The sequence below is a fragment of the Carcharodon carcharias genome, chromosome 11, assembly GCF_017639515.1.
Source record: "Carcharodon carcharias isolate sCarCar2 chromosome 11, sCarCar2.pri, whole genome shotgun sequence".
Taxonomy (NCBI): domain Eukaryota; kingdom Metazoa; phylum Chordata; class Chondrichthyes; order Lamniformes; family Lamnidae; genus Carcharodon; species Carcharodon carcharias.
In genome coordinates, this window is record NC_054477.1 from 39,146,456 (window position 1) to 39,218,544 (window position 72,089).

A 72,089-nucleotide genomic window follows, 5' to 3' on the forward strand; every position below is an offset into this window, starting at 1 on the left:
GTAAAAAAGAAAATTCTTTCATTGTATTAACTGGGTTTCACGTTAAGCAAGGAGGCTGTAGTTATACATTAGAATTGTACCAGGGATGAAAGACTTGAAATTTGAGGAGTGATTAGAGAAACTGGGCTTATTTTCCTTACACAAGAGAAAATCACAGGGGATTTGATGAAGGTGTGCAAAATCTTGAAGGGTTTTCATCGAATAAGGAAAGACCGTTTCCAGGGGCAATCATATCAATAACCAGAGGACACAGATTTAAGATCATTGTAGAAGTGACATGAGGAAAAAAAAATTATATGAGTTGTTATAATCCAGAATGCACTGTCCGAATGAGTGGTGGAATCAGAATCTATAATAGCTTTCAAAGGGGATTTTGATAAATATTTGACCAGAATAATCTGCTGGGTTATGGGTAAAGAGCAGGGTAGTGGGACTAATTGTGATAACTCTTCAAGAGTCAGTACGAAGATGATGGGTTAAATGGCCTCCTTCGGTGCTGTAGCATTCTATGATTTTTCCCACAAATAGCTTTTGAAAGAGGCAGATACAAACACAAAAGTTAAAGACCAAGATGACAAAAAGCATGAAAAGTAAGAGAGGGACAACATAAAGGACAATTTTCCAGCTATCAGGTTGGTCCTTTGGAATGTGAAAATGGGCAAGAAATCCATTTAGCATGATTACTGTAAGATTAGCGAGAGCTTCCAGCAGAAACTCTAGACTCTGCTTAAGTGCTCTTGCTTGAAATATGTAAAATCATTCAGCCCACAAAATGTATGCAAATATATGGAAACAGTGAGTTATATCTTATGTACAAGTCTGATATATCACCAGAAGTAGAGACAATCCTTAATGTTGACCAAGCTGGTTTCTGTAAGGCATGCAGCACACATGATCAAGATGTGATCACCCACATTGAAAATGGCTTCCAGACAGGCATAGTGCTACTGGACCTCACAGCTGCCTATGACACAATGTGGAACATTGGCTGCCGCTGAAGCTGTCGAGAATGCTTCCAACCTGGGTCAGGACAGATGTTGAAATGCTTCTTTGCAACAGACAATTCAAGTGCATGAAGAAGACTGGCCACTGGACAACTGCAGGGCTCAGCACTAGTCCTAACCCTGTTCAACATATATACAAATGACCTGCCAACAACCATGTCTTGCAAGTTCATCTATGCTGATGACATCAGTTGTGCCACCCAAGCTCCATACTTCTGCACTCTGGACCAGAACCTTAACAAAGACGTTACAAAATTGACAGACTACGGTGGCACATGGTGTCGCACGCTGAATCACCTCCAAAACCATATCCAGTGTATTCCACCTCCACAATGCCAGTATCAAAAAAGAATTGCATAGTTACATGGATGGCCACTAAAGCATGATCCCAACCCAATATATGTGGGACTGACTCTAGGTAGGAGCTTGTCCTTCTGGGAATATATGAAGAAAACAGCAAAGGTCAAAACCAAAAACAATTTACTAACCAAACTTGCTGGATCTACGTGGGGCACTGCTGCCACAACACTCTGGACTTCAGGACATACCCTATCATACTCTGCGTGGAGTACTGTGCACCTGTCCAGCAAAGGTCACCAAACACACATCTTACTGAAACTCAATTGAATGCAACAACACGCATCATAACTGGATGCCTCTGCTCAACATCCCTCTCCTGGATTCCTGTCTTTGTAAAGATCACTCTCCCCACATCTGACTAATGAAAATCCAGAAGCTGGGTGAAACCACCCATGCCGCACCTCTCTAAGCACTCCATGACAACCTGTTCAATAGACCTACTGCCTGCCTTTTGTCTCAGGACCATATGAAGCAAAATCTACCAGCAACATCCTTTGTATGAAGGAATGGGAAACATGGGAAATCACTAACAAGTTCCTTGTGACAAACCCCATCTGTCAAATGGCAGGCTTTAAACTATCACACAGCATGTGGTCCTTTCTAGACAGGCCAAGGCCCCTGTGCAGCCAACCTCTACCACTGGGCCCAGTGAACATCCCCACTTCTGACTTCTGGAACGAAGGTCTTTGATGAAGCAGCTGAAGATGGTTGGGCCTAGGATACTACCCTAAGGAACTCCTGCAGTAATATCCTGGGACTGAGATGATTGACCTCCAACAACCACAACTAGCTATTTGCTTGGTGTGACTCCAACCAATGGAGAGATTTCCCCTTGATTCCCATTGACTTCAATTTTGCTAGGGCTCCTTGTTGTCACACTCAATCAAATGCTGCCTTGCTGAAAGCATAGCCATCAATCATGCAGCAATTAAAATTGCAGATGCACAAGAGGCTGGGATTGGTGGAGAGCAGAGATCTTGAAGTAGTGTAATGCTGGAGGTGGTTACAGAGATAGTGAAGGATGAGGCCATAGATGGATTTGAAGACAAGGATAGGAATTTTAGAATTGAGGGATTGTTGGACCAGGAGCCAAGTTAGCGAACACGGGGGTCAATGGGATTTGGTGTGATCTCTGACAACAGTCACAATTCAGTCATGCAGAAGCAATCCACCATTACCTCAACTACCATGAATGCCTATTCTTGAATCTGCTGACAGTTTTGCAATATTATATAAAAGATCACTATGTCCCACTACTTTTTTCCTGGTGTTTCCCCTTGGTGAGAAAAACAAAAGATTTGCATTTATGTAGTGCTTTCTCTGACCTCAAGATGTCCCACCAAAGTGTTTTTTGCTAATGAAGTACTCGAAATGTAGTCACTGTAGTAATGTAGGTTTCTAAAACAGCCTATTGTTCCTTCTAGGTGCATTCCCAGTGGGAGGGATAAATTAGGTGGGTTGGCTGTTGGTCGACAGTGTATCAGTCTTGGGGCAGATATTAGGTACGCTAAAAGGAAAGGATGTATTAAAGGGGCAATTTTATGTTAAAGACTCAATTTTGTATCAAACAGAAAGCTTTTCCAGAATCTGCTGATAACATAATTTTGGAACGTGGCCAAGAAACAGCTTAACAAGGCTCTTCCATTACTGGAACAGCTAGAATCATGAAGCTTGTTCTTTGTGTAGCTTCAACATTCTTGTAAATAAGCTGTGAATGATAGCATACTGTGATTGTTGTATACACTATTACCTATTTGGTTAATATAATTATCAAGGCACTACAATGTACATTTGACATTACAGATGTAATGCACATTGTTTTCTTCACAAAAATCAAATCTATGCATCAATGAGAAATTTTAGGATTTTTGGTTTCCTCAAACACCTTTTTTTAAAAGAAATTGATCACCCAAAAATCTGGGAATAGTTTGGTAAATCAGTGAAAGTAATTTTAAAGTTCAGCAAAGGTAGCTTAATCACAGCTACAAACTGCATGTTTTCCCATTTCCTACATGAACACTTAGAATCACAACCACTTCATAATAGATTATGGCAAAACTGCACTTTGCATTTAATGCATTAGTTAGGTTTAGGTTAGGGTTATATCCTTTTTTGGCTATTCAGAATGTAACAGGACCACAATAAAAGGAATAAAGAGCACAAAGAGAGAGAAATGAAAAGTGCTACAAATAAAAAAAAACACTATTTAAACAGAATCTTGAGTGGATAATCTAAGCAGACACAATTACAGTACTATAATAAATTAGAAGCAAAATACTGCAGATGCTGGAACTCTGGAACAGAAAAAGAAAATGCTGGAAAAATTCAGCAGGTCTAACAGCATCCGTGGAAAGAGAAACAGAGTTGATATTTTGAGTCTGTATGACTCTTCTTCAGAGCTGAATTACAGTACTGATGGAGTGTTTCACTGCTAGAGTTTTTCAAAATCCTGGAACTTCCTCCCTAACAGCACTGTGGGTGTAGACACATCACATGGACTGCAGCGGTTCAAGGCAGCTCACCACCACCTTCTCAAGGGCAACCAGGGATGAGCAATAAAGATGCTGGCCCCTCCAGCGAAGCCCATATCCCATGAATGAATAATAAAAATAGAGATGTTATCCTTCAAAACAGATGTTAAATGTTGTCTGAGATGGTTTCCTGGTGGACTTAAAAGATCCCATCACACTATTCAAAGAAGTGCAGGAGAGTTGTTTTCTTGTCTCAGGCAATATTTATTCCTCATCCGAGATTATTAAAGCAGATTATCTGGTCATTTATCCCATTGCTGTTAGTGGAATCATAAAGCATTTCCAACATTATGAGTGACTACAAAAGGACACTTTAAAGAAAAATGGCATGCATTTATATAGCTCCTTCACAACCACAGGAGTTCCAAAACACTTTACTGAAGTATTTTGGAAGAGTAAAGCAAAAAACTGCAGATGCTGGAAATCCAAAACAAAAATAAAAATACCTGGAAAAACTCAGCAGGTCTGACAGCATCTGCGGAGAGAACACAGTTAATGTTTCGAGTCCGTATGACTCTTCAACAGAACTAAGGAAAAATAGAAAAGAAGTGAAATATAAACTTCACTTCTTTTGGTTTAAGGGAGGGAGGGTGGGACAGGTAGAGCTGGATAGAGGGCCAGTGATAGGTGGAGATAGCCAAAAGATGTCATAGACAAAAGGACAAAGAGGTGTTGAAGGTGGTGATTTTATCTAAGGAATGTGATAATAAAGGTACAGATAGCCCTAGTGGGGGTGGGGTGGGGGAAGGGACTTCTCTAAAGCTAAAAGGTAGAGATAAAATGATGGATGGAAATACATTTAAAAATAATGGAAATAGGTGGGAAAAGAAAAATCTATATAAATTATTGGAGAAAAGGGGGATTGGAAACTCAAGTTCAACAATTTTAGATCATGAACTCTCTCCTCCATCCCCACCCACTTTCTGATCCCCCTTTTTTCCAATAATTTATATAGATTTTTCTTTTTCCACTTATTTCCATTATTTTTAAGTGTATTTTCATCCATCGTTTTATCTCTACCTTTTAGTCTATTTCGATCCCTTCCCTCCCACCCACCCCCACTAGGGCTATCTGTACCTTGCTCGTCCTGCTTTCTACCCTTAATGTCACCGATTAACACATTCCTTAGATAATATCACCACCTTCAACACCTCTTTGTCCTTTAGTCTATGACATCTTTTGGCAACCTGCACCTATCACTGGCCCTCTATCCAGCTCTACCTGTCCCACACCACCCCCCCCCCCTCCTTAAACCAGTTTATATTTCACCTCTTCTATTTTTCCTTAGTTCTGTTGAAGAGTCATACGGACTCGCAACGTTAACCGTGTTCCTCTCCGCAGATGCTGTCAGACCTGCTGAGTTTTTCCAGGTATTTTTCTTTTTACTTGGGAAGAGTAGTTGCTGGTGTAATGTAGGAAACATGACAACCAACTTGTGTACAATAAGTTCCGACAACTGGCAATGAGATATTGACCAGATAATCCCTTTTTGTGATGTTGATTGAGGGATGAATATTAACTCGGACACCAAGTGGAAACAGAGAGACAGTAAGTTTGCGCATTAAGTGGTTGGTAGCTTTGCTGCCACATTGGGGGTCAGGGGTTTTCTTCTCCAACCTTCAGCCAACAAGCATCACTTTCCTTTTGGTTAGGTGGGTGCGCCCTCCCGCTTCCCTTGCACGCGACTTTCCTGAAGCCACTTTGTTGTTGCTTGTGACACTGAATTCGCAGCTGCTTTTATAGACTTGTGAACAGGCTTATCAATACCCAGCAGGTGTCACTGGAACCTCACTCAGTCCTTCTGATTTAAGTGTGGCATCGCATTCAACGCACGACAAAAATAAAAAAAAAATCCCAGCAGCTCTAATATATTCTACCCCGTTTTCGATCATCTTACTGAAAATCACCGCCGGTCTTCGTCACACCGGGGAGGCACGTGATGCGGCTGCGATGCCCGGTTCCCGGATGTAACCGTTGCCCTCCCACCCCCACCACCACCGTGTGAGCGAGGCTCACGGTCATAGGTCACGGTGTCAGTCAGTGATGCGCAGTTGCCTTTGATATCGCCCAGGGTTTGGCCCCCCGAGGGGGCTGGTGTGACCCTATTGAAAAAGGAACTCTCCTCCACCACACTCCTAACCCGGACTGGCGTCAATCATTAAGCTATTGGTATTTTTTTTTCCCTCTTTCGGATCAAGGTTCAGGTTCAGCTGCGGGTGGGCGACAAATCTTTTTAAAAAAAAATCTCAAAATATTTGGACCCGGCGACCTGTTCGAGGGATTGCTGACTTGTGCGGTAAGTGGGGTGTGGAGTTTATTGCGGTAGCTTTTTGGGACAGTTCTAGGTGGGTAGGAATATATCCTGCGTTGGTTAATAAGAACAGGCGTAGGATGTTCAGCACCCCACAACACCACCCCCCCCCCCCCCCCCCAGCTTGTCGGTCTTATCCCATTTACCCATATCTCTTGATACACTTAACTAATAAAAGAAATGCTTGTTTTGGAAAATTTCTATTGATCCAACTTCCCACCCCACTTTGGTTTGGGTGGGCAGGCAGGAAGCGTTTCAGATTTCCACTACTTTCTGTCAGGGGAAAAAGACATTCCCTGCTTGCACTCCCGAGTGGCCGAGCTCCGATTTTAAAATGAAGCCCCTCTGAATCCTTCAAGAATTTAGCATTACTAGTAATTGATGAACATAGTGAATAGTTTGTAGTGTTACATTTATATAACCCTTAACTGTGGAAAGGTGCATCACAAGATCAAAAATGGTTGAAGGAGATAGAACAGAGCGTGACCAAAAACTTGGTTACAGGTGGCTTTTCAGGAGGGGTGGGTGCACAAAAAGTTGTAGTCAAAGGGACAGTATTTTTGAAGAGGGGATGGGAGCAGGGGTGTCATGCTGGAGGGAAGCTAGGGATAGACAGAGAGAGAGAAAACAAACTTGCCTTTCATTGTTGTATGTCTTCTGCATGTCCTAAAGCACAATCATCCAGGAGAGTAGGGGAATAGTCAAATCACTGGCAAATGAATGGATTTCACTGGGAAATGGATCATAGTGATGGGAGATGTTTCTGAGGTGGAGTAGGTGGACTTTATGATGAACATGTAGGGACAAAAGTGCTGATCCAGGTTAATTTTGGATACCAAGGTTATGGTGTGTATTAATTGATCTGAAGGACTTCTCTATTTGGCCTTTTCATGTGTTTGTAATTTAAATTTTCTAGTTGGTACTTTTATATTACTTTGTAATGAGAATATTCATGCGAACAGACATATGAATATACAAATTAGGGATAGGCCACTTGGCCCCTCAAGCATGCTCTGCCATTTAATAAGATCATGATTGATCTGAATGTAACCTCAACCCCACATTCCTGCCGACCCATTATAACCTTTCACCCCCTTGTTAATCAAGGATCTATCTAGCTCTGCCTTAAGAATATTCAGAGACTCTGTTTCCACTGCCTTTTGATGAAGAAAGTTCCAAAGACACTCAGAAAATTTCTCCATCTGTCTTAAATGAGACACCCCTTATTTTTAAACAGTGACCCCTAGTTCTGGATTCTCCCACAAGAGGAAACACCCTGCCCATATCCACCCTGTCAAGATCCCTCAGGATGATAAAGGTTTCAATTAAGTCGCCTCTTACTCTTCTAAATTCCAGTGGATTCAACCTAACCTGTCCAGCCTTTCCTCATAAGGCAGCCTGCCCATTCCTGGTATTATTCTAGTAAACCTTCTCTAAACTGCTAACGCATTTACATCTTTCTTTAAGTAAGGAGATTAGCACTGTACACAATACTCCAGATGTGGTCTCACTAATGCCCTGTACAACTGAAACATAATCTCCCTACTTTTGTAATGAATTCCCCTCACAATAAATGATAACGTTCTATTTGCTTTCCTAATTACCTGCTGTACCTGCATGTTAACCTTTTGTGATTCATGCACTAGGACATCCAATTCCCTCTGAATCTCAGAGCTCCTTGATCTCTTGGCATTTAGACAAAAGGCTGCTTTTTTTATTCTTCTTGTTAAAATGAACAATTTCACACTTACCCATATTATATTCCATTAGTCAGATCTTTGCCCACTCACTTAACCTATCTATGTCACATTGTAACCTCCTTCCATCCTCTTCACAATTTACTTTCCTACCTATCTTTGTTGTCAGCAAATTTAGCAACCATTCCTTCGGTCCCTTCATCCAAATCACTTATATAAATTGTAAGAAGTTGAGGCCTCAGCACTAATCCCTGTGGCACACCATTCATCGCATCCTGCCTACTGGAAGAAAACCCATTTATGCCAACTCTCTGCTTCTTATTAGCTAGCCAGTCTTCTGTCCATGCCAATATGTTACCCCCTACACTATGAGCTTTTATTTCCTGCAATAACCTTTGATGTGGCACTGTATCAAATGCTCTCTGGAAATCTAAGAACAGTACATCCACCAGTCCCCCTTTACCACAGCACATGACTCCTTGCAAGATCACCAATAAATTGGTTAAGCATGATTTCTCTTTTACAAAACCATGTTAACTCTGCCTCATTGCCTTGGAATTTTTCTAAGTGCCCTGCTGTAACATCTTTAGTAATAGCTTCTAATGTTTTTCCTATGACAGATGTTAGGCTAACTGGCTTATAGTTTCTTGCTTTCTGTCTCCTTTTTGAATAAAGGAGTTAAATTTGCTATTTTCCAATCTGATGGAACCTTTCCTGAATCTAAGGAATTTTGGAAAATTAAAACCAGTCCATCAACTATCTCACTAGCCGTGGTCTTCCCATGGTCTTTTAATGACAAAGCTACAAAGCATTTTTAAACATTGTGCTTTTCTTTGCAGTAATGATTGCAGTTGTTTTTATGTACTTTTATTTCATGATTCTCTTGAATATGATTCACCAGGAACATGTCTGATTTCTAAATTGTGAAATAGAAGTGAATTTGTGCTAGCGTAAATTACACATAAAGTGACACATCTGAAGACACCTCTCTTCCTCTTTTGAATTCTTTATGGGTAGATATTTATGTGGCCTTTACTGAAAATACCGCAATGGTTCTTGGTATGCAGGGGCCACCAACATTGACGTGGTCCTGGGACCCATTTTTTAAATCTACGAAACTTCATCAATCACCCATAGCTGTGATTGCACAAAATGTTTTTATTAGTATCCAGCAACAGAACTAACATGTTTAAAGTTGCCAGATACAGAAATCCAAAACCATTACAATCCTGACTTAAAATCTGTGCCTTTTTAATGGATTGAGCTGTGGAACAAGACCGTTTGTCATTTTAAGTTCAGTAAATTGGCATGAAGTTCCCAATAACCCTGTATAGGAATGGGAAATTCATAAGGATTGTTGTGGTCGAAATTGAAAATTTAAATAGGTCCATAGGGTACTTGTCTGAGGTTGTTTGAGAGCAAATGAAGCTTTAATTTGCTATCTAAATTGTGCTTAATTCAAGTGGTGGTTGATATGAAAAGTGTTCAAATCTGCACACTGGATTTCACTTTTTTATAAGTTTTTTTGAAGGATTAGCCAAAATAATTGGCTTATTGAGGATATTGTTGAGATAGTTGGGGCTCAAATTATAAAACATCCTCAAAGGCATTGGTTCAGGTAACTATCCACAGACCATGTGCCAATTGGCATAGGGTCAAGCAGATTAGAGAATTAAACTTGTGGCTCAGAGTGGTATGGGAAGAAGGGGTTTTGATTCATGGGATACTGGCACCAATTTTCAGGAGAGATGGGGCTGTTCTAAAATGGGGTGATAGATGAATGGGGCGGGGGGGGTGCGGAAGGGTTCAGTTGAAATGAACTTTAGAAATCCAAGGAGAAATTGAAGCAACTGAACAGGGTGTACCGGTTTAGGTAAGGACAAGCAGAGTGGGATAGAAAGGGATAGAGTTTAATGGTAATAGTGCATCAGCAAATAAGGCCCATGGAAATGATAGTTAAAAATAAAATTGAAGACCATTTATCTTAGTTCACAAAACATTGTAATTCATCTTTCTGAATTACTGACATGAGAGACAAATGGTTTAGTTTTAATCGCCATTACATTTCCATGGTTACAGGATGACCAAGCTTGGGAAATAAATATTCTAGGGCACACTATGTCGTAGAGAGAGAAAATGGAAAAGGAGAAGTAGCTCGTATAATAAAGGATGACATATGGACTGTAGTGAGAGAGTCTTGACTCGGAAGATCAGAAAGTAGTACCAGTATGGGTGGAGATTAGGAATAACAAGGGCCGTAAAACATTGGGAGTCATTTATAGGTTCCCTAAAAGTATTTATACTGTTGGCACTGAGCATTAAACAAGAAATAATTGGCATTTGTACCAAAGGCAGTAAAATAATTAAGGGGGGGGGTCTTTAACCTTCATATAAACTGGACCAGTCAAATTAGAAAAGCTTGTAGGATGTTTTCATGAATTTCCTGGAACAATACATTGTGGAACAGACAAGGGATAAAGCTATTTTAGATCTAGTATTATGCAATTTGGTAGGGTTAATTATTAACTCATTGTAACAGATCCGCTGGGAAAAAGTGATCGTAGTACAGCTGAATTCCACTCAATGTTTGAAAGTGACAAATCCCAATCACAAGCAAGAATCTTAAACCTAAACAAAGCCAGTTGCATAGTTATGAGAGGAAAGCTGGCTAAGGTTGATTGCGTAAATAGACTATAAAGGTTTGGTGATAAATAAACAGTAGGAAACATTTCTTTTAAAAAAGCAATGTTCAATAAAAATGCATTCCATTGGAAAAACAAAAACTGAGAAAGATCCATCCTTGGCTTACTAAGGAAGTTGAGGATAATATTAGATTTAAAGAAGAGGTTTATGACATTACAAAGGATAGTGGTAAACCTGAGGATTGGGATGCTTTAGAAATCAAAAGTTTGATTAAACAGGAAAAAAATAGAATATGAGAATAAACAGGCCAGGAATATAAGAATAGATTGTAAGAGCTTTTACAAATGTGTATACATAAAGGAAAGTAACTAAAACAATTGTTGGTTCCTTGGAGGCAGAGACAGGAGAAATTATCATGAGAAAATAGCAAAGACATTGGACAAATATTTTGTCTGTCTTAACAGTAGAACACAGTTGTTAATACTAGAAATAGAGGATAATCCAATGGCTAATATTAGTGAGGAACTTAAGGTAAATAATATTAGCAGAGAAAAAGTAATGGAGAAACTCGAGGGACTAAAAGCCAACAAAACCTCAGGACATTTTGGCCTACACCGGAGGATTCTAAAAGAGGTAGTTACAGGAACAGTGGATGTGCTGGTTATGATATTCCAAAATTTCCTACGTTCTGGAACAGTCCGAGTGAACTGGAAGCTAGCAAAAGTATCTGCACTATTCAAGAAAAGAGGGAGAGAAAACTGGAAACTACAGGCCAGTTAGCTTGACATCAGTCATTAGGAAATTGCTGGAATCTCTTAAGGCAGTTTTAATGCACTTAGAAAATCATAATATGATCAGACAAAATCAATATCGTTTTATAAAAGGGAAAATGCTTTGACAAATTTATTTTTTTTGAGGATGTAACTAGTAGGGTAGATATAGGAGAACCGGTAAATATAGTACACTTGGATTTCCAAAAGGCATTGGATAAGGTGCTACACAGAAGTTTAAAAGGCAAGATAAGAGCTCAGGAATTGGGAATAATACATTAGCAATAGATAGAGAACTAGTTAATGAGCAAGAAGCAGAAATTAGGGATAAAAGGAGCATTTTCAGGTTGACAGCTTTTGACTCATGGAATGCAGCAAAATGAGTGCTGGAGCCTCAGCAATTTATATTAATGACTGAGACAGAGACCGAAAGTAATGTATCTACATCTGCTGATGACACATTTCCAACTAACTTTGTAAACTGTGAGAAGGACACCAGAGGCTGCAAAGAGATACAGACAGGTTAATTGAGTAGGCAACAAGGTGCCAGATGGAGTATAACATGGGCATGTATGAGAATATTCATTTGGTAATAAGAATAGAAGAGCAGAATTTTTTTAAAAGGTCTGAAACTTGCAAATGCTGATGTTCACAGAGACTTTGATATACTCTAGCAAGGAACAGAAAGTTAGCATGGAGTTACAGCAAGCATTCAGGAAAGCATGTTGGCCTTTATTGCAAAGGGATTAGAGTACAAGAATAAGGAAGTCTTGCTAGACTTGTGCAGGGCTTTAAGGAAGGATATACTTGCATTGGAAATGTGCAGCAAAGGTTCACTAGGTTGGTTCCTGGGATGAGAGGGTTGTGCAGTATTGAGGCTGAGTAAATTTATGCCTAGAGTCTTGAGTTTAGAAGAACGAGGTGTGATCCAATTGAAACAGATAAGATTTTGAAGGGGCTTGTCAGAGTATGCACTGAGACGTTGTTTCCTTTGGCTGAGGAATCTAGACACATGCACTCAGTCTCGGTGTAAGGACCAATTATTTCGGACTGAAATGAGGAGAAAATTCTTACTCAAAGAACATTCTGTATCGCAGAGGTGTGGATGCTCCATCATTGAATATATTTTAGGCTGATATAGACAGATTTTTGGTGTCTCTAAGACTCAAGGGATACAGGGAGTGGGTGGGAAAGTGGATTTCAGGCCAAAGATGAGCCATGATCATAATTTTCTAAAATTCCATGTTGCCCCTGCTGGCTGGGCCAGCATTTATTACCCATCCCTAATTGACCTTGAGAAGGTGGTGGTGAGCTGCTTCCTTGAACCGCTGCAATCCATGTGGTGTAGGTACACCCACGGTGCTGTTTGGAAGGGAGTTCCAGGATTTTGAGCCAGCGACAGTGAAGGAATGGTGATATATTTCCAAGTCAGGATGGTGAGTGGCATGGAGGGGATCTTCCAGGTGGAGGTGTTCCCATCTAACTGCTGCCCTTGTCTTCTAAATAGCGGAGAAGGCTCGAGGGGCTATATGGCCTACTCTTGCTCCTATTTCTTTCTTCTGTCCTTATGGAAAATAATGCCTATAGGTAATTCAAACATTAAAAAAACTAATTGAATAATATTGGACTTCTGATTGGAACCTTTATCCCATATTTCTAAGGCAGAAATTCAAAACTAATGATCAGTACAATTCACTGGGGAGCTAAGATTATTTCCATAAGTATATTTCCATACCTGCTTCAACTGCTAAGAAGTTGACATGCTAGGTTGGAAACCCAGACATCTTGCTTTTTTTAAGGACTGAACTGAAACTGAAGTGTCTCAGGAGTACGTTCCTTTAAGATAGCTCTGCTCAGCATTAAGCTAAGCTGCTTTGTAGTTTTGGGGGCAGTGTTACATGGAGTACAAATGTAGTCATTGTGGATAGTGGCTTTTCACAGTAATCCTAATCACATGATGTGTTGTTCACAAGACATTACAATCAGCTATTGTGCTTTTTTTTTGCAGTCATTCCTCTCTCTCTTTTTGCAGCCTGGTTATCATATCAGTGAACTACCCCCCCACCCCCAAATATATGTTAAATAATGGGTGCTGCATTAAAGAGGAAATACCACCATCAGAGCTTCTTGTAAAAATGTTTTTTTTTTTGTCTTTTTAAAGGATAGAATTCATGCTCCCTTTTTTATGTCCATTTGTTTTTGTTCTGTTCTGTTATGCTTCATGACCTGATCAGACCTCAGGTTAAATACCAGCACAATATTGGCTATTTTGATGAATTGAACTTGTGAAAGTGCTATTTGTACCTCCAGTGATACAATACTGAAAGTTATCTAATCCTTGTTTTATAAACAGCTTTACTCCAGCTTGGCTATGTCAACAGATGAAACAGTCATAGTCCAAATGTTTTTGCTATACTGCAGATATCTATTTCTGTGTGGGTGTCAAGTAAGTAATATTAAACTTCTGTCAACCCCTTTCAGTGAAATCTTGGAGCTTGTTGCCTCCCAAATTCCTACCCATCTTTCCCAAAATTTCATTTTTGGCCTTCCAAGCAGGTTACTTCCCTTGCTATCATACCAAAATGGCTCTTATCAAAGTCACAAATGACATGCCACCTGACTTTTACAATGGTAAATTGTGCTTCCTCATCCTTCTCAATCTGTCTGTTGTCTTTGTCACAGTTGAACAAACTATCATCTTCAGCCTTCCGGACTGAATATTGAGTTCAACAATTTTAGATCATGAACTCCCTCTCCTCCATCCCCGCCCCCTTTCCAATCCCCCTTTCTTCCAATAATTTATATAGATTTTTCTTTTCTCACCTATTTCTATTATTTTTAAATGTATTTCCATCCATTGTTTTATCTCTACCTTTTAGCCTATTTCGATCCCTTCCCCCCACCCCACCCCCACTAGGGCTTTCTGTACCTTGCTCGTCCTGCTTTCTACCCTTAATATCACCTATTAGCACATTCCTTAGATAATATCACCACCATCAACACCTCTTTGTCCTTTTGTCTATGACACCTTTTGGTTATCTCCACCTATCACTGGCCCTCCATCCAGCTCTACCTGTCCCACCCCCCTTAAACCAGCTTATATTTCACCTCTTTTCTATTTTTACTTAGTTCTGTTGAAGAGTCATATGGACTCGAAACGTTAACTGTTCCTTTCTGCAGATGCTGTCAGACCTGCGTAGTATTATTTTTGTTTTTGTTTTGTTATCCTCTTCTAATGCCTCACGGCTCCCCTCCATTGTTTTAGAGGGCTACCAAAAGGTTGATGAAAGGGGAAAAATAGAATGACAGTAAACTAACCAGGAATATAAGAACAGATTGTAAGAGCTTTTATAACTATATAAAAAGGAAAATAGCTAAAACAAATGTTGGCCCCTTAACAGCAGAGACAGGAGAAATTATCATAGGGAATGAAGAAATAGCAGTGGCATTAAACAAATAATTTTATCTATCTTCACAATAGAAGACACAAGTTTCATACCAGAATTAGCCTATTGGTGAATTGGTGAAATTTGAGGAGCTAAAATCCTGAGACCTGACAGCCCATACCCTAGGGTTCTAAAAGTGACAGCTGCAGAGATAGTGGATGTGCTAGCTATGATTTTCTAAAATTCCTTAGGTTTGAGAATAGTCTCATTAGATTGGAAACTGGTAAATGTTATACCACTTCACAAAAAAGGAGGGAGAGTGAAAACTGTGCACTACAGGCCAGTTAGCCTAACGTTAATTGTTAGGAAAAACTAAAATCCATTATTAAAGCAGTCTTAATGCACTTAGAAAAGCATAGTATAATTAAAACAAGTCAGCGTGGTTTTACTAAGGGGAAATCTGATTTGCCAAATTTTAGGTTTTTTGAGGATATAACTAGTAGGGTAGATGAAGGGGAACCAGTAGATGTAGTTTACCCAGATTTCCAAAAAGTATTTGATAAGGTGCCGCAAAATGTTAATAGGTGAGATAAGGGCTCATGGAGTTGGTGGTAGTATTTTAGCATGGGTTGAGGATTGGTTAACAAAGGGAGTGGGCATAAATGGGGCTTTTTCAAGTTGGCCAGCAGTGAATAGTGCAGTGTCGTAAGGATCATTGCTGGGTCTCAGCTATTTACAATCTATATTAATGACTTAGATGAAGGGACAGAGTAATGTATCAAAGTTTGCAGATGATACCAAGCTAGGTGGGAAGGTAAGCTGTGGAGAGGACACAGGCTGCAAAGAGATATAGACAAGTTAAGTGATTGGGCAACAAGATGGTAGACAGAGTATAATGTAGGGAAATGTGAAGTTATTCACTTTGGTTGTAAGAATAGAAAAGCAGAATATTTTTTAAAAGGTGAGAAACTTGTAAGCAATGTTCAAAGAGACTTGGGTGTGCTTGTACAAGGAGCGCGGAAAGCTTGCTTGCTGCACCTGCATGCTATTAGGAAGGCAAATGGCATGTTGATCCTTATTGCAAGGGGATTGGAGCACAAGAATAAAGAAGTCTTGCTACGGTTGTACAGGGCTTTGGTAAGACCACATCTAGAATACTGTGTGCAGTTTTGGTCTCCACATTTAAGAAAAGATATACTTGCATTGGAGGCAGTACAGGGAATGTTCAATAGATTGATCCCTGGGATAAGGGGCTAATAAATTGGGCTTGTATTCTCTGGGGTTTAGAAGAATGAGAAGCAACCTCATTGAAACCTACAAAATTATGCGGTGGCTTGATAGGGTAGACGCTGAGATTGTTTCCACCATTTGTGGAGTCTAAAGCACAGGAGCACAGTCTCAGGATAAGGGGTCATCATTTAGGACTGAGATGAGGAGAAATTACTTCCCTCAAAGGGCTGTGAATCTTTGGAATTCTCTACCCCAGAGTGGTTGTGGATGCTCCATTGTTTAAGGCTGGGGTAGACAGATTTTTGGTGCCTTAGGGAATTAAGGCTCACGGGGGTGGGAAATGGAGCTGAAGCCCAAGATCAGCCATGATCGTATTTAAGGCGGAGCAGGCTTGACAGGTCATATGGTCTACTCTTATTCCTTGTGTCCAGCTGGATGGAGATGTACTCATCTGGTTCCATTCATATCTCTCCATTCATGGCCAGAGAATCACTGACAATGACTTCTCTTCCTGCGTCCTAACCTCTGGAGTCTCCCAAGGATCTGTCCTTAACCCTCACTCCTCTACATACTGTCCCTTGGCAACATCATCTGAAAGCATAACATCAGGTCCCACACATATGCTGGTGACACTTACATCACCAATACCTCTTTTGACTTCTCCACATTATCTCTACATTGTCAGGCTGCTTGCCTGACATCCTGTCTTGGATGAGCTGAAGTTTTCCCCAGCTAAATATTGAAAAGGCTGAGCTGTTTTCTTCGGTTCCTGCCACAAATTTAATTCTCTGGCAGTTGACTCCATCCCTGTCCCTGGCAGTTGCCTGAGGCTGAACTAGATTGTTCGCAGCCTTGGTGGTACATTAGACCTTGAGTTAAGCTCCTGACCACTCATCTATTCCATTACTAATCTTGCCTATTCCAAGACCTTGACTCAGCCCTTACCTCCAATTATCTGTTGCTGCAACCCTCATCTCTCTCCTCTTCCAGCAACACTCAAGAAGCTGGGCAACATCCAGACAAAGCAGCCCACTTGATCGATATCCTATCCACCACATTAAACATTTGCTCCCTCCACCAATGGCGCAAAGCAGCAGCAATTGTGCCATTGACAAGATGCACTGCAGCAACTCTCGGGCTCTTTCAACAACACCTTCCAAATTTGTGACCTCTACCACCTAGAAGGATGAGCAGAAGACGCATGGGAACACCACCACCACCTGCAAGTTCCCACTAAGTCTGACACCATCCTGACTTGGAACTATATCATCACTCCCATCACTGGTCAAAATCCTGGAACTTGCTCCCTAACAGCACTGTGGGTCCATATGTACACCATATTGACTGCAGTGGTGCAAGAAGTCAGCTCATCACCACCTTCATAAGGGCATTTGGGGATGGGCAATAAATGCTGGCCTTGGCAGCAGGGGTCATTCCCATGAATGAATAATAAAAATGATATTTGACAAACTACCGCATCATACATTTGTCAGCAGAATTGAAGTCCATGGGATTAAAGGTGCAGTGGCTGCATGGGTACAAAATTGGATAAGGGACAGAAATCAGAGTAGCTGTTTTATGATTACAAGGAAGAATGCAATTTTGTCCTCTGGTGATCATCGTTAGGATCACTGTTCTTTAGATATATTAATGACTTAGACTTCGGTATACAGGGCGTAATTTCAATGTTTCCAGATGGCACAAAACTTGGAAATGTAATACAGTGAGGAGGGATAGCCAATAGATTTTAGGAGGGCATGTTGTGAATTAAATTTAATGGAGAAGTGTGAATTAATTCATTATGGTAGGAAGAATAGGAGGCAATGTAAACTAAATGGCGCAATTTTTAAAATGCTGAGGGAAAGGAGATCTCGGGTAAGTCTTTGGAGTTGGCATGACAAGTTGAGAAGGCTGTTAACAATATGAGATCCTTCCACTGTGTCCCACCATTGTTCCTGGGCTTTCAGTCCTCTAGGTCTTAAACTCTGAAATTACCTCCCTAAACCTCTACCTCATCACCATCATAACTTGCCTCTGATCATCATAACTTGCCTCTGATCAAGTTTTTAGTCACCCCCTCCTAATATCGCCATCTTTGGCTTGGTGTCTGTTTTTGGTTATTATACTTCTGTGTAAAGTTGTGGAAGTTGCTAAAATCATTCAATGAACTGCAAAAAGCAAGTTGTTGTAGTGATTTTGCATATTATAAATTATATTTGTTTAATTTATTCATATGGTTTCTGGTTGATCTAATCAGTTTCACATTGGAATTCCTGTTATCTTCACCTACTTTTTATGCTTCAAAAATGCCAGTGAGCAGTACTGCTCAGCTGAATAATTAAGTGTTTATAAAATATTTAAAGAATGCAGAGGAGCATGATTTGGAAGTAAGTCAGAGGTAGGGATGCTACCACTGCGCAACAAGACCTGCCCTTATGAAATGACTAGAAATCAGTCAGCATTTGAAAGACAAAACTTGTTTTTATATTGAACTAAGATCAGTACTTTTCTATAAGCAAGTCACCCCAGCTGTTGGCAAATTTGGCACAGCTAGTACTGGTCTCTATCTTGACCTTCATTTATGTTGTGTTCACATTTCCCTCAAATGCTCAACAGGTCTCCATCCAAAATTTATCTTTCTCTTTCAGATGCTGACTGCTGTGCATTTCTAACATTTTTTGTCTTTTATTGATATTGCTAGAATTGGTTAAACTAGATAAAAAAAATATTAGGGTTTAACTGGTAGTTGATAGTTATAACTTTATTATATGCACTTATCTCCTAAGATGTAATAACTATTGATGTGTGAAAAAAGGGACATTCTGTTGAAGCTTGCTGTGCTCAACAGATGCAAGAATACCAAATCCCAAAAGGAACAACAATTGTACTGCATGAGAAGATGGTACTGTTTGTTTGGCAAGTGGACCAATCAGTTGATCTGCCTGGTTTGAATTTAAATAAAAGCTTGTAAAGATCTGCCCTGCAATTACAGACCAGTCAGTTTAACTTCAGAGGTGGGAAAACTTCTATAAACAATTAGTCGAGATAGAAACAATTATTCAAAATAGAATTAATAGTCACATAGGAAAATGTGGATTGATTCAGAAGGGTCAGCATGGATTTGTTAAAGGAAAATCGTGTCTAATTAACTAAAACAAAAACATAATTACCTGGAAAAACTCAGCAGGTCTGGCAGCATCGGTGGAGAAGAAAAGAGTTGACATTTCAAGTCCTTATGACTCTCTGTGGAAGGGTCATGAGGACTCGAAATGTCAACTCTTTTCTTCTCCGCCGATGCTGCCAGACCTGCTGAGTTTTTCCAGGTAATTCTGTTTTTGTTTTGGATTCCCAGCATTTTATTTTTGTGTCTAATTAACTACCTGGAGTTTTTTGAAGGGGTAACAGAGATGGTTGATTAGGGCAAGGCCATTGATGTGGTGTCTATGGACTTCCAAAAGGCGTTTGATACAGTGCCACACGATAGACTTATGAGAAAAGTTATAGGTCATGGAATAAAAGGGACAGTAGCAACGTGGATACAAAATTGCCTGAGGGATAGGAAATGGAGTAATGGTTAATGGGTATTTTTTGGGCTATAAGAAGGTTTGTAGTGGAGATCCCCAGGGGTTGTTACTGGGGCCCTTGCTTTTCCTGATATATAAATGATCAAGATCTTAGTGTGCAGGGGACAATTTCAAAGTTTGTAGATGACACAAAACTTGGGAGAATCTTAAACTGTGAGGAGGACAGTGTAGAACTTCAAAAGAACATTGCCACGTATTAGTGGAGTGGGCAAATAGGTGCAGTTCAATGCAGAGAATTTTGAGGTGATACACTTTGGTACAAAGAACATGGTCAGACAGTATAAAATAAAGGATACAATTCTAAAGGGTATGCAGGACTCGAGAGACCTGGGTGTATATGTACATAAGTCATTTAAGGTGGCAGGACAGGTAGAGAGAGCTGTTTCTAAAGCATACAGTATTCTAGGTTTCATTAATAGGGGCATAGAGTACAAGAGCAGGGAGGTTATGATCAGCTTGTATAATACACTGGTTAGACCTCAGCTGGGAGTATTGTGTACAGTTCTTGGTACCACACTATAAGAAGGATGTGAACACATTGGAGATAGTGCAGAAGAGGTTTACGGGAATGGTGCCAGTGATGAGACACTTCAGCTATGAGGATAGATTGGAGAAGTTGGGACTGTTTTCCTTGGAGAGGAGAAGGCTAAGAAGAGACTTGATAGAAGTTTTCAAAATCATGAGGGGTCTTGGTAGAGTAGATAGGGAGAAACAGTTCCCACTCATAAACAGACCAAGAACCAGAGGGCACAGTCTTAGTGTTTCGCCAAAGAAGCAAATGTGAGGTGAGAAACTTTTTCACACAGCGTGTAGTTAGGGTTTGGAATGCATTGCCTGGAGGTGTGGTGGAGACAGGTTCATTTGAGACATTCAAGAGGGCATTGTTATTCAAATCATCCAATGTGCAGGGTTATGGGGAAAAGGCTGGAGTTTGGCACTAACTGAAAATGCTCAGAGCCGGGGCAGACACGATGGGCTGAATGGCGGCCTGTTACACTGTAGCGATTCTGTGATTGGTGGTTATGTTCCCTGGTGCATTCTCCATTGCAATGCCTCTACCAAAGTTCACTAGCCAACCAAACAGTGCCACCGTCTCATGTGGTATAAACGGTTGTTCCCTTTGAGATTTGATATTCTTGGGAATCTGTCCTGTTTTAGTGCAAGATGAAAAGCTTTGATAGCATGTCTCTCTTTTTCAGCAATCCTCAAGTTCCGTACTACTAAGTGACTATTTGTATAACTATTGATGAATTGTAGTTGTACATATTGAGAGTATGAAATGTAATACCCTTGCCCCCCCAAAAAATCACATACAAGAGAAGTTGTAGTTTTATATAGTGCTGTTTCATATCCTCAGGACATCTCAAGGTGTTACAGCTAATGATTACTCTAATTTAAGCAAAATTTATGCGTAGCAAGGTTCCAGAAGTGAGCAATGAGGTATATAGCTAGTTAATCTGTTTTGATAGTGATGTTTGAGGGATAACTTTTGGCAAGACACTGCAAGAACTTTCTGCCTCTTGGTGAAAGCGAATGGGATTTACTACATCCATCTGAACAGACATGTGGGTGCTCAATTTAACATTTCATGTGACAGATGGAACTTCTGATAAAGCAGTATTGCCTTGCTACCACACTAGATGTCAGCCTAGATTTTCCCTCACTAATAAACTAGATGTCAGCCTAGATTATAGCGCTTGTGGGGATTGAATTCACAACCATCTGACTGACAGTACTACCACTGAATTATATGACACCAATAATGTGGTTTTAGTGATTTAAGTAGGCTGCAAGATGTTGAACATTGTTAAATTAGGTCGAGATTGCACTCGCTGTCTTCCTAATTCGTGTAATAACTTCAAAGGTTCACTTTAGAGAAGGTAAGTAGTGAACACACAAATTATACCTTCCAAGTAGTATCTACTTGAATAACAATAAATGTAACCCATTTATGCACAAAAAAGATGCCTTTTAAAATAAGTGCATAGGAAACATAAGAAGGAATATAGGAACAGGAGTAAGCCATTCAGCTCCTTGAGCATTTCTGCTATTTAATTGGATCACAGCTAATCAGTAACTTAACTTTCTCTACCCACCTTGCTTTCATATGCTTGCCTAACAAAAAAAATCTACCAATCTCTGTTTTGAAATTTTAAATTGACTTTGCCTCAACGGCTATTTTGGGGTGAAGGAACGGGAAGTAATAGTTCAGATTTCTGCTTCTCTTTTGTGTGAGGAAGTACTTTTCTGATATCACCCTGAATGGCTAATTCAATTTTCAAGGTTAACCCCCTTTTGTACTGTACTCCCCTACCATTGGGTAGATAGAAACAATCAACTCATTTGACCATTAAAAAAATAGGACCAGGAGTAGGCCAAACTGCCTTTTGAGGTTGCTGTATCATTCAATAAGATTGTTGCTCCACTCCTACCCCAACTCCATCTTCCCTCACTATCCCTATACCCCCGATTCCCTTAGAGAACAATAGATTTTTTAGATACTCTCTTGAATATACTAAACGTATAAGCATCCACAGCTCTCTGGGTAGAGAATTCCAAAGATTCACAACCGTTTGAAAAAAAGATCTTTCTCCCCATCTCGGTCCTTAATGGCTGACCCCTTATTCTAGAAGCCAGGGGAAGCATGCTCCCAGCATGTACTGTATCTTCTGCAACTCCTTAGGAATTTTGCTTCTCAATGAGATCACCTCTCATTATTCTGCACTGCTGAGAATATAGGCCATGTACACTCAACCTCTCCTCATAGGACAATCTCCTCATCCAGAAATCAGTCCAGTAAACCTACATTGCTACCCCCTTAAAGCAAGTATATCCTTAAAGATTTCAATTAGACCATCCCTTAATTTTCTATATTCAAAGCAGTACAACAAATCTGTAGCCCCAGCACCATTCTGGTGAATCTGCGTTACACCCTATTAAAGGCCAATATCCCTTGAAATGGTGGCCAGAACTGAATGGAGTACTCAAATGTGTTCCACTGTAATATATCTTCCACCCCTTTTATTTTCCAGCCCTATTTAGAAAAAGGCCAATGTCTTATTAGCCTTTTACATGTTTTTGCCTATCTGTCCATTAGTATTTAATAGTTTCTGTACTGGGACCCCTAAAATCTCTCTGTTAATCTGTTCTATTACAACATTCGGCTCCTGTCTACCCTATTTGCTGTGCTACCTAATTTAGTGTCTGCAGAAAGCTTGTACTATGCTCTCTTCCTCCATTCAAGTCATCTATAATGAAAAGCTGCGGCCTGAGTACAGGGCTCTGGGGCTGCCATTATTATCCCTACTCCCTGTCTCTTATCTCCTATCCAAGCCAATAAGTGTGTATAAAATTATAGGCAAATCATTTTTACGTCCCTGTTGGATGCCCTCTCGAAATCCATATAAGTAACTTCCATAGACACTGCTAATGATATATGGTGAGTCACCGTGTTCTGATAAATCAGTAATTCAGTTGGCTTTTTGTGACTGTTAGGATGTTGGGGCTTGGACAATACAGGACCCTGTATGTGTATAATCTTTACTCTTTCACTGGATGTGGGTGCCGCTGGTTAGGCCAGCATTTATTGCCCATTCCTATTTGCCCTCGAAGGTGGTGGTGTGCTGCTGCCTTGAGCCACTGCAGTCCATGTGGTGTAGGTACACCCACTGCTGTTAGGAAGGGAGTTCCAGAACTTTGACCCAGCAATAGTGAATGAACAATGATAAAGTTCCAAGTCAGGATGGTGTGTGGCTTGCTGGCGATGTTCCCATACATCTGCTGCCCTTGTCCTTCTAGATGGTAGAGATCACAGATTTGGATGGTGCTGTCGAAGGAACCTTGGTGAGCTGGTACAGTGCATCTTGTAAATGGTACACATTGCTGTCATTATGCATCAGTGGTGTGGAGGAGTGAATGTTGAAATTTGTATGTTGAATTACATACAGTACATTTTACATTGACCTGAATATCTTTGATGCATTTACAATGCATTGAACACTTGTGAACTATAGTGAGATAAAATACAGAAAGTAATTCCATTCAGAAGGTGCGAGACTGTTATATTTGCTTCAAATTATACTACTAACCCAGATGAGTACAAACGATGTGCATCTGTCGAAACATTTTTCTTTACATGTGTTACTTTATTTTTAATTAGGTATGGACCACAGCAGCCTTGCAAATATGAATGCAGCTGAAAGCCTTAATCGCATTAAAGTGGAATATAAGGAGGCATTTACCTTTGTTAATAAAGGACTCTCTGCAGATGAATATGGTCAAAAAGAAGCTGCAAAGCACTATTACAGGCAAGGAGAAAGGCATTTAATTAAAGGATTGCATATTCCATCAAATAGTCCAGAATGTACAGGCCCCCAGTGGGACACAGCCCGTCAAATGCAAAATAAAATGAGTGCAACACTAAATAATATTCAAACAAGGTTGTCCATTTTGGAGCATGAAGATGACTCGGCATCTAATCAACCAAACAAACTTTCTGAAACTCTGGGATTTGATAACCCAAAAACTGAGTCAAGGCTATATCCAGTTGTACCGATATGTGAAGAGAAACCTTCAACATTATCAAAGCCTCAGTCTCACATGGATTTGAGCCCAACTACTAATGGAAGCTCCTCCATGGCAGCTGCTAACTTGTCACTGGATGTTCCATCTGTATCGAATGAGCTGCCCCCTGTATACACACCTGAGGCTGTAGAAGGACATAGGACCATTTCCTATGGAACTGAATCTGGCGAGTTTGCTGTTGATGGCGATGGCATTTTTGGACAAAGAACCCACCCTCCTCCAATAGAATCACTTGGTGTAGATGCATATCAGCTCATTTTAATTGAACAAGGAGTGCAAATGTTCTATGTAACACCTGATGGGCAAGTGAGTGCACCCTCATATCCAGGATATCTCCGCATTGTGACGTTTTCTGGTACAGAAGCTGGTGCTGCACAAAACAGACCACCTTCCTTTCTGCAGGTATGTTTTAGTTAATTGCAGAAAACTTTTTTTGAAGTCCTAAATGTCTATAGTATATTGATTTTTTTCATAATTTGTACTCTGATTCAAACTGATTTTTACAAATAATTGAGATTGTCTTTATCATAAAAATTGTATTATACATTTTTAGATGTTATGTATAATGAAAAATAAAACAGAAGTTTAGGACTTTGAACTATTTGTTTGGCTGTTAGGAATTTGCACTGAGGATAAATTTCTTAATCAAATAACAACTCTGAATCACAGAATTGTTAGTGCAGGAGGTGGCCATTTGGCCTATTGTGTCTGCACTGGCTCTCCATTCTCCTGCCTTCTCCCTATAACCTTGCATGTTCTTCCTTTTCAGATAACCACTGGTGGATAATTTGAGAGGAAATAATAGCAAGACCATGGCTTTTTTTAAGTTGACCTATGCAAAGTGCCTATGTGCAAACAAATGAATAAGAAAGTTAAATATAGAATTTGCGATAAGGTTGCACACTCTGACATAGAAAACCTAAGAAGAAATTAAATGAACTGTGTATTTTCAGAGTTTTGGAAATTGACAAACTGCCTCAAAACATCTCTTTATTAAACATTTTTTAAGGCTGGGATTAGAAAAAATCATAGAGGAAGATATTTATAGTGAGGTACGACTCTTATGTTGGATAATGAATGTGTCCTTTCTCTTCAGAGCATGATTACAGGTACCTTTGATCACCAATTTGTCTCCTTTTCATTCTACCACTCTCTGGCTATTTTCAATCTCTCCATGCATGCCCTCTGGGAACTATCACTGCTTGACTACCTCGTTCATCAACAGCCTTACCCCCACTTGCTTTTCTCCATTATGGCTCTCCACTCATAATAATGTTGTACCTCTGCATCTTTCGACAGTTGCCTCGTTTTCACTTAATATTCCCTTGTTCTCACTTGATACTGCTACCTAATAAAACGCCCACCTCCTCCATCTCAAATCCTAATACTCACTCCTTATTAACCAAAGTGTAACCTTAATGTAAAAACTAATCTGGGAGTTTTAAAATTCTTTCGTGGGATGTGAACTTTGCTGGCATCCCTAATTGCCCTTCTCGAGAAGGGGCGGTGTTTCTCCAAGTGAACAAACTAGCCATTCATCACCCATGGTATTACTGGAAGTTCCATTACGCTTTTCATTATCTCGGAAAATGGTTTCCATCAGCCACCATATTAAGTATAACAGACTGAAGGATATGACAACACTTGGGTATTTGAGCTTAGCAGTTACAGCTAGAAATAAAATGTGGGATTGGTCCTAGTGTCAAATAGTGGAGGTGTAGACAACTGCACTAAAAGCTAGAAATACTAAAACATTCATTGACCTAAAAGCAGTCAACTTCAATGTGAATTACAGTGCAAATACAGTATTTACCAAAAGAATCCAAGGAGATTTTGAGCTAACAGTCTACCACTCGTTCATTTAGTAATCATAAGTGTTCCAGTGGGCCAATAGCACTCAACAGGGTTTGTCCTTGCAAAAGGTTAATGTGGAGTGTTGCCTCAATCCAGTACATTGGCTCTTATTGAATTTTGAGTGTGATATATTAAACATCTACTTAGACGGAATAAAGAAAAAATACACCTTGGGCCATACTTTGCTTTTGTTACAATGATCTCAAGTTATAATGCCTGCCCTTAACCTGCAAGATAAGGAATTTAGCTACGGTTAAAGTTAAACCATAAACTGCTCTCTACCTCTTGCTGACAGATACTGTTAACCCCATTCATCCTAGTTTCTGGTCAGTCACCGACTAGACTTTTTAACTGCAGTATGTTACACTCGCATGCATTGTTTCCAGGAGCTCCAAGGATGTGAAACATTCCATTCTTCTCTGGCACCTCTCCTCTGGTTCTTTCCTCTTGTGGTTCCGCTTCTGCCTGTACCAATCTGCTCAATATATTTCTTGCAATGACTTCCCAGATATACATGGGCGTCTGTGATATGCCTCAAGATTCCTTTCTTGTACCCCTCCCATCCTCATCTCTAGTTGCTCAGTGAAATTATTAGTTAGTATGAGGTCAGCTTCCAGATATATGCTTGCTCTCTTCGTGGTCATCCTAGATTCCATAACTATCAATGCCTTGTTTGGCTGCTGGTATGACATTAAGTAATGCTGAGTCGAGCTTTCTTCTGTTTAGCATTACTGACTTGGACCCCTGGCAGAAATTTTTTTTATTCATTCATTGGATGTAGGTGTCACTGGCTAGGCTAGCATTTATTGCCCATATCTAATTGCCCTTGGAAAGTTGTGATGAGCTCCCTTTTGAACCGCTGCAGTCTGTGGTGTAGGCACACCCACAGTGCTATTAGGGAGGGAATTCCAGGATTTTTGACCCAGTGAAGGAATGGCAATTTATTTCCATGTCAAGGTGTTGAGTGGCTTGGAGGGGAACTTCCAGGTTGTGGCGTTCCATGTGTCTGCTGCCCTTGTCCTTCTAGATGGTAGCGGTCGTGGGTTTGGAAGGTGCTGTCTAAGGAGGCTTGGTGAATTCCTGCAGTGCATCTTGTAGATGGTACACACTGCCACTATGCGTTGGTCATGGATGGAGTGAATGTTTGTGGATGGATTGCCAATCAAGCGGCCTGCTTTGTCCTTGATGGTGTCAAGCTTCATGAATGTTGCTGGAGCTGCACTCATCCAGGCAAGTGGAGAGTATTCCATCGCACTCCTGACCTGTGCCTTGTAGATGTTGGACAGGCTTTGGGGAGTTGGGAGGTAAGTTACTTGCTGCAGGATTCCTTGCCTCTGACTTGCTCTTGTAGCTATAGTATTTATATGGCTAGTTCAGTTTCTGGTTAGTAGTAGCCTCAGATGTTGATAGTGGGGATCAGACCTTAGCCTTGGATCATCCTCATGAATGGCTACTTGCTGGGATTAAAATGCGAAGTATTCAGCTTTGAGCTGAACTTTAATTTCCATGTTCCGTCTTTCATGTCTGTGACATTGCTGGTCACAATCCCTGCATCACACCAGCTGCTGTTTAAAACCTCGGCTACATGCTTTCTTCAAGCGCAATGTCTCCAACATTCCCCTTGCCAATATCCCAAGTTCCACTGTATCGAAGCTCTGGTTCATCCACAACAATTCTGAGTTCCCTCTATCCTAGGGGTGTCACAATTCCCCTTTCCTCACTGACCGTCGGGCATTTACTCTCCCCTCTGTATTGATTTCAAAATTCTGGTTCTTGTTTACAAATTCCATCATACCCTTGTGCTACCTTATCTATGCAAACTCATCCAGCCCTATGTCCCAAGTTAGTATTCTCTTGCTTTGTTTTCAGTCCCCGTACGAAGTCCTCTCGCTACTACTAATTTCTCTTGCTCTCATTCAGCATCCACCCAAATCTACCATTAGTAGTAGAGCTTTTTCACTGCATAGTGCAGTTGCTTTCCTAAATGCCTTGCCACGTCTCTTTACCCTCAAAACCTAATTCTTCAGCCATGTCTTCAGTCACTTTCCTTTGCTTTGCACACCCCCTTCTCTTCCCTTGCTCTTTGTGCAGCAGTGAAAGATAATTTGCCACCTCAAAGCTGCATGATAAATTCATTTTGTTCCTACCATCATGCATCTTACTGAACATTTTAATACTCTGAAGGTGTCGGTCTTGGCTCAGTAGCAGTACTCTTGAGTCAGAAGATTGTGGATTCAAGCCCCATTCCGGATTCTTGAGTATATAATCTAGACTGGTGTCAGTGCCGAGGGAGTGCTGTACTGCTAGAGGTACCATCTTTTAGATGAGACGTTAAATTGAGGACCGTTTGTTGCCTTGGTGAATGGATGTATAAGATCCCAAGGTGTGATTTGTCGGAGAGCAGGGGAATTCTTCCAGTGTATTACCCAACATTTGTCCCTCAGCCAATGTTTGAAACAGATGATCTAGTCATTTATTTCATTGCTGTTTGTGGGAGCTTGCCATGCACTAACTGGATGTTGTATTTTCCTACATGACAGTTGTGACTACAAAAGTACTTCATTTGGCTGTAAAGTGCTTTGGGATGTCCTTGAGTCGTGAAAAGCACTCAAATGCAAGTTTTAGTGAAGATTAACATTAGATCTTGAATAGCTGATTTGAATTAATTTGGTCTGAATTGTACTGGTTGTAATATAGGGACACATCGAGGGAATATTGGAATGTTGTTTATTATGTTATCATTCAAGGGTCACAGTTGTAGATAGACATAAAATAAAAATTATAAATTTTCTCCTTTCTGTATTTATTGTCAAGGTTTGTGATTGGCTGTACCCGCTTATACCTAGCCAGTCTCCTGTGCTGCAGTGTAACAATGGAGTCTACATGTTTCCTGATGTAATGTCACAAGATCCTGATGTCTATGTTGGAGTTGTGCTATCCTCTGAGCTACCAACATCGGACAGAGAGCATTTTGAAGACTTGCTGAAACAAATGACTTATTTAAAGGTCCAGGTAACTTCCAAATAATTGACTGCATTTCTTCAGTTTCAATGTAAATTTTCAAGCACTTGATTGAATTAGTGAATTTTCAGTTAATTTTTAAACAATGCCAGAGTTTGAAGAATGCTTAAAATTGTCATTAGCCTGTATCATAAGCAGCTTTAACACCCCCATCAGACTGGGGGAAAGAAGGCAGGAAGATAATGTATTGTTGTTGCTCAGCAAGTAAAACAGGTAAAGAATATCATAAATATGAAATAACTTTTGTAAACTTGCCACTGATCAAATATATAAATAAAGAAAGAAAGGAATCCCCAATGATCGGTTGGTTAGGGTGGGAAGTAGCTTGACCATATAAACTAAGAATTAGAAAAAATTTCCATTCCTGATCGCTATCCAGTAAGCTATGCAAAATGCTTGAGTTGGATATGAGGTGAGAATACGACCGGGTTTGACCATGATGTTTTTCTCTTTCTTGGCAACACTTGGTATCTAGACAGGCAGATGAATCGTCATTTGAGTGGGGTATTAGATTATGCTTGGTCTTCTCTGAAGACTCAAAACCTTTAAAAGGGCAGAGCAGAAATTTGGCCAAAATTGGAGAGGAAAAATTAAGAGACATTTATTGTTGGTTTCACTAATAGACCATTCATTTTGGCTCCAACATTAGAGTTTGAAAGTGAGTACATGAGAGAAAATCCCTTGAGAATTAATTTCACCCACTTTGGTTCCCTCATCAATAAAAATTGCACTTTTGAAATTTTACAAATGAAGTTTAAGTAAGAAATGAAGAAATAAGAGATTATACAAGAATCATGATGTATTTGCAGAGCACAGGCAAATTTGAAGATTTGAGAAGAATTCTTAAAAAGGTATGGGAATATATTGTAAAGCCTGAAAGATTTTGTACATGTAATATTTTTGCAAGCTCAGTTTTCATGAATGAGCTGTACACTTCTCATTTATCGTCATTTTTCTAGCCTACTCCATCTAGCAAATTCATTGATTTATGTGAACAGTGCAAAATTATTAAACAGCTAAATTAGTATGCAGTCAAAATTGGCTTGAAAGCTCAGGTTATTCTGTAGTATGGTACCAATAAACAGAGAATGTAGTTGAACTTTATAGCCATTATTTACATAACAGATCATTTCTAGCAGAAGGATAAAAGTAGAAATGAATCCTTTGCTAAAATAATATTGATGGGGTTATTGCTTTTGATCTATAAGTCAGGTTAGCAACAGACACACACATGTTGAAGTGAAGTAGAAGGGTTTTATTTGAACCAAGAGAATAGAAAGTGGAGGAAAATGCAAATGAAAAGGAATTGCAGACATCAAACAAGGGAGAATGGGGAACAAAACAAAAACAGAATTACCTGGAAAAACTCAGCAGGTCTGGCAGCATCGGCGGAGAAGAAAAGAGTTGACGTTTCGAGTCCTCATGACCCTTCGACAGAACTTCTGTCGAAGGGTCATGAGGACTCGAAACGTCAACTCTTTTCTTCTCCGCCGATGCTGCCAGACCTGCTGAGTTTTTCCAGGTAATTCTGTTTTTGTTTTGGATTTCCAGCATCCGCAGTTTTTTTGTTTTTATAAGCAGTGATAGAAGCAGATCATCAAAAGATGTCAACGACAATAGTACAATAGAACACATAGGTGTTAAAGTTAAAGTTGGTGATATTATCTAAACGAATGTGCTAATTAAGAATGGATGGTAGGGCACTCAAGGTATAGCTCTAGTGGGGTTTTTTTATAATGGAAATAGGTGGGAAAAGGAAAATCTTTATAATTTATTGGAAAAAAAAAAGAAGGGGGAAACAGAAAGGGGGTGGGGATGGGGGAGGGAGCTCACGACCTAAAGTTGTTGAATTCAATATTCAGTCCGGAAGGCTGTAAAGTCCCTAGTCGGAAGATGAGGTGTTGTTCCTCCAGTTTGCGTTGGGCTTCACTGGAACAATGCAGCAAGTCAAGGACAGACATGTGGGCAAGAGAGCAGGGTGGAGTGTTAAAATGGCAAGCGACAGGGAGGTTTGGGTCATTCTTGCGGACAGACCGCAGGTGTTCTGCAAAGCGGTCGCCCAGTTTACGTTTGGTCTCTCCAATGTAGAGGAGACCACATTGGGAGCAACGAATGCAGTAGACTAAGTTGGGGGAAATGCAAGTGAAATGCTGCTTCACTTGAAAGGAGTGTTTGGGTCCTTGGACGGTGAGGAGAGCGGAAGTGAAGGGGCAGGTGTTGCATCTTTTGCGTGGGCATGGGGTTGTGCCATAGGAGGGGGTTGAGGAGCAGGGGGTGATGGAGGAGTGGACCAGGGTGTCCCGGAGGGAGTGATCCCTACGGAATGCCGATAAGGGGGGTGAAGGGAAGATGTGTTTGGTGGTGGCATCATGCTGGAGAAGGCGGAAATGGCGGAGGATGATCCTTTGAATGCGGAGGCTGGTGGGGTGATAAGTGAGGACAAGGGGGACCCTATCATGTTTCTGGGAGGGAGGAGAAGGCGTGAGGGTGGATGCGCGGGAGATGGGCCGGACACGGTTGAGGGCCCTGTCAACGACCGTGGGTGGAAAACCTCGGTTAAGGAAGAAGGAGGACATGTCAGAGGAACTGTTTTTGAATGTAGCATTATCGGAACAGATGCGACGGAGGCGAAGGAACTGAGAGAATGGGATGGAGTCCTTACAGGAAGCGGGGTGTGAGGAGCTGTAGTCGAGGTAGCTGTGGGAGTCGGTAGGTTTGTAATGGATATTGGTGGACAGTCTATCACCAGAGATTGAGACAGAGAGGTCAAGGAAGGGAAGGGAAGTGTCAGAGATGGACCACGTGAAAATGATGGAGGGGTGGAGATTGGAAGCAAAATTAATAAATTTTTCCAAGTCCTGACGAGAGCATGAAGCGGCACCGAAGTAATCATCGACGTACCGGAGAAAGAGTTGTGGAAGGGGGCCGGAGTAGGACTGCAACAAGGAATGTTCCACATACCCCATAAAGAGACAGGCATAGCTGGGGCCCTTGCGGGTACCCATAGCCACACCTTTTATTTGGAGGAAGTGAGAGGAGTTGAAGGAGAAATTGTTCAGCGTGAGAACAAGTTCAGCCAGACGGAGGAGAGTAGTGGTGGATGGGGATTGTTCGGGCCTCTGTTCGAGGAAGAAGCTAAGGGCCCTCAGACCATCCTGGTGGGGGATGGAGGTGTAGAGGGATTGGACGTCCATGGTGAAGAGGAAGCGGTAGGGGCCAGGGAACTGGAAATTGTTGATGTGACGTAAGGTGTCAGAGGAATCACGGATGTAGGTGGGAAGGGACTGGACAAGGGGAGAGAGAAGGGAGTCAAGATAACGAGAAATGAGTTCTGTGGGGCAGGAGCAAGCTGAGACGATCGGTCTACCGGGGCAGCTCTGTTTGTGGATTTTGGGTAGGAGATAGAAGCGGGCCGTCCGAGGTTGGGCGACTATCAGGTTGGAAGCTGTGGGAGGGAGATCCCCAGAGGAGATGAGGTCAGTGACAGTCCTGGAAACAGTGGCTTGATGTTCAGTGGTGGGGTCATGGTCCAGGGAGAGGTAGGAGGAAGTGTCTGCGAGTTGACGCTCAGCCTCCGCGAGGTAGAGGTCAGTGCGCCAGACAACAACAGCACCACCCTTGTCAGCGGGTTTGATGACAATGTCAGGGTTGGACCTGAGAGAATGGAGTGCAGTAAGTTCAGAGAGAGACAGGTTAGAATGGGTGAGAGGAGCAGAGAAATTGAGACGACTAATGTCGCGCCGACAGTTCTCAATGAAAAGATCGAGAGAAGGTAAGAATCCAGAGGGAGGGGTCCAGGTGGAGGGAGAATATTGGAGATGGGTAAAAGGATCCGTTGAACTGGGAGAGGACTCCTGCCCAAAGAAGTGAGCCCGGAGACGTTCCTTTTCCCACCTATTTCCATTATAAAAAAAACCCCACTAGAGCTATACCTTGAGTGCCCTACCATCCATTCTTAATTAGCACATTCATTTAGATAATATCACCAACTTTAGCTTTAACACCTATGTGTTCTATTGTACTATTGTCGTTGACATCTTTTGATGATCTGCTTCTATCACTGCTTGTTTGTCCCTACAACCACACCCCCCCCCTCCACCTCTCTGTCTCTCTATCTCTCCGCCCCCCCACACACACCTTAAACCAGCTTATATTTCAGCTCTTTCCTGGACTCGAACTCTAGTTCTGTCGAAGGGTCATGAGGACTCGAAACGTCAACTCTTTTCTTCTCCGCCGATGCTGCCAGACCTGCTGAGTTTTTCCAGGTAATTCTGTTTTTGTTTTGGATTTCCAGCATCCGCAGTTTTTTTGTTTTTAAGGGAGAATGGGGATTCAGTGTAATATGTGAATCCTGAGAGAAGGCTCCTTTTATCTTTGGGGTATGTATCAAGATCATACTTGGGTAAGTTTGATTGAAATCTTGACTCAACCAGGTCTGTGTTTATTCAGACTTGAATATTTTGTTCATAATTTGGATGTGTAAGTAGTTTACATTGTGGTAGATCAATGTGAGGACATCAATCCTAGATGCATTTCAAAGTCAAGTGAGGTTTCAACTTAGGAGACAGATCTTCAGAGAGGAGAACAACAACAAATGCACATGTATGTATGCACGTGTTTTATTTTCTTTAATTGCAAAAGAGAGTATTATACAATTCAGATCATGAGATGTTATTGTTACATTCCTGCATTATGCTGTCATTAGATATAAGGCATTGTGGGCCAACTCTCATAAATCTAGAACAAAAATAAAAATACCTGGAAAAACTCAGCAGGTCTGACAGCATCTGCGGAGAGGAATACAGTTAACGTTTTGAGTCCGTATGACTCTTCAATAGAACTAAGGAAAAATAGAAGAGAGGTGAAATATAAGCTGGTTTAATGGGGGTGGAATAGGTAGAGCTGGATAGAGGGCCAGTGATAGGTGGAGATAGCCAAAAGATGTCATAGACAAAAGGACAAAGAGGTGTTGATGGGGTGGTGACATTAGCTAAGAAATATGCTAATAGGTAGAAAGCAGGACGAGCAAGTCCAGACTGCTTAAGGAACCATTGAAACTTTACCACAGACCCAAATTTGTATGGCAGACTGCTAGTTCAGTCATAACCATACATACTATACTCTCACCAGGTCTATGACCTCATGGCAAAAGTCTGAAGTAATCAAATAAAATTTTTATACATTTGGGGTGATTGGTTGAAGCAATCACCTTAATGACGACTGAGCACCCAACTACTTGTAAGAAATGTGGATCATTTTACAATAAACACATCAAAACATTTTTACAATCTTAACTCTCCTGTGGACTTTAATAACAACAAAATAGAAAGGCCTATGATAAAGGGGGAAGGTTCCTGAACCTTTGTTGTTTTAATCCCTGGATGATGGGAATCTCTGATATTATGCTTTTGTATAGTGTTACGGACTGAGATGGGAGTGCACAGTTAATTCTAATCCCACTTCTCCTCTGATCATAATGATAGTTTAAATGTTTAATTCGTCCGCCAAACTGGCCAATTGTTACCGTTTGATACTGTTATTCCCAGCATTAATGACTCTAACCAGGCTTCTTTCAGTAAACACAAAATATTGATTTATTATAAAACAAACTACTTTTTTTAAAAAAAAATTGTAGTTTAGAAGTGTAATGATTTTCCCCTTTTTAAAAAAAAAAAGATATTCGAACTCCCATACACACACTCAAACACAACAGGACAAAACAAACAGTCCCCTAAAGAGGCTGAAGTATGGGAAAGTTTCTTTTAAAAGGATAATTCAAAGCGATCTTGATGCTCTTGATCTAACAGAATTCTGATCACAATAGATCTAAAAGTTCTTTCAGACTGATTCTTTGGTAAAACTGTCCTGATGACTCTTGCTTATCACAACTTTGCAGACTTTCAGAATACAAACAGATGATTTATTCTGATGAAATGCTTCTGAGGAAAGTCTAACCCACTTTAGACTGCATGTAACACAAAGGTGGGGCGCAGAGAGGGAGAGAATGTCTTGCAGCTTATATCTAAGGCACCCACAAACACATTCTGCCTGAGATATTTTTTAAAGACTAAGATGTTCAAAGAATATTTCTCTTAGGCCAGGTGTTTCTAAATAATCAGCAAGAGTCTTTAGCCTGGCAACAGCAGTTCTTTGTTAACTTGGATATACAAAGTATCTCTTTCCCCTCCAGTTGTTTTCTGCTGGACATCTATCTTGACCTGTGGTTTCTTGAAGAATGGCATTTTCACAGCCCCAAATTAATATTGCAGACCTTTTTAAAAATAACTCCGGAAGAAGGTCCAAAATTCAATGTTCTTTAAGTTCTCCAAAAACTGGTTCCTCACAATAGAACTGTATAATCCTGAAAGAAAACAAAGGGTTTGAATGGCAGTTTTTTGTGCTATGAAACTATTTGCATTTTACTAATTATTTATTTCTTAGGATCCAGAAGCTTCAGCTGGTGAAATTAATTTGAGCCAAACTGTTCCGATTCACCAAGAATCACAACCTAGTATCCAAGAGAATGTTCTACCAGAGTGGAGTGAAAAAATGGCCCGTGGAATTCTAACAGGTGAGCAGTTAATGTACATAAGTGAGAGAACTCTTAAGTTTAGAAAACATTAATTTCACTATCAGGAATGTACATGTATACAAGTAGATCTCCTGTGGGAATTACTCATGTATGCTTCAGGACCTGAAAAGTGATTTCTGATGTAATATCGGTTCACCCGTCAGAATAAGACAGATGAAAGTATTAGATCTGGCTGTTCATGAAAGAATTGGGCTTTGGTTATAGTTGTAATAATTAATTATTGTTTTGTAAAATTTAAGATACAAATAACGTTAATCCTCAATGGCCAAAACCACAAGTTATTTGTGTTCAAAAACATTGTTTCTGTTTGCCATCCTTATTGAAATTGTTGTATTTGTTAAATTACTGCAGCAAGGACTTATAGTCTACAATGGCCAGCACCATGAGCAATATGCTATTTGTCATGGTCTTGGCCTATTTGAGTTGAATTGATTCTGACCACAGTGTCTGACTTCAGCATCAAAGCAAAGTGCTTTTTAATTGGCTCCTTGGTTACATTAAAAAAACCTGCCTCATACTATGTCCTTAGTACACAATTTTCATTAGACCCATGCAATACCGAAAAAAAAATTCAATTTTATTTCTGCCTTTTTTTGTCCCTCATTCCCTGGCCAGATAAAATGCATTGAAACTGTCATTTTATGCAGGTTGTCAAAGTACACACTAGGTATTGTAGTTCCACAGGAGTAGCATGAAAAATACAGTTCCTTTAATGTATCTCTTCTTTCGTATATGCAGAACTTGTTAACAGGATCTTGCTAACTGTCTGGTCCTTTTCTACATTATGGGTTAAAATATGCAACTTGGATATTAAAGTGGTGAAAACTTAACTCCCAGATTGTATTTCTTCCCCATCAATTTGTCTACAGCTGCTGGAAATTCCCAGCATACAAAGTAAAATTTTCAAATTGAGCCCAAATCTGAAGGACAGACCAATGCAAGAGAAATATTTTGTAGACATTTAAACATTAAATTAGTAATTTTATAGGTGTTTGATTTTCATTTCTTTGTACAATGATAGAAATATTTTAACTATATGTTGGTATGAGTGAAGCAACATAACCAAAAATAGTGCAAAGAACTTAGTTATTGTGGTTTCAATTTATCATGGTTTGTGAAGACTCACAAGCACGTGATGCAGATTTGTCAGGAAGATGTTAAACGGGACCTATTTATGCAATGCTGTAAATTACCAATCTCACTCTTGTTTAATCCATCTAATTTTCTTTTAGTTAATCTAACAGATATTTGCTACAAATTTATTTTTTTTCTTTTGCTCTATGGACCTGTAATACTATTGAGGTGCATGACTTCTGTGAGAAGCAAGATTTTTAATGTGGATCTGCTTAAATATGCACACAACTGCCTAATTAGAAGTTGGAGAATGATGATGTCTTCAAGATGGAAAGGTGCATTGCCTTTATTGCAATGCACAAATCTATCTTTCTGAAAATATGCAGCTGTTGATGTCATGTGATTCTAGAGTTCTAACTATTCTGGTAACCACAATTCCCTTGCATCAGATGTTCAAATCTGCCTTCATATTCCCAGGTTGTGTAATTACTAATGGGGTTAATACTTGAATAGCTGTAACCCTTGAAATAATTTGTCTTCATCTTGGTGTTCACGTCCTTTCAGCTGCTATTTGATTTTTCTGAAATTACCTTCTTGGACTTATTTGACATTTGGCTGACAAAATATTTGGAGCTGTTGTGGTTCCAGCTGGATGAGTATGTAGAGCCTCATAATCAGACTGGAAATGTTTGGATACTGCTTTTGCATTCCTCATATTCATATGTAAATAATTAACTGATGATGAAGGAGGTTGCATTATCCACTTTCTGTAAGTGTCATAATTACTTTTGCATACTAAGAGTATTCTGGTTCACTCATGGACAATGCGAATGGGACATCTAATTTATAAAAATCTTTAAAACAAATTTTCAGGGGCCTCTTGGTTGAGCTGGGGTTTGGTTAAAGGAGCTGAATTCACTGGTAAAGCAATCCAGAAGGGAGCTTCTAAACTGAGAACGCATATTCAACCTGAAGATAAGCCTGCAACAGTCAGTCCAACAGTGGAAAAGGGTCTCAGTGTTGCAAGACAAGCAACTGGAGGGGCTGTAAAAGTCAGCCAATTCTTGGGTAAGCTAACAACCAATATCCTTTAACATTTACTTTTGGAAGGGATTTCATATGAAATTGAAAATAGTTAAATAGATGTTGACATTTGGAAGTTTCTTTTTTGACCAATTTTTTTTCAAGGATTTTTACTTTTTTGTATGTGTTTTTTGGTTAACTTGCAATCCAAATTGCTCATGTTTTAACATTTACTAGTTTCAGTAAAATTACTGCAACAAATAATGTGAACATCAAAAATGATACTTGCCTGTTTGCAATGCATTGCAAACACTTTTTCTTCTAGACAACTACATCTTGTTCATGTAACTTAAAACTTAGTTACAATTTTCTTGGTATGTTAAACTTTTGGCATGAAAATTTTAGTATAACAGTTGGGTAAAAATATTTGATTTGTTTGATTGTGAAAAGATGTCTGTCATGAGGATTAGATCGTGCAAGGAATAAAATCTTAGTGTAGCAGTTAAATTTGAGAAAATATGGTCAGAGCGGCTTGAGCACAGGAGGTCAGGGAGATAACCAAATTGAAGAGTTAGATTTTGAGGAACCTTTGGAGGCGAGGAGAGCAGTACTAGTGAGCATAGCATCCAGCAAACAAGCTATTCCAGAGCTGTCCATCACTAGTAAGGGATGTTTGTTTAAATGAAGATCTTGGTTTTAATTAGTTTGTTTTCCAGTATCCAGTTTAACACTGGCTCCATTTTATGTGGATACTTGAAATTGAAGCTGAAACTTAGAGCAGAGTTCTGGTAATTTTCAAAGTATTTTCCTTGCACTATGCATTTAATTTCCCCTCATTTTCTTGGAAACCATCTATCATGAAGATTCTGTTCACCAAATGCTTTTTGTGCTCTGCCTGCTATAAAGCAATATAGTTTGTAATACAATTTTGAATACTTAAATTATAAAATTAGATGCCGACCCAGGCCTAAATTGAAATAAAAACAAAAAACGCTGAAAATACTCAGCAGGTCTGGTAGCATCCATGAGGGGGAAAAAACTGTTTCTTTCTCCACAGGTGCTGCCTGACCTGATTATTTCCAGCATTTTCTTTCTTATTTCTGATTTCCTGCTTCTGTAGGATTTTGTTTCTCTTTTTGGGTTTAAATTGAGCTGCTCATTCTCAAGGGTTTTAGTATCACCCTACTTTTGAAACTAATAATGATTACTGTGTTGACCAATATGCACTGTCCAGTACTGTATTCCACAACTTTCAGAAAGGTAAAGTCTGTTGTGATCTTGTTCACTAAAATATTCTGCTTGTGATGCCCTAAGTGAACTCTTTCAAACAGAGCTGCCTTGCAGCAAGTCTAGTCAAAAAAATAACAGTTCCGCATGGACTTGTTATAATTTTAGAAATTTTAATCTGTCCTAAGGCACTTATGGTCTTCTGTGCCTTTAGAAAGTTGCTCAACCTCTGGGTTCTAGTGTCGCCTTTCATTAGAATTCATTATTTACAATGTTGAAGTCTTTGGCCAACACAAACATTAGCATTTCTTCACGAATCGTTGCTGTTTCCCGTTTGTCACTGATGCCTTCCAGTCCATAGATAGTAATGCAAGTGGGAACTGATTTTGGCTGATATACTGGTTTTGCAGACAAACTGGACCAAAGACTCATAGCAAAGAGCAACATCTTGCCCAGAGAATCTCTGAATATTGTCTTCAATACAGCCTATTGTCATAGTCACAATCTCTCTCTGCACAAGATGGTAGAAACCTATTTTGTGTCACTACAAAAAGCTGGTCTGTACTAATGGGGTTTAGTTTAATTTCTTTCTTCTGCACTTCTTTACAGGACTCTAACTAAAATTCTGTTGCCAATATACTGTTGAGTTAATTGTCTCTGCAAGCAGGTGCACTGAATTATGCTGATTGCAAGATTGAGGGGGACTGGGAACTAGGCATGAGGTAGGAAGGATTTGTAAACAGAGCTGGGGAGGGGTTGTTGGAGGGGTGTGGGGTAAGCAGAGCTGCAGAGATGGGAATATTGCTGAGGAGGGGATAACTCAAGTGCTGGGGAGGGGAGCTAGAATTATAAGAATACTAAAGAAAATATTTAAAAGACTTAATAGTCATTGAACTGAAGGCAGACCTCAAAGAGCATACCTTCAGCTCGAGGAATCAAAGGTGCTGAAATTGTGCTCGCCACTAGGCTTCCTTATCTGGCTGATTGGATCCATGCTACAGCTGGGAGAGCTGCTGCAGCCTACGAGAAAGGTAAAAGATGTAATTTTAAGCGCTGCAATTTTGCTGCTGACCGCAAGGTTGAAGCTATTTTGTAATAAATAGAATTGGTTGCTGATCTGTTGTAAACTACAGCAATGAGACATGGGTAGAGCCTCAAGAGAGGAATTAAATATGTAGGGAGTGTGCTAACTGCAGTTATTCTGTAAATGGGAAGAACCACCCAAGTGAAAAACCATGTTTTCCTAAAGTTTGGCCAGGGCTCCGTTCTAACAAAGAATTATCTTATGGCATCTATCAAATAACAACAATACAATGATGCGTGGGAAAGAAGAGAAGATCGCAGCTTCTGTTTGGGTTTGGTCCTTAATATTTGATCATGTACGATTGTATGTTCATACCCTAAATCAATGAGTTTTATATTTTTATGTAGGTTAGGCTGAAGTCTCTTGGTGTAAGTTTATTGAGTAGTTGCTTTTGTCTGAACCATAAGTTAAATTGAGAACTTTTAAAATTCTCAGTTGATGGACTTTGTGCTGTTGCTAGTACTGTTGGAAAAGAGCTGGCTCCACATGTAAAGAAACATGGAAGTAAACTGATTCCAGAAGCTATAAAGAAAGATAATAACTCAAAAGCCAACCTGGATGGAGCTCTGGTGGTGGCAGCAAGTGGAGTTCAAGGTACACATTGATCTATTTTGTTTCCATTAACTTCTGTAAGTAGTTACAAATGTCTGATGTAATGTCTCTTAAATTTTTAACTTTTTATTAAAATCACAGAAATAATCAAAAGGAACATTGCAATTTATACAATAGTTCAGATGGGCATTATTTGGATTAGTGAATAACTTTAATAACTGAACATAACATTAAAGAACAGAAAAAGGTCATTTGATCAACCAAGGATCTTACATTAATTAACCATACTACTTGCCTTCTCATTGCACCTCTTTCCCCTTCCAGAAATGCATCAAAATTTCTAAATCCTTAGAGATCATAGAAATTTACAGCATGGAAGGGGGCCATTCTTTCCATCATGTTCACACCATCCAATTAGTAACCACCCAGCCTAATCCCACTCACCATCTCTTGGTCTGTAGTCTTATAGGTTATGGCACTTCAAGTGCGTGTCACAGAATAGTTATATCCAAGTATTTTTTAATGTAATTAGGGTTTCTGCGTCCGTCTGAAAGGGTGGTCATGAGTTCCAGATTCCCACCACCACCTAATTGGGGAAAAAAAATTCCCTTGAATTCCTATTAAGCCTCTTATCTCTTAAGGGGGCATAGATTTGAGTCCTGCAACCAAGGGAATTGGGCCACCTTATCTACTCTATCTAGATTTTTCATAATTTTATACACTTCAGTTGGCTCTCTGTTTCAAAAAAAAACTAGTCTATCCAATCTTTCCTCATAACTAAAATATTCCAGTCCAGGCAACTTCCTTGTAAATCTCCTCTGTACCTTTTCTAGCGTAATTACATCTTTCCTATAATGACCAGAACAGCACCCAGTACTCTAGCTGTGGTTTAATTTGTGCTTTATACAGTTCCAGCATAACCTCCCAGTTCTTATTCTATGCTTCAGCTAATAAAGGCAAGTATACCATATATCTCCCTGACCACCTTTATTTCCCTGTCTGTCCACCTTCAGGGATCTGTGGATATGCACTCCAAGGTCCCTTTGTTCCTCTACACTTTAGTATTCTACTATTTATTATGTCTCCCCTTGCTTTTTTAGCTTTTTACAAATGCATTGCATCTCACTTCTCCAGATTGAACTTCATTTGCCTCTGTTTTACTGACTGGACCAATTATATAATCTTGTAATCTACAGCTTTCCATTATCAACCTCACAGCTAATTTTTGTATCATCTGAAAACTTCCTAATCATAGATTCTATGTACCACAAAAAGCAAGGGACTTACTAATGAGTCCTGCAGAACCCCATTTAGAAACACTGTTCCAGTCACAAAAAATCCCATCACCTATTACCTTCTGCTTCCTGTCTCTGAGCCAATTTTGGATCCAGCTCGCCATTTTGCCTTAGATTGTATCTGGATTGTTCGTTTCGAAACCTTCCCTGGTCTATAGCCTTGTTCTCTAGATGAAAATGCTTCATCTATTATGCTTAACTCCCTAATTTTGACTTCTGTCCCTGGGATTTGTACAATTTATCTTGATTGACTGTATAGAATTGAAAGGTATCAATCACCTTAGATCATCTGACAACCTCTTTTCCCAAAGACAAGCTGAAATTCCTTAATGTTTTCTGATAACTAGAATTGTTTTTTGCGCGTGTATTCTCAAGAGTAAACTATGCTCTATTTTGGTGATCAGAACTGCAGACAATTATCTAGATAAGGTTTCCTTGACTTAAGAACATAAGAAATAGGAACAGGAGTAGACCATTCAGCCCCTCAAGCCTGTTCTGCCATTCAGTAAGATCATGGCTGATCATCATCTTGTGTTTCAATTTCCACATTACCATCTAACCCCGATAACCTTAGATTCTTGTTAGGCAAGGGAATCAATCTACCTCTCCTTAAAAATATTTAATGACCCTGCCTCCACCACCTTCTGAGGCAGAGAATTCCTAAGTCTCTCAACCTTCAGAATAAATTTCTCCTCATCTCTGTCCTAAAAGGGCAGCCCCTAATTTTAAAACAGTGCCCCCTAGTTCTGGACTAACCCACAAGAGGAAACATCCTTTCAACATCCACCTTGTCAAGGCCATTCAGGATCTTGTACACTTCAGTCAAATCACCCTTCACTCTTCTAATAAACTCCAGTGGAAACAAGCCCAGTGTGTCCAACGTTTCCTTATAAGACAATCCACGCATAGGTATAAATCTAGTAAACCTCCTTTTGAACCGCCTCCAATGCATTTACATCTTTTCTTAAATAAGGAGATCAAAACTGCACACAGTATTCGAGGTGCGGTCTCACCAATGCCCTGTATAACTGAAGCATAACATCCTTACTTTTATGTTCAATCCCTCTCATAATAAAAGATAGCATTCCATTAGCCATCTTAATTACTTGCTGTACCTGCGTTCTAACTTTTTGTGACTTGTACTAGAACACCTAGATCTATCTGCACCTCAAATTATGCAGCCGTTCTCCATATAAGTAATATTCTGCTTTTTTGTTTGTCCTGCTGAAATGAACAATTTTACATTTTCCCATATGAAATTCCATTTGCCAGATTTTTGCCCATTCACTCAACCTATGTCCATCTGCAACCTCCTCATGTCCTCATCACAACATACTTTCCTACCTATCTTTGTCATCTGCAAATTTAGCTGTCAAGTCTTCACTCCCCTCATCTAAGTCATTGATGTCAATGGTGAAAAGTTGAGGCCCCAGTACAGACCCCTGTAGGACTCCTCTCGTCACATCTTGCCAATCAGAAAAAGGCCCATTTATGCATACTCTCTGCTTTCTGCCAGGCAGCCAATCTTCTATCCGTGCTAATATGTTACCCACTACACCATGTGCTTTTATTTTCCATAATAATCTTTGTGGCACCTTATCAAATTCCTTCTGGAAATCCAAGTACAGTACGTCTACTACAAGCTCCTATTTATCCACTGCGCATATTACTCCTTCAAAAAAAACTCCAATAAATGGTTAAACATGATTTTCCTTTCACAAAACCATGCTGAGTCTTCCCGATTGCCTTGAACTCTTCTAAGTGCCCAGCTATAACCTCCTTAATGATCGATTCTAATACCTTACTCATGACAGACATCAAGCTAACTGGCCTATAGTTTCTTGTTTTCTGCTCCTTCCTTTCTTGAATGGAAGAGCTATATTTGCTACTTTCCAATCTGATGGAACCTTTCCAGAATCTAGCGAATTTTGGAAAATTAACACCAGCGCATCAATTAACTCATTAGCCACCTCTTTAAGATCCTAGGATGTAGCCCATTGGGACCTGGAGACTCGCCAGTCTGCAGCTCCATCAATTTGCTCAGTACTATTTCCCTGGTGATTTCAATTTCACCAAATTCCTTTCTCTCATCTGCCCTGCCACTCATCTTTGCAGAGTTTTATGCTTTTTCCTTAAGTTTGATGCTTTCCTTAACATCTTTATTTAACCCCGGATGGTGGGTGTTCCCCTTAGAATTTTTCTTTAGTAGGAATGTACTTATTCTGAATACTCTGAAATATCCCCTTAAATGTTTGCCACTGCTGTTCTATTGACCTATCCTCTGGCCTGGTTTCTCAGTTCACCTCAGCTAGCTCAGCTTTCGTCCTCGCATAGTTGCCCTTATTTAAGTTTAAGATAATCTTAGATGTTTAAGCAGGACAAATAAGGAACAGTGCAGCCAGATTTAGAAGGATTTAGATTTAATTGGATAACTGGGCTAGTAGGTGGCAATGCAGATAAATGTAATGTAATTTGGAAGCAGAAACCCCTCCAAAAGGAAAGAGCATGAGTTAATTGGAAGCGTTACCACATAAGAACAGGAGCAGGCTAGTCAACCCCTTGATCCAGTTGCATCATTCAGTGAAATCATAGCTAATTTGTATCCTAACTCCATTTATCCGCCTTGGCTCCATAAGCTTTTATCACCCTTGACTAGCAAAAATCCTCTGATTTCAGCTTTAAAATTATTCATTGAGCTAGCATCTGTTACTGCTTTTCTGTATGAGATACATCAAAATTTCTTCCACCCTTCTGTATAAAGATGTTTCCTCATTCAACTATTACTACCAAGATTATTGATCTAGCTTTTTAATTCTGTTTCTCTAACCGGGCTTCCCATTTTAACCTCTCTCAGCTGCAACTTGTTCAGAATGCTACTTAAGAGTTTCTTGCTCATTGAAACTTATGCATTTCCAAGGTCCTTGTCAGGCTTTACTTATTTCTACAAACCAACTTCAAAATCTTTGTCCTTGCCTTCAAGTGTCAGTGCTGTCTTTTCTCCATTCTACGTTGGTGATCTCTCTCACCTTCTAATATTGGTCTGTTTCTCATTTTCTATTCTTACTCGACCATTGGTAGAGCTATGGTATTCAAGCAGTCTCAGACAAAATTAACTTTAAGTTGAGGACCAAGCCAAATCATTGATTGTGATTCGATAGGTGAATAATTAATGATGTTGCAACTGATTGGTTTTAATTTTCAGGATTTGCAACTGTCTGGAATGGTTTAGAGCGTGCAGCGAAGTGCATTGCCAAGAATGTTGCAGCAGAGACTGTACACACTGTGAAACATAAGTAAGTAGCTTTTTATTTAAAGCAGAATTTATTAGAAATTCAGGTTACAAAAACAGTACATAATTTGTTCATGACTGCGTTTTATACTTTCAGATACAGAAACACGACAACTTGCATTTCAAAAATGAAATAAATTGGTTCAAACAGCTTAATATTTGAAATTAATTGCTTTAAATAAGCTTTCTCTTTTTGGCGTAATGCATCAAGATCAGTTTTTGGTGAATCATTTTAGGTTACTTCATACTGACTGATTTATTTGATTTTTTCCAATATCCTATCAATACAAACATGGTTCTCTTTCCTTTGATCCGTATTCTGTAGGAATTCAGTCCAACCATTAGGTAATCTAATTTAATTTCTCATTTAATAACGATGAACCGAATTCCAGTTTCCCATTGACCTAATTTCTGCTGCCAACAGTATAAACTTGTGTGTTTAGTGTATTTCTGCCATTTGGTCTCTTCCCCCATCATTGGTATTTGTACTCTATTTTCTCAGAAGTTTGGAGGCGGGGGTAATCAAGTGTCTTCTATTTTTATTTGACCACTATTGCCATGCTCAGTTTAGCATTCTTATTCCAGATCAGGTTACTGCCAACTAAAAAATCTCACCAGCATGATGGTCTTTTATTATGGATAAAGGCTAGCACTGACTTGTGTGATACTGAGTTTTACAGACCAGAATTATCCAACGTTTCATCCCTGTGTTGCGTTACTTAATCTCACCCTGGACAGCATGGCAATGCTGCGGCTATCCTTAATAATACTTGGCAAGAGAGGAGGAAAAAAAAATCGGTTGTGGTATCTGCTCCTTGCCAGAAATCGGTGATCTCGCAAGGGAGCATTCATGCTCTGCTCTTTGGAAGTACCTTTACATGGCTCCATTCCTACGTATCCAAACTTAGCCAGGGTATCTTCAGTAATGGTGTATTTTCCTACACTGTAATTATTAGAATCTGTTTAGAATTATACATTGTCAGAGTGGGCAAATTAACACTTGGGCTCTCTATTAGAAGTTCAGCAACAAACAACTGCAAGCATTGTCCATTTACTTAAAGGGATTCCCATCTAACCACCTAGAAAGACCATGACTCTGCATGTGGGGATAATGCTGTAAGAACTTGTGCAATGCAGAGCTCTTGAAAATGGGGAACTCCCAGACCCACTGTTTTCTATTTTTATAGTTCAGAAATACATTATAATCATTTTATCTTCTTAGGCTGTAGTTTTCTTTCCCGGTCTGATCTTGGTTTAGAGTCAGATAAAAAAAAAATCTATTGCTGGGTTTGCACTCAGTCTCCTGTCTATCATTCCATTCTATTCTCTTTCCTCAGGTCAGTTGTTCTCTACCCCTCTAATATTCAGTATTCTACATTCATCCTTATTGTAACAGATAAGTCAACTATTCTAATCCAAACTGTAGTTATAGACTTCTGGCCTCCTTTCCATTCTGTATCTAGCTCAACTGTGGTATATAGAGTCTCCTAGCAACCCCCTCTGCACTTTGTGATCATATCTCTATTATATCCTACAGTAACTTCCAAGAGTTCCCTGGGATATATTATTAAAATGATATACTGTCCCTCAATCATGACTGCTGCAGGCATGTGGTTAGCTTTCACATGTATACTAGTGATGCCCAGTGCTAGCCTGTAACTGGGTAATCTACATGGATTTTGTCATGGGCTGACCTTGCTATTTCATTTACCACCTAATTGATGTAATCATGTCCAAAGTTACTGTGCTCCCAGCCAGAAGGTTGGATCACCTGATCTGCTGCAATTTCTCCCTGAATAGATGACAAACATAAGACATAACCCATTCTGAATGCACTGCAGTTTGACTAGCTTCTTAAATACTTGGTCACTCCTTGTTATTGGAAGAATGCTTCTGGAAACAATGCTTTTTAAAATTCAGATGTTGATGTAAGGAGAGTTTTTTTTTGCCTTTCCCTAAACCCTTAGTGTGGTTGTCTAGCTACACTTTCTTCACTCCTCTTTAGAAGATCCCCATTGGCAGCCAAATCCTTGAAATTGTGGTGCCTTAACTTGCAAATATTCCACATGCATCTATTGTGCTCAAAGCCAACTCAATTTTTTCATCTGAAACCATAATGCCTCTAACCTTTGCAGAAGTCACTGATGGTAACCAATAATATTGGACTGGCCAAGCCTGACTAATCTTAATGTTCATTGCCCACACCCCGCCAACTAATGACATTGAAAGACCTTCTACTATCAATCCGTTACAATCAAAAGTTGTACTCTGGTGAATCAATCCCTGCTTCTGTCATTCCCGCATAATTCAGATATTGCAGCCAAACGTCTGTCACTGTTGTATCTCTTTTTTTTATCCTAATGTGAGTAACTTTGCCCTTCACAATAATCCTTCAAAAGAAAGAGCTGTAGTATCTTGAAGGAACATCCAACTTATGATCTACTGGACTGTGTTGAAGGATTTCTGAAAGATGAGCAAAGGTTGGCCATATGTTCACTTTGTCATATTTAAAATGCCTAACTTTGCTTTGCTCAATCTTCTATGTGATCTGATTTTATACACACTTCATGCGGGCTGAACTCACCAAGAGACTCATTGCAGGGTATCTGATTTCCCACATACATGATGGTTCAATGGGATTTGTATGGCCATAATGACTGACATTTGTTTAGCTGCTTACAATCAAGTTGCAATATTTTAAAATCGTCTGGAACACTCTCCTAAATATTGCAACATTAAGGACCAAGATCCTGGTATTGTAGTCTATTATAATTTCACTCCATACCCAAATCTTCCAACTATCTCTAAGCAGGTGTTAAATCATATGTATCAATGGAGGTATCTTTTGCAACATTGTAGTTCACCCCTGCTCCTGATTGACACAAAAATCCAGTGAGTGCTTTGTTTCATAATATCTATGAATGATAATGTGCCCATGTCATTGGCCCATTTATGTAAATTCACGTCTGAATAAACTATCAATGTCCTCTTTTTGAAATTTGCAATTACTTTGTAAAGTTGTTAAATCCAATTTTGTTCCTGATCTTAGTGACTGAACTCGTCTGTGCATTTCTCTGCCAGTTGAAGGGCTTCTTCACTTTCTCAAACCTTAATATGCACTGTTCCCCTCACTCACCGAGCCAGGTAATACAGCTGAAAGGTGATCAAATTAGTGGGGCAATAGCTAGATGTTGCACATTGCAGTACACAACTGACTTGGCAGGGGAGAGACCTTCATCGCGTTTCTGCCAGGGAAAGAGCAATGGCTATAACCAGTCGAACTCCTTACCATGGGGTACCTAACACCATCCGAGTCATGGTGAAGGGCAGCGATCAAGGAACAGGAACGGATAGGACCTTCTTCACCAAGAGGATCCTATTCAAGCTGTGTGGTTTTGAGGCTGCGGAGATCTACTGCCTACAGGATTTCCCCAGTGCTGGATTTTTTGATGTGACTTTCAAGCAAGTGGCAGCTTGTGTCAAACTCCTTAAGGTGTTTGAGGAAAAGAAAGACCTGCCAGAAATGAAGATCCTGACAGTGGTGCCGCTCTTTGCTCTGCCGTTGCAACGAGAACAGGTTGCGACGGTGCATCTGTACAACCCCTTCGTCCCTGTTGCTGACGTGCTCACCTTCCTTACCAGGTACTTCGATAAGATTGGGAGCTGCACCGCAGTTAGAGATGATTTGGGTATCTGGACATGTAAACGCCAGGTTAAGATAACGCTCAAGACCGACGGTAAGGGAGCCGTCTTCCACCCCCCTTCCAGATTTGCTATCGGGGGAAGCTGTGGCTACCTTGTTTACGCTGGGCAACCCAAACTTTGTCGCTCATGAGGCAAGTCTGGTCATGTGGCGGCCAACTGCAGCGCCATCCTCTGCAAGAACTGCAAACAGGAAGGGCACCAGACAAAAGACTGTAAACAAGCTAAGTGCTGCAACCTGTGTGGCGAGGCAAGTCACCTCTACAAGACCTGCCCCAAACGTTGCCTCACTTATGCACAGGCAGCCAAAGCCAACGAGGGGGAAGCAGAAGAAATGCCTCGTGTCACTCCAACTACCAAGGCCCCCAGGGAGAACAACGGGACAAAGGAGGACACAGAGAGACAAGGTGGAGGAAAAGATTGGGGCAACAGACGGCCAACCAACAGCACGGCCCCCTGAACCTCCCATTCCTCAGGAGAGCGAATCAACGGAGGAGGAGGAGGCAGCAGTGGTAAAGCAGCAGGGGGAGTGGCAGCTGGTGAAGAGAGCCAAAAGGAAGAAGGGACTAAAAAGAAACCAAGCCACTTCCCAGACAAGAGTCAAGAGGCGTCTCCTATCCGACACGGATAACAAGAGCAGCAGCTCTTCGGACAAAGAAGTGCCAGGGCGGCGCCAACAGAAGAAGCGGCAAAATGCTAGGGAGTTGGAAGACAACTCCAGAAGCTCCAGAACATTGGAGACAATGAGGAGACCAGCGCACCCCAACTTTGCCCACAACCCGAAGAGGCCAGTGTACCACAACTCCAGGAATCTGGGAACAGTGAGGCACTCAGCGCACCCCAGCTCAGGGAAGCCGGGAGCAGCAACGCCCCAGAGGGGGAGAGGATTGGAGAAGCTTCTCCAACAGAGGACATTTCAAACCCCGCTCTCTGCACGGACCCCCAGATGCCACCTGAGCAGAACACTGCCAATGGGGAGGTTCAGGACGCCTTCCTCAGCCCATCCAAAGTGAAGCAATTTGAGCACACTACGGGCATGAAGGAGCAGACCAAAGGTCTGGGACTCTCAGAGACAACAGGTTTGGTAAGCGCCTAACTGCTTTAAAATGGGTGTAAAGCTTGTATCCATAAATGTGCGTAGCATTAAATCTACTACGCGATGTGTTGTGACCTTGGACTACCTTGCCAAGGTCAAAGCTGACCTGTTGTTTCTGCAGGAGTGTACGATACTGCACCTCAGCTCCTACAGGCAATGGTCACGATGGTGGTCCCATGGGCCATCGATCTGTTCGCGAGGAAACGACTCTCGTTCCTCCAGCCTGGGTATTCTGCTGCAGGGAGGCAACTTCACCGTCTCCCAGGTTAAGGAGATGGTGGGCGGGTGCCTCCTCGTAGCAGACGTAATGTACAAGAATGCTCCACTCCGGTTAATTAACGTCTTCGCCCTGTCACAAGGGGCTGAGCGGCTGGAGCTTTTTCAGCAGCTCCCACTGCTGCTGGCAACCTCCAGGCCGGTCATTCTGGGTGGTGACTTCAACTGCATCATCGATGCGGCTGGATGATCCGGCAGGGCCGACAGCAGATTGGACGCTACGTCCAGATTCCTGATGGAAACAGTAAAGGATGCCAAGCTGCATGACGTCTTCAGCTACCCTGCAGACGGAGCGCAGTGTAGATACACCTGGTCGCGGCCTGACGGGTCCGTCTGTTCCAGGATAGATTTCCTGTTTGTGTCCCGTGCATTCGCAGTCAGATCCACCGACGTCAAGCCGGTGTTCTTCTCTGACCACTGCCTCCTACTGGCTGACTGTCACTTAGAGGAAGACCAGAGGGTTGGCAGGGGGGGCATGGAAGCTAAACGTGAAACTGCTGACCCCAGAGAACATTGAGGAGCTCAAGAGGGATTACAAAGGTTGGAGAACCATGAAACCCCACTTTGAGTCACTGACACACTGGTGGGAAGCGATCAAGGGAAACATCAAGAGGTTTTTCATCCTCAAAGGCACCCAGAAAGCTAGAAAGGATCAGAGGGAAATGTCCCGACTCCAGAAAAACATGCAGAATCTGCTCCGGCTGCACTCGATGGGGGTCGATGTCAAGGAGGAGCTCCAAGAGGTGAAGAGCCAGCAAGCCTCGCTCTTTGCCTCGGAGGCCTCCAAGATCATCTTCCGTTCCAGAGTCCGCTTCGTGGAGCAGGATGAGACATGCTCACGTTTCTTCTTCCAAAAGGAACACACAGAGAGCTCTGTGATCAGCAGCCTGAAGGAAGAAGATGGCTCAGTAAAGTCATCACAGTCCGACATTTTGAGGATCAGCAAATCCTTTTATGCCGGATTGTATGACATGAAGCCCACAGACAGCACGGCCTCCCAGTCCTTCCTGTCCTCTATCACGGAAGTCTTAGAAGACAGTACACGGGAGAGTCTGGACAAAGCGCTAACTCCTGACGAACTGACTGAGGCCCTTGAGTCCTTCGAAAAGAGTAAAACTCCCGGAAGCGACGGTTTGAGAAAGTGAAGAAGCCCTTCAACTGGCAGAGAAATGCACAGACGAGTTCAGTCACTAAGATCAGGAACAAAATTGGATTTAACAACTTTACAAAGTAATTGCAAATTTCAAAAAGAGGACATTGATAGTTTATTCAGACGTGAATTTACATAAATGGGCCAATGACATGGGCACATTATCATTCATAGATATTATGAAACAAAGCACTCACTGGATTTTTGTGTCAATCAGGAGCAGGGGTGAACTACAATGTTGCAAAAGATACCTCCATTGATACATATGATTTAACACCTGCTTAGAGATAGTTGGAAGATTTGGGTATGGAGTGAAATTATAATAGACTACAATACCAGGATCTTGGTCCTTAATGTTGCAATATTTAGGAGAGTGTTCCAGACGATTTTAAAATATTGCAACTTGATTGTAAGCAGCTAAACAAATGTCAGTCATTATGGCCATACAAATCCCATTGAACCATCATGTATGTGGGAAATCAGATACCCTGCAATGAGTCTCTTGGTGAGTTCAGCCCGCATGAAGTGTGTATAAAATCAGATCACATAGAAGATTGAGCAAAGCAAAGTTAGGCATTTTAAATATGACAAAGTGAACATATGGCCAACCTTTGCTCATCTTTCAGAAATCCTTCAACACAGTCCAGTAGATCATAAGTTGGATGTTCCTTCAAGATACTACAGCTCTTTCTTTTGAAGGATTATTGTGAAGGGCAAAGTTACTCACATTAGGATAAAAAAAAGAGATACAACAGTGACAGACGTTTGGCTGCAATATCTGAATTATGCGGGAATGACAGAAGCAGGGATTGATTCACCAGAGTACAACTTTTGACGGTGGAGTTGTATTCGGCTCTGTGGGACTGGATCGGCCCGGACCTGCTAGAAGTGTACGAGAGTATGCTCCTGGCTGGCAGTATGTCAGAATCCATGAGGAAAGGCATTATCACCCTCATCTACAAGCACAAGAGGGAAAGGGAGGAAATTAGAAATTGACGATCCATTTCATTGTTGAATGTGGACTATAAGATTCTGTCCAAGGTCATTGCCAATCGGGTCAAATCCGCTCTGGAATTGGTGATTTACCCTGACCAGACCTGCACTGTGCCGGGCAGGAAGATCTCTGACAGCCTCGTGCTGCTCAGGGATACGATTGCCTATGTACAGGACAGGGGTGTGGATACCTGCCTCATCAGCCTGGATCAGGAGAAGGCCTTTGACAGAATATTGCACACCTATATGGTGGATGTGCTGTCCAAAATGGGGTTTGGGGAGGGAATTCGCAATTGGATCCAACTGCTCTACACTAACATCAGTAGTGCAGTCTCTATCAATGGGTGGGAATCAGATAGCTTTCCTATTAAATCTGGAGTCAGGCAGGGCTGCCTTCTCTCGCCTGTTCTTTTTGTGTGTTGCATAGAACCCTTTGCTGAGTCTATTAGGAAGGATCCGGGCATAAGAGGAGTGACTATCCCAGGCAGTGGAGGCACTCAGGTCAAAGTCTCCCTGTACGTGGATGATGTCACCATTTTCTGCTCGGATCCGCTGTCGGTGCACAGACTTATCCACATCTGCGACCAGTTCAAACTGGCCTTGGGAGCCAAGGTAAATCGTGGGAAGAGCGAGGCCATGTTCTTTGGGAACTGGGTTGACCAATCCTTTGTCCCCTTCACTGTCAGGGCTGACGGCCTGAAGGTGCTGGGGATATGGTTTGGAGGGACCAGGGCACGCGTTAGAAACTGGAAGGAGCGAGTGTCTATGGTGAAAAGGAAACTGGGCATGTGGGAGCGACGCTGTTGCTGTACGTGGCGCAGGTCTGGCCCATTCCACACTCCTGTGTGGTGGCGATCACCCGAGCCATCTTCCGCTTTATCTGGAGGTCGAAAATGGATCATGTCCGCAGGGACACTATGTACCAGCCTCTAGATAAAGGGGGAAAAAACGTGCCCAACATCGCCCTCATACTGATGACCACCTTTGTGTGTGGCTGCATCAAGCTGTGCGTAGACCCTCAGTATGCAAACACCAAGTGTCACTACATGCTGAGGTTCTACCTGTCCCCAGTGTTACGAAGGATGGGTCTGGCCACGCTGCCGCGGAACGCTCCAAGTAGTTGGACCGTGCCATACCACCGGTCCCTCATGGGAAAATTTATGCAGAGAAACACCTTTGACCACAAGTCCATCAGGCAGTGGTCGGCACATAACGTCTTGAAGGCCCTGAGGGAAAAGGAGAGGGTGGATCCTGTGGGATGGTTCCCTGAGCAGACTGACAGTCATTTGGCAGAATGCCTCATCGCCAGAACTTTCCAACAAGCACCAAGACGTAGCTTGGCTGGTGGTGAGAAAGGCCCTCCCTGTAAGATCCTTCCTACATGCCAGGAGTCTCACCCCCTCTGCACGTTGCCCTCGAGGTGGCTGTGGTGGGGAAGAGACCGTTGTTCACCTCCTTGTAGATTGTGTCTTTGCGAAGAAGGTCTGGAGAGAGATGCAGTGGTTTCTGTCGAGGTTCATCCTGAGCAGTTCTGTGACAGAGGACTCTGTGCTCTACGGGCTGTTCCCAGGGACACACACCGAGACAAACATCAACTGCAGCTGGAGGATCATCAACTCGGTGAAAGACGCTCTTTGGTCTGCCCGAAACTTGTTAGTTTTCCAGCGCAAAGAGTTGTCCCCGACCGAGTGTTGCAGACTGGCACATTCCAAGGTCCAGGACTACGTGCTGAGGGACACAGTTAAGCTTGGGGCAGCTGCCACAAAGGCACAATGGGGAAGGGTCGCTGCCTAAGACCTTTCTGCCATAGTACACTGAGGGGCTGGGAACTGTAAAGAGCCCCTCAGGCTGTACAGCTTAAAATGAATGTCTGCCAATGATTGTAATATTCATTTTGTACTGATACACCTTGTGATTCATGTTGTAAAAGTTGAACCTGATTGTATTTTTGTAATGGTGATATTGAAATGGTTCAAAATGTTTTTGAAGATTTATGAATAAAGTATATTTTTGCAAAAGAAAAAATTGCAGTACACAACTGAGTTGAGTTGAAACAGTGTGTAGCAAAGATTTAGTTTGCATTGTAAAATAGAGCAAAGTTTTTACACACATTTAAAATGAATATTGCCCTTCAGGATGGAAGCCAGCCTCTTAACTTAACAATACCCAATCCTTCACTCTTTTCGCTGCAGCCTGGTGAGCTTACTTAGACTTTTGTCTATATCGTTTGAAATGGTCAACATTTTGTTACTTGTAACGTGCTGGGGTACAGGACCATTGTCTTTGTGCTAATGGACTTACAATCTGGGGATGAACTCAAATCTAGGTGGGACCTATTTCCAGAAAAAGATGAGTGAAGGAAAGAGAACCCTAAAGTTTGAATAAAATTCTGCATAAAGTGCACACCTTGGCTTTTTTCTGTCTGCTCTGCTTCTTTGAAATGATTAAAATGCTCCTTTCTGATAAAGGTATGGCTCTGCTGCTGGGAAAGCTACAGACAATGCTGTGAACTCTGCCATCAATGTTGGTGTGACAGCTTTTAACATTGATAATCTGGGTATCAAGGCTGTGGCACGACGCACTGCAAAGGAAACTGGAAATGCTATTCTAGTTGACTACAAATTACAAGAAAAACTGGAGAAACAAGAAAAAGAATAATTTCAGCTTTGAAAAGACCTTTAAGAATTTGGAACTTTAATTGTTAACATGTAACTGAACAAATGCTATATGAATGTTATGTTTTTCAGAATTCCATTTTCAACTAACAAGCAGCAGTTTATCTTGCAGAATTAAGAATTTATTGCACTGGCAAATATGCCTAATTGATTTTGTAACTATTTAGGCTTTATTTTCAAATATTGGGATGGACCTTAATGTACTAATAATACAGCACTTTCACACTTTAATTGTGCAGAGTAATGAGTTTAAAAAAATTTTTTGGCACTGCAGATCTTTGGGTGTTTTCTTCATCTCCACCCTTCAAATTTCTGTAGTTCTGCCTCAGTCACAGCTTTATAACCTGCATAAATTGGTTGTAAATCATATTTGTAATAGCACACCAGATCATTATATAAAAAAGAGAATTTCATTGGATATCTCCTTTGTGCAGTGCAATGTTAAATATAATACTTAAACTGCGAAAGAGTGTCCAATGTCCATTTTTAAATGGAAATTGATGCATCAATTTTGGGAAGGGTGGGGGGAGGGGGTTGAAGTTTAAAAGCAAGCTGCCCCTGGTTATGGATATAAACAATTTGAAGCTTTTTATTTTGGATGCAAGCTATTTTCCCTCATTTGGGTTTTTTAAATATAGTTGGGCACTGGACAGTGTGCTGAAGATTGGCACATTCTTCCAAGTTGGAGCAGTAGTAGAGGAAAATTAATTAATTTATATTTGATGCAAATTAAAACTTGCAGTATTGTGTAACGTTAATTGGGCCAGGTAATACATCTAAAAGGTGATCAAATTAGTGGGGCAATATCTAGATGATGTACATTGCAATACACAACTGAGTTGAGTTGAAAGTGGGCAGCAAAGTACAGATAAGAATACAGTACCTAATTTATGGACTGCAATGATTTAGTCTGCATTGTAAAACAAAGCAAGAAGTTGTTACACCTAAAATGAATATTGCCCTTCAGGATGGAATACCAGTGGCCAAAAACACTTGAGAGGCAAAAGGTATTAAGTTTCAGGCTAGTTTGAGCTGGTGTGTGCAATTTTTGGAAGCTTCAAATACTAATCTTTAATGGAAGAACTTTAAAAAGTTCATGTTCTGATTTGCAATCAGTAACCTACAATTGTAAAATGGTTCTGAAATAAACACATTTGTTAACATCTGAAATATTTTTTGTTCTGGGAATTCACCTAGAAAGGATGAAGTCTGAACAAGTTTGTTTCTATCCCAAGGATACTGATTAAACTAGAAAGCTTGTAGCATTAATTTTTACATGAATTTAAAGTAATAAGGTATTCAGCTCCCTTTCCCTCAATTAACAATGCCTTAGTTTTAATCCACCTAGATTTTGTATAATTCTATTAAAATGATAACTGGCTTATTAGTTTGTAAATAAAGGCAAATTGAGTGGTTGCTTTTTGTGGAGTTTATATAAAATGCAGAAAGCATTGACCAATATATTTATAGAAAAGCTAGTTACATTCTACTGAAAACCCTACTTTGAAAGAACTTAAAATCTGCCCTTTAGCTTTTTTTTGTAGACCAGCATCAACCAACCCGGGGTCAGACCATATTATTTGACAATTCCTTAGTATGAAGTTGGCTATTTTTTTTCCTTTTACCTTGCTTGATAAAAGTTTCACAACATTATTTCTTCTTTCATAACTCTCCCCTGCATGACCAAACCTCCCCAGAGGAATCCCCTTACACATTGTAAACGGGAATGGTAGGACAAGCAGCCTTTAGAATATATGACTGTTGAACAACTCACTCTCTCTTCCCCTTCCCAAGTGTTAAAGTTGTACCAGGAATACACCCCAAATTTCTCTCCTACACCCATTTTAACCTCTGATTTCATGACTGATTCTTGTCACTTTTGGCTATTTTTTCCTTTGCCTGGCTTTGGTTGTTTCTATCTGTTTGCCTCTTCAGGCTCAGGTGTGTGGCTGAGTAGATGCAGTAGCATCAGAAAGTTAGTCAGCACTTCAGTTAGAAGTGACCAAAGGATCTGAAGCATGCTGGAACTTCCTAATAGCACCAGATGGACTGTAGTAGTTCAAGACAACAGCTCACCAACACCTTATGAGCAATTGGGGAATAAATGCTGGTCTTGCCAGTGATTACCAAGTTTTTTTTTTCCCTTTCCTGGGATCTGGGTATGAAGTCAGTTACTGTTACATGGGTCTGAAGGAATTCTTCAAAAAAGTAAAAAACTTATGCTATTTAAGTCACACAGCACCACAGAGAAAAGTAACAATTGCTAATAGTTAAATGTAAAAATAATTACAGAATATTCAATCACATTGATGAACGTTCAGTATAGTTCAGTTTAATTTAATACTACAATCTTGAATAGATGTTGGTTTTCATTGCATTTGGAGTATTTTTCCATGAAAGCTACTGGTTCAGTAAAATGCTACCAGGCTTCACTGCTGCTACCCGTTCCAATCTTGATTGTACCTACAAAGAGATAAAAGTTTGTAAATTCAATGCAGTTTAACTAAAACAAACATGTAAAATGCTCAGTAAGATTAATCCTTGTTACATCTATCAGTGGTTCTTCAGCTGGAGAGGAAGCTAACTAATAACTAGCAAAGAATGATAAATAACTACTTGATCTTTATTCTCTTCCCACATCTAGAAATACGCAGAGCATACGCTTACAGCTGTTTCTAAGCTTGCTTTTGCTCCAGGTCATTAATCTGTTACTAGAGGCTAAAGCTTGAGGGTGCCACTCCACTTCAAGTGTAGCTGACCTGGATACTCTCCTATTACTGTCTGTTATAGGCCTGTCGGAAGGATTTACAGGTTGCCACAAGGCCTGTTTTAAAAAAAAAAAAATCAGTTGATAAATGTGATCAGGCAATAAATACGCAGTATAATTCTAAAGAAAAATGACTTTTTACATAGATCATGGGGCCCCTTACTGCCAACTTCAACATCAAATATGCCCATTACAACCAATAAAGTACTTGAAGTGCATGTCACTGTTATAGGAAAAATGGCCCATTTTTGCATATCACACTTCAATATACAGCCACAAAACGATTTTTTTAAAAGATGGTGTTGGTTGGAGGAAGACCCACTGGGGCTCAGGCAGTTGCACCCCTGCTTCTAAACTAGGATACTCCAGGTTCAAGTCCCACTCTAGGGCTTGGTGGCCATGGAAGAACCCAGCCAGTTGGGCAGGAAGGGCATCTGCTATACTTATGATTATGAAAGGTGATGAACCAGCATTGTGGTGACCCCATATAACATGGTAAAAAGCTGAGAAAAGTGTTGATTGAAGGATTGGTATTAGACAACACATTTGCAAACGTTTCACAGAGCAGCAGGAAGATTAGTTAGCAGCAGGCGTGAGAGGTGGCATGCTCGGAAAATATGGCGGGAACTACTTCAATGGCGTGAAGGTAGGTCACAATCTTCCGCTCAGCCTGCGGATGGCAGCTCGTGTTTCCCATGATCGGTTGGTGACGTGCACTTGGCGGCCTTCACTTTGGGGGACCTGAAGTGAATGAGCAGCAGCGTTCTCCACAGCTCGTCCATTATTTACAGGCCGTGGGGGTACCGGGAGGCAGGGTAAACTGATGCCTGGCTCCGCAGGTGACTGCTGAGGGGTGCAGGGTGGCTGGGAGCAAGTGCTGGCCAGCCTCAGAGGTGACTGCTGAGGGTAGGGGGGGGTCAAGTGCTGCCCTGGCATTGTATCCCATGCACAGGCAAACAAGGTGGGGGGTCAGGGTAAGTGAGGGAAGTGGCCGTGCATTAGGGACACCTGTATAAACTGACCGCGCCTCTGCAAGTAAGACAGATCAGGCGCAGCCACAGTGATATGATTGGGGTCAGGCTCCCAGCCTGCCCGTCTATGCGAGCAACGTGGAGGCACCAAAGGGCCATCAAGCGCTCCATACCTTACCCCACACTACCCCGGCACAGACTTTGAATCCGCCACCACTTTATTGGACTGCAGAGCAGTTGTACTGCACGTATTGTACAATCTCCTTGCCACACTGGCCATGTAACAGTCACTGCTGGAGAAGTCACAACCTGTTGCAATCTCAGCATTCTGGTTTGGACCAGTGTCTCCCATATTGCAGGGTAACAGGGCAGCCAGGGCACTTATCTCTGGCCATCAGAGGGTGACCAGCACTCTCCAGGAAGCATTAAGGGGCAGTCACCCAGGGCCAGGATTGGTGCTAAGTACAGCCATGAAAACCATATCTCTCTTTCGTGCTGCAGGAGGACCATGTCAGGATCTTGGATCCTGGTGACCTAGCTGCATGCCTAATGGAGGAGAGCGCGACTAAGGCACCTGGCTGTGCAAAAGCAGGAGCAGCAACCTCATGAAGAATGTGCAGCAGGGAATCCTGCACACACTGTCCAGGAGCGAGAAGGAGCGGCACCCAGGGTCTATAGACACCGCCTGCCATTCCTGCAGATGACAGAACCAGTGTTGTCGACGACTGCGCATGTCTAGGCACCTGGAGGATCACATCTGCCACTTACTGCAGCACTTGGCGCCAAGGGGACATGGAGGGCATCCACTGCCAGTGGCTGTAAAAGTGACCATGGTGCTCAATTTCTATGCCACTAGCTCCTTTCAGGGCTCCATAGGTGACTTCTTTGGGATTTCACAATCCGCCACCCACAAATGCATCCATGAGGTAACGGATGCCATCTTCTCCATAGCACACAACTTGGTGCATTTCGCCCGGGACACCAAGATGCAAGGGCCATTGGATTCACACTGATCTCAGGATGCCCACAGGTGCAGGGTGCAATTGACTGCACTCATGTTTCCATCGCTACACTCAGTGGGAGTAGACTCATTGAACATGCAGCTGGTACGGGACCATCAGAAATGTATCCTGCAGGTATGCACATGGTTTCCAGGGAGTGTGCATGACACCTACATCCTGAGTCACTCGCAGACCCCAGCAGTCTTCCAAGGTCCACAGAGGTTTCAGGGTTGGCTTCTTGGGGGACAAGGGCTACCCGCAGAGGCTCTGGCTAATAACACCTGTGCAGTGGCCTCAGACTGCAGCAGAGCGACGCTATAAAGAGGCTCTTGCAGGAACTCGCAACTTGGTGGAGCAGACCATCAGGATGCTGAAGATGCGGTTCCAGTGCCTGGACCGGTCTGGTGGAGCCCTGCAGTACAGTCCATTGAGAGTGTGTCACATTATCATCGTCTGCTGTACCCTTTACAACCTGGCGCTGCAACAGTGTGAGGAGCTGGCTGAGGAGGAGATGGAGGAGCTGCACATCTCCTCCGATGACAATGCCAATGGGGATGAGGGTGAGAGGGTCCTTGGTGGTGACGACGACGGGGATGAGGCTCTCACACTGGCTAGATGAGGCAGGTGCACTCGGGAGGCCCTCATAGCTGCCAGATTTGTGAAGGATGATCACATGCAGGGAGATGTCCCCATAGATCCTCACATCGCATGAATGTTTGACTCCAGTCTGGCTTATGGCAGCGCCAATACCCTCTGAGAATGCTTCAGTCATGGAGATGCAGCAGAGGCTCTAATAGTCGCTCGATTGCAGCAAGATAACGATGACACGCAGTGAGGACACTCCATAGATCTTCACATAGCCCTCTGACTCCTGTCTGGAGGAGGGCAGCTCGCTTGCGCTCCATGATCAGGGCCATCTCAGAGACGCAGCCATGAAACTTCAGACCCATCTGATGCTGTGTCCACCTTCAGCATCTCAGCCCTTCAGGAGCTGGTGCACAGCATCACTGGTCGCAGATGCTGATGTGATAGTGGCATCCCCATTTTAAAAGGTGCTGAGAGCACACAGTATAAGAGAACTCTGTGGCATCTGCCCACTACATTCTGGCAGCAATGACACTCCGCCCTCTGGGGTTTGAGCAGATCAACCCTCTTCAATAGGACCATTGGCTCAGGGATGCAGGCATTGGTAATGTTTCAGGGAGTGAGGCTGGGCCATCACTGTGGTCTGAAGGTTGCATAGAGCACAGGGAAGAGGCCCTGGATTGAGACACCGCCTTTTATCTTGTGCAGAAAAGTTTCACATGGGAGTGGCAAGAACACTGCTCAGAAAAGGAACCACAGGCAGAGTGACATTCTTAGGAATTTGACAATAGTGAACAGTATGTTCAAGTGATCAACACCCGTGCGCAGGCTGTGCTTCCTGATTGGACTCAGCTGCAGCTCGTTGCTGCCTATGCTGTAGCTGTGCTTAATGCTGGCTGTGGCTGTTCCTGCTGCTGAGAGATTTCCCCGGTGGCTGTTCCTGCTGCTGAGAGATTTCCCCGGTGGCTGTTCCTGCTGCTGAGAGATTTCCGGTGGCTGATCCTATTATTGTGTTGCTGCCTTCCCTCAAGGCTTCTTCCATTCTGTGTTGAGAGAGTCGCTTGTAGCCGGGCCTTCTCAGGTGACTGTGGAGGCGTTGCTGTCACCGGTGGCGGGGCCTCTAAGAAAACCTATGCAGGTGCAGCTGCTTCTGCGGCCCCTTCTGGTCCCGCTGTCCCATCGCCTTTTGGCCTCCTCGCCAAAGCCCTGGGGGTGAAGAGCTACACCCACCCCGAAAATGACGATTGAGGCGTGCGTAAAGGCTTTAGCTGGGGTTGTCAGCCCCTTAGCCGTAGTTGCCACCTTGAAAATGTATGGCAAATTTTCTTGAGGGCAGAGCGGGCGATGCACCTTAGTTCTAGAAAAGGAGCTCACTATGGATGAGATATTTCTGGCAGTGGACCCCTTGGAGGCCACCGCTCAAAGGATCATACTTTCCAACATCCCACCTTTTGTCCCCAGTGAGCTCCTTCTCCCCCACCTCCATCAACTGAGGGAGGTTAGGTCAGGGTTGCGCCAATTCTGCTTGGCCTCAAGGATGCAGCCCTCCGACATGTGTATTCCTTCATGCGCCAGGCCCAGGAGCAGTACACTGAAGGGGGTTTTATTGTAGAGTTCGAGGGGGCTGCCTAAGGGTGTTCTGGACTGCGGATGGCCTGGCGTCATCATCAACGCCGGACCTGGGAACCAGCGCGGTGGGGTGCACGACCCCGAGCTGGTGGTCATATTGAAGAGGGTTGACCTGCCCAAACCCCAGGAGGGTGGAGTGTCCGGGGGGGCTGGAAAAGATGGCGGGGGCCTCGTGGATGGAGGTCTCCCCAGTCTAACCCGGAAGAGACGCCACCCCTCGGTGGGGGAGGACCTCGTGACTCACGAGATCAGATGTGTCCCTTCCCAGTGAAATGGCAGTATCTCCGCCCCATAAGCCCTCGCATTGACCTCTGGGGGAGGGGAGTGGGGGAGGGGAAAGAGAGCTCAAACCCCCATTCCCTTGCTGCAGTCCCCCGAGCAGTGCCCCTCGGGGGTGTCAGTGAAGGTATTGCCCCACCTTGTACCCCTGAGATGCCATCTGGCCTGCCAGGGGACTGCAGGAGTCCCTTCATGGCCCTGACAATTGGGTCATCGGGTGGCGGTGGCGAGGAAGGCCTCCCCGTTCCCTCCCAACCTTCAGTGCCGGGTTTTCTCTGGACTCGCCGGGAGACCCGGTCCTGGGGGAGCGAGGCTCTGAGCCACCACCCTTTGGCCCATATCCCCAAGAGGAGACCAGAGAGGACCCCTCTGCCCTTGATCCTGGGGGTGGGATCAAGGTGGAAGTGGAGCTGACTGGCAGCTCCGAATCAGTTCCTGTACTCAATGTGGGGAAGGGGTTGGAAGCTGGAGGTGATGATCTGGAGGAGGACAGGGTTTCGGTGGTGATAACTGGGGATGACTAAGAGTCATTGTCGGGTGAGGTGGTGGATCACCTGGTGCTCTCCACTGATTCTCCCCTCATCCCTTAATGGGAGCTCCAGGATTTTTTAGCGAGTAATTGCAGTTGCCGAGACAGGGTCCAGTCAGCCCTGGACTGGTGCCATTCTTTTCCTTTTGTCTCCTGGTCCACCCATGAGGCCCTCAGAGCCCCTGGACTAGACCAGAATGCTAAGAGGAGGATCCACAGTTTTCTCACTGGACTCCTGAAGGAGAGGAAGGATTAAAATAGTCCTCTCTTCCTTACACTAGGCATGGTGATGGTAGCACATACTTCTAACAATGAAGACTACCATACCTAGTCTCAACATCAACTGCAGTAGGCACGCAGTGCAGGTTCCAGAACATCTCGGTCCTCGGGGGAAGTATGCGGTGTGCTTGCTGCAGGAAACCCATACCATTCCAGGAGACAAAGCTACGTGGCTCCTGGAGTGGCAAGGGGGGGATCTGAGTCATCTAGCCTCCAATTCTGGCAGGGTGGCTATCTTGCTGGCCCCACATTTTCAGCCGGAGATCTTGGGAGTCAAGGAGCTAGTGCCAGGCCAGTTGCTGCACCTTACTGTGCGCCTAGGGGGCGCAGCGCTCTATTTCATGAATATGCATAGGTGTGCGGCAGCAAGCGAGCTTCTTTGAGTAAGTGCCCACTCACCTCGAGTTCATCGACGTGGGCGAGTGCCTTGTCCTCGGGGAGGGGTTGGGGGATTTCAACTGTACCCTCGGGTCCAGGGACTGCCATGGTACCCAGCACCGCTCGGTGTAAGTTGAGGACCCGACCAGGTCCCTTCGACTTGGTGGACGTCTGGCAGCATCGTTATCCGACTCCAGCGTTTTCACTTTTGTATCACCTGGAGTCAGAGTGCCGAGACTCTATCACCTTTACGTTTCCAAGGCATTAGTGTTCTGCGTTCCGTCAGCTTCTGTGCAGCAGGTGCCACGCACGGACCCCCGTCTGCGCTCGGCCGGGGTTGGCGTAGTGGTACTTTAACAACCTGCTGCTGGAGGATGAGCGGTTCCTGGACTCATTCTGTCATTTCTGGGCCGGCTGGAGAAGGAAGCGGGGAGGCTTCCCCTCGAGGATATGGTGGGACATGGGCAAGGCTCACGTCCGCGTTTTCTGTCAGGAATACGCGACGGGATCAACAGAGGCCGAAATCAAGAGTCGAGTTGGAGAAGGAGGTGCTCGACCTGGAGACATGTCTCCGGCAGCCTGATGCAGACCCAACCCTGGCGTACGAAGAGAAGGGCGCGCTGCGGGACATGCAACTCGTCGGCTCTTGAGGCACATACGTGAGGTCACGGATCCAGTTCCTCCGGGACCTGGACTGCAGCCCCCCCCACTTCTCCCCTTCTACTCACTGGAAAAAAGGCACAGGTTCCATTTGCAGCTCCTTATGCTGTTGGCCGATGACGGATCCCCTGTCTCGGATCCGGAGGGCATCAGGGCCATTTCCCGAGACCATTACACTGCCCTGTTCTCTCCAGATCCGTCCAGCGAGGATGCTTGCAGAATTTTGTGGGAGGACCTGCCGCAGGTCGGCCCGGAGGGCGCCGGAAAGCTTGACTCCCCTATAAGTCTGGGGGAGCAGACTGGCGCCCTCAACCGTCTCTCCAGGAGCAAGTCCCCAGGCTGACCGTGTAGTTCTTCAGGGCATTCTGGGATGTCCTGCGGAATGACTACGTGGGTGTCCTGGAGGAAAGTATCACGACCAGGGAGATGCCCCTCGTGGCGCAGGGCTGTGATTGCCCTGCTGCCTAAGGGAGATCTCTGCCACCTTAAGAACTGGCTCCCGGGCTCCCTGCTCAGTACCGATTACAAAATCTTTGCCAGGGCAATGTCTTCACCACATGATCCATCCTGACTAGGCCATACCATCTTCGATAAAATCCATCTGGTTTGGCACGTCATCTGCTTTTCCCAGAGGACTGGTCTGTCGAGCGCCTTCCTGTCTCTTGACCAGAAGGCGTTCAACAGGGTGGATCACGAATATTTATTTGGGACTCTGCAAGCATTTGGGATCGGGGCGCATTTCATTGCCTGGATCCAACTTCTGTACGCTGCCGCAGAGTGTCTAGTTAAGGTTAACAGGTCTCTGATGGCACCCCTTCGCTTTAGGAAAGGAGTGCATCAAGGCAGCCAAATCTGGCCAATTGTATTCTATCTGCATGGAGCCTTTCCTGCACCTCGAGCAGAGGAGGTTGTCGGGATTGGTTCTGCGTTGGCTGGGCATCAGGGTGATCCTCTTGGCTTACGCCGATGACGTGCTCATGTTCACCGAGTCAGGAGCTCTACTCTGCCACTTCCTTTGCCAGGATCAACTGAGACAAGTGTTCTGGACTCCTGGTTGGTCAGTGGCAGATGGAACCCCTACCCAAGTAGCTTAGGCCTTTCACCTAGAGCAGGTCCAGCCTCTCCTACCTGGGGGTCCACCTCTGCCCTGCTGAGGAATCCTGGCCGGCGAACTGGCAGGAGCTGGAGGCCAAAGTCACCACTTGCCTGCGGTGCTGGACAGGACTGCTGAAAGTGCTGTCTTACCAGGGTAGAGTTCTGGTCATAAACCAGCTGATTTCCACCATGTTGTGGTACCGGCTGGTCACTTTGACCACTCCCCTGGATTTTGTCACAAAAATCCAGAGAATGCTCGTTGACTTCTTCTGGGACAAAAGGGTTGCTGCTGAGGTTGAGTTTCCCGCTTAGGGAGGGCGGTCAAGCGCTGGCCTGCGCACCGAGGTGGTGACTTTCCACCTTCAGGCCCTGCAGCGATACCTTTACATTGAGCCCCCTCCGAGATGGTGTGCCCTGGCAACATATTTATTCCACCAGGTGCACAGCCTGAATTATGACGTGCAGTTCCTGTTTGTAAACTGGAGGGGCTTTCATGGCTCCTTGTAGGCGTTGCCCATCTTTTACCACCTGATCAAAGTCTGGAACATGGTCTCTCTGCCGTCAAGTATAGCAGCTATCATCAGAGAGCCACTGCTCAGGAATCCGCTTCTTCGCCCTTTTCAGTGGCTGGCGAAGAGGAGGGCTGTGGCTGCCTGGGTAACTATTATCGGGGATGTGCTGGGTGGCAGAGGATTGGGCTGGATGCTACCACAGGAATTGGCACATCGGGCGTCAGTGGACGTCTGGCTCGCGGCCAATGCCATTCAAGACCTTAGGATGGTCGTGCTCGGCCCCGACATCATTCTGGGTCACGAGGTGGTGCACGTGTGCGGTGGTCTTCCGTCCAAGCGTACCCCTGTTCGGAAAGAATTCCACACTGGCCCCAAGCCCCGAATCCTCCCTCGGGAGCCGGTGCCTCATAACCTGAGTTGGCTCGGGGAAATACCCTCCGTGGCCTTTAGCACAGCAAGGAGGGGCTTCCTGTATGGGCTGCTGCTGCACACCCTTCACTTCTTTGCCCTTGCCTGCAGCCCGGACACTCCCTGGCATGCCTTGTCGCCGTCCGGTGGCAGAGATCCCAAGTGGGGGGGCCCCTCTACGAGGTGTCCTTCCACTTTCCATCGGGGGACCTAGGGTGGAGGGTGTTGCATGCAGCAGTCCCATACAACCGTAGGTTGAGTCGGTTCACGGACCCGCAAGATACCTGCATCTTTTGCGGCCTTGTGGAGTCCGTGGAACATGTGTATGTTGATTGTTGTAGGCTGCACTCCCTTTTTAGTTTCTTGAAAAACCTTTTACTGTTGTTCTCTTTGCACTTTAGTCCCATGCTCCTGATCTACGGGCACCCGGTGCAGAGAGGGGCTGGGAGGGAGGAAGATCTCCTTGTGAACCTGCTTCTTGGCCTGGCAAAGTTGGCCATTTACAGGTCCAGGCAGTGAGCAATCGAGGGGGTCATCCGACCCGACATTCTGCCCCTCCTCTGCAGTCATGTTCGCGGCCAAGTGTCCCGGAGAGGGAACACGCAGTGTCCGCCGGCACTATCAATACCTTCTGTGCTTGATGGGCACTACGGGGACTGGGGTGCTTTATAGACCCTTTTAATCACATTTTGATTTGATGTTAGTAATTTTTCTTTGCATTTTGTCTTTTGTTTTTGCAGTTTCCCTTTAAGGGGCTGTATTTACTTTGTCCCCGATTTTGTTAATTTAGTTTAATTGTTTTGACTCCAAAAAGTGTTACTTTTACCTAACTTTCCCAATCCTGCTGCTCCCCAGACATCCACAGCAGAGGTGAAGGCAGCCTGCTGACTGTGACATTCTGCCCGTTATGACTTTGGCAGGCGTCCTCTGGAAGGCCGAGACTTGGTACGCCCCATCCTGCTTTTGGGGTCGTGCCGTGTGGTAGTGGCACCCTCCTTGGCCTGTAAAGCTGGAGCTGTGGAGGTCACAGAAGAGCGGAGTCAGATGGGCTGGTCACTCCCGGGGCCTGGAGCGTGCAGCTTCTAATCCTCCTCCCTGACTGACTGTGAGCAGAAGGGGTAGCTGGAGTGAGATTGAGCTACCCAGCATCTCTTTCGTGCACACACTGTTGGAGGCCAACAATGGCATCAGCGATGGAGTTAAGCCTGCGTAGCAGTGCAGGAGTGACATCCTGGACCAAGTTCTCCATAGCGGCTGCTGTCGTGCCAGTGTTGACCTCGGTGCATTGCAATGCCGGTGCTATCACCTCAGCTTGAAGACAGATGGAGTCCTCCATCGTGCCTTGCAATCTGAGGAGTGCAGCAGACATCCCCTCCTGTCGTTCCCTAGCTTGCCATTGCAGCTCCAGCAATTGTGACATGACCAAGTCCAGAGGCTCATCATCTGACTCAGACACAGCAATATTCTGGCTTTCAGCAGTCCTCCGAGTGCCGGGGACCTGAGGAGTTCCTAACTCCACCAGCTGTGGATCAAGGTATGATGTGCTCACCAGATTGTGATCTCGAGGCTACTCTAAAGCTAGGTCCCACCGAGGTGTGTGTCTCTGCACTGGTGGAGGGTGTGGGTGAGCGCTGTGACGAGACTTCAGGGAGGGTGCCTTCAGATTCCTCTTTGGAGCTTACGCGGAGGCTCTAGGTCATGGTCTCTGTCGGCTCTTTGGCAGATGTGCCTGTGAAAGCAAGAGGAGATAATTAGTGCATGGCAGTGGCCTGTGAAAGAGGACACATCACTCACAGTATGGCTGTCTGATGGATGATGCACTGCTGGATCCTCAATTTGTAGAGCAGCGCCAACCTCACCGTCATCAGTCATCGCCAGCCAGTTGGATGGCTGTTTTCAAATTGTCAAAACTTTGATCTCTGGCATCCCTCCACCTGTCCGTGACCTTTCCCTCTTCTTGTGAGCCAGTTTGTCCTGCATGGACAGAGATGGGGAGAGTGTATCAGGATGCCTGCCAGGCCAGATGATAACTATGCCTAGCCTGTGTGGGTGGTGAGTAGTCCCATGGACGGGATGAGGACAGTGATGGTGTGTGAGGAGTGTATGGTGATGTATCCCTTGTACTGGCAGTGAATGAGGGCCCTGTGGATGTGTGATAGGTTTGAGAGTGAGAGAGTTGGGAGTGATGAAAAAGGAGTGACTTACCCTGGTGGAATGGAAATCATTCATCCTTTTGCAGCACTAGGTGGCTGTCCTCCTGGCCTGGGCGTTCACACTGACCATCGCTTTCCAAGCCAGGTTGGTGACATTGCTACCCATCCTGTGACCAGAGTGGGGGTAGAGCGCATCCTAGCAGGCCTCCATGGTATCCAGCAGTCACTCGAGGGACCCATTGTTGAAGCAGGGGGCTGCAGTCTTTTTTCCTTTGCTGGCCATGTCTCCCAGGCAGCGGGGGTGAGCTGGTAGCGATGAGTGATTTGCAGGCAGGTGCCTTTTAAAGATGTCAGCTGGCGTGATGCAACAGAGGGGTGATGGCGAGCGGGCAAATGAGAGCCCCCCCCACCGCCATGGAAATGGCGTGTTTCGTGGGAGTGAATATATAACGAGGCTGGCTCGGGAAGATATGGCATGAAAACCCGCCAAAGGACTCCATTTTACCTGCCCGCTACCGCACTTGGTGCGATTCTGGGAAAATTCTGCCCTGGATCTTTTAAATCCATATAAACAAACAAATTAGGAGCAGGAGTAAACCACTCAAGCTGCTCCGCCATTCAATAGGAACGTGGCTGATCTGATTGTAGCTTCAACCCCACATTGCTGCTACCCCTGATAACCTTTCATCCCCTTGTTAATCAAGAATTGAAGAAGAGAGTTCCACAGACTCTCTACCCTCAGGAAAAATTTTTCCTCATCTGTTTTAAATGAGCGACCCCACCCCCCCACCCAACCTTACAAGCCTAACCTGTCCAAACATTTCCTCATAAAACAACTTGCCCATTCCTGGTATTAGTCTAGTAAACCTTCTCCGAACTGCTTCGAATGCATTTACATCTTTCCTTAAATAAGGAGACTAGTACAGCACAAAATACTCCAGATGTGGTCTCACCAGTGGCCTGTATAATTGAAGCAAACCTCCCTACTTTTGTAATCAATTCCCCTCACAATAAATGCTAACATTCTATTGGTTTTCCTGATTACTTGCTGTACCTGCACACTAGCTTTTTGTGATTCATGCATTCGGACATCCAGATCCCTCAATCTCAGGTCTCTGCAATCTCTTCACCATTTAGATAATAAGTGTTTTTATTCTTTCTGCCAAAATGAACAATTTCACATTTGCCCACATTATAGTCCATTTGCCAGATCTTTGCCCACTCAACCTATGTCCCTTTGTAGCCTCCTTATGTCCTCTTCACAATTTACTTTCCTACCTAGCTTTGTCTTGTCAGCAAATTTAGCCACCATTCCTTTGGTCCCTTCATCCAAATCATTTATATAAATTGTAAAAATTTAAGGCCCCAGCACTGAGCCCTGTGGCACACCACTCGTCACACACATCCTACCAACCAGAAAAAGACACATTTATGCCAACTCCCTGCTTCCTGTTAGCTAGCCAATCTTCTATCCATACCAGTATGTTACCCTCTACATCATGAGCTTTTATTTTCCACAATAACCTTTGATGTGGCACTTTTATCAAATGCCTTCTGGAAATCCAAGTCCAGTACATCTACCGGCTCCCTTTATCCACAGTACATGCGACGCCTTCAAAGTACTCCAACAAATTGGTTAAACATGATTTCCCTTTTACAAAACTGAGAAGATAGATGGGGCTTTGGTTTAATGTCTTATCCAAAAGTTAGCACCTCTAACAGTGTGGCACTGCACTGGAGTATCAGCCAAAATTTATGTACTCAGGAGGAATTTGAACCCAAAACTTTTTCACTCAGGCAAGAGTGCTACCAACTAAACCATCCCCAAGGCTGTCCTACAGATCCCCATCCCATCCAATTGGGGGAGGGAAATTGATTCAAAGAATGATAGAGCACTGAAGGAGGTCATTCAGCCCATTGTGCCCATGCCAGAGAGGAAATCTATAGACAAGTCAGAGTGAGGAGTAGGAATAATGGAAATATTATTAAAATCTTAGAACATTCTCATTGGGATAGAGGAGTAAATAGGGAAAATGAATGGAATTCCTACAATGTGTGCAGGACTCCTCAAGCAGTATGATATGTCCACAAAAATAGCTTTTTTACTAGGTGTAGTTATGTGTAATGAAATAATCAAGGTGATGGGTTAAATATGGGTAAGCACCTTGGGAGTAAATATTTAAGGGAAAAAGATAGTACAGAAGTACCAAATTAGAATAGGGTTTTAGAAAAACGGAGTGAAATCAGAGGCAAGGTGGAAAGAGAAATTGGTGCACAGGATTGACATTTGTAAAGGTGAACAAACATACACCATTTTAAAGTCTACTTCAAGTTTCAAAACATGGTGAAAAAGTGAATAAAAAAAACTTTATAAACAAGCTAGAATTGAAGCACATCACAAATGAATATTTTGAAATATCTCAGTCTCAGTGAGAAATACATAGGCTAAACACATCTTTCCACCCCATCCCCCCCAAAATCTGAGAAAACACCAAAAAGTTGGTCAAATTGAATTTGCTAAGTTCAGAAAAATCCTTTGGTTTTAAGCTTAGTTTATTGATAAGGCCATCAATAAATTGTGATCAAAGCAACATGCTGTTTTGACACACTACACTATCCCTGTAGTATTTAAGATGAGGTTACAGCATCCTAAAGAGCCCATATAATGCTCATGAGAAGATAATTTATTCTACTTCCCCTGATAATTTATTATAATAGATCATAAAACAACAACTAACTCATTTCAAGCTGCATCAAATTTGGCAATTAAATATTTCTAGATATAACATTTTCAGGAGTAATAGAAAGGGAAGGAAAGGAGGCAGGGGATTTGAAATAAATTACAGATGAAATCACAGCAGAAAGATTCAGAGAGAAGTGGTCCAAGTGAGCCCCCTTTAGATTCAGCTGAGGAATAGCAAGGGACTGACCAGTCACACTAATTATAAAAACAAAAAAACTGCGGATGCTGGAAATCCAAAACAAAAACAAAAACAGAATTACCTGGAAAAACTCAGCAGGTCTGGCAGCATCGGCGGAGAAGAAAAGAGTTGACGTTTCGAGTCCTCATGACCCTTCGACAGAACTTGCGTTCGCGTCCAACAAAGAGTTGAAATATCAATTAGTCACACTAATTGTTGACCAACAAAAGAGACACAGAAATAGAACGATTTTTATAAGTACTAGTTTGAAAGTCAGCAGTGTCAGTGTTCAAAAATAAATTCAGAAAGATTTTTAAATATGGTGTTGAAACTGGGGAGCTTAGGAATAGTTGAAGCTGGATTGATAATTTACTTCAGAAATACCTCCAAGATGTCAGTTGTGGGAAACAAAAGAGGTAACACTCATGCATTGGTGGCTATTGCTCATCAGTTGGACAAGTCAAAAAGAGAGATTTAATCTGCAGCTGACCAGGATCACTTGTGGCTATCACTCAGTGCCTTAAAGGGGAAGGCTGCCCAAACAAAGTATTTGCAGTTTCAAGTTACCTGGTTGAAATTCTGGCTGAGCCTTGTAAGCACTGCATTGTGTTCCACCATTTTTTTCTGGTACACAGCCAACTGAGAAGATTCATCAGTAAGTTTTTCTGCAATATAAATAATATGAAAATGACTAATGCCTGATTAGTTTTTAAAAAAAAACTGGAATCCTAGTATTCCATGATACTGCACACTGAAAGTTAAGCACAAGTGTAATTTTAAGAGGAAGCAGGGTTAGAACACCCCTACTGGGGAAGAGGGTGTAATTACAGAACAATTTTACATGGGCAGTTCCATTTTAAATTTAAAGACTGGAATTTTTTTTTTAAAATTGGTATAAAATTTCTCTTTTACAAGTCGA

The 72,089-nt window shown here is 42.7% G+C and overlaps 1 protein-coding gene across 3 annotated transcripts; it reads left to right on the forward strand.

Annotated features, from left to right (window-relative positions):
* Positions 1–5,900: 5,900 nt before the first annotated feature.
* sparta (spartin a) lies at positions 5,901–56,173 on the forward strand. Of its 3 annotated transcripts, none has more exons than XM_041199446.1 (8): positions 5,901–6,191; positions 23,676–24,502; positions 28,769–28,966; positions 35,417–35,546; positions 37,515–37,709; positions 40,411–40,569; positions 45,025–45,115; positions 54,797–56,173. In XM_041199446.1, exons 2-8 carry the CDS (start codon positions 23,678–23,680, stop codon positions 54,984–54,986), a joined length of 1,788 nt encoding a protein of 595 aa, XP_041055380.1. In that variant the 5' UTR covers positions 5,901–6,191; positions 23,676–23,677; the 3' UTR covers positions 54,987–56,173. The 3 variants fall into 3 exon arrangements, with proteins under 3 accessions (XP_041055380.1, XP_041055383.1, XP_041055381.1); XM_041199449.1 differs by having other exon boundaries at positions 28,769–28,960; XM_041199447.1 differs by having other exon boundaries at positions 5,901–6,064.
* Positions 56,174–72,089: the final 15,916 nt, after the last annotated feature.

Bases quoted from the DNA above. Each gene is read 5' to 3' on its own strand.
- sparta (XM_041199446.1), top strand. From the start codon at position 23,678: ATGGACCACAGCAGCCTTGCAAATATGAATGCAGCTGAAAGCCTTAAT. The intron at 35,547-37,514 runs GTGAGCAGTTAA...ACAAATTTTCAG, and splicing joins GGCCCGTGGAATTCTAACAG to GGGCCTCTTGGTTGAGCTGG. The intron at 37,710-40,410 runs GTAAGCTAACAA...TAAAATTCTCAG, and splicing joins AAAAGTCAGCCAATTCTTGG to TTGATGGACTTTGTGCTGTT.